General features: G+C 48.6%; 2 protein-coding genes across 4 annotated transcripts; one reads left to right on the top strand and one right to left on the bottom strand.

The window, feature by feature from the left end:
• Positions 1 to 11,479: 11,479 nt before the first annotated feature.
• EIF3L (eukaryotic translation initiation factor 3 subunit L) lies at positions 11,480 to 42,179 on the bottom strand. The gene is made up of 13 exons (XM_030320579.2): positions 42,071 to 42,179; positions 41,461 to 41,509; positions 40,326 to 40,536; positions 36,814 to 36,893; positions 28,831 to 28,892; positions 25,153 to 25,222; positions 24,867 to 24,940; positions 22,220 to 22,391; positions 19,943 to 20,097; positions 19,023 to 19,193; positions 17,777 to 18,274; positions 12,870 to 12,950; positions 11,480 to 11,702 (listed from the first exon to the last, which is right to left on the bottom strand). The coding sequence occupies exons 1-13, from the start codon at positions 42,101 to 42,103 to the stop codon at positions 11,664 to 11,666; spliced, it is 1,695 nt and encodes a 564-aa protein (XP_030176439.1). The 5' UTR covers positions 42,104 to 42,179; the 3' UTR covers positions 11,480 to 11,663.
• Positions 42,180 to 50,489: 8,310 nt separating this feature from the next.
• Positions 50,490 to 62,378, top strand: ANKRD54 (ankyrin repeat domain 54). Of its 3 annotated transcripts, none has more exons than XM_030320580.1 (8): positions 50,490 to 50,911; positions 51,866 to 51,913; positions 56,870 to 56,968; positions 59,722 to 59,793; positions 60,172 to 60,318; positions 60,394 to 60,518; positions 60,750 to 60,857; positions 61,229 to 62,378. In XM_030320580.1, the coding sequence occupies exons 1-8, from the start codon at positions 50,587 to 50,589 to the stop codon at positions 61,301 to 61,303; spliced, it is 999 nt and encodes a 332-aa protein (XP_030176440.1). In that variant the 5' UTR covers positions 50,490 to 50,586; the 3' UTR covers positions 61,304 to 62,378. The 3 variants fall into 3 exon arrangements, with proteins under 3 accessions (XP_030176440.1, XP_030176441.1, XP_030176442.1); XM_030320581.1 differs by having other exon boundaries at positions 50,491 to 50,911; positions 60,271 to 60,318; XM_030320582.1 differs by having other exon boundaries at positions 50,822 to 50,911; positions 56,875 to 56,968; positions 60,271 to 60,318.
• Positions 62,379 to 67,777: the final 5,399 nt, after the last annotated feature.

The following is a 67,777-nucleotide window of genomic DNA, read 5'->3' as shown; positions in this document are numbered from 1 at the left end:
CAGCTCACCACGATAGGAATAAGGACCTGCATGACCACTGCTGTGTGACGCAGCCCAGACGACTCACCCCCACGAGCCCCAGTTTCCTACCCTGTAACATAGGGATAATAAACTTTGCCTTCCCTGAATCCCAGGGTGGTGGGTAATCAGGTGAGATAATGGATAAAAACTTGCTGTGCATGGGGTGCCTGGCTGGCTCAGTCAGTGGAGTATACGACACTTGATCTTCAGGGTTGTGAGTTCAAGCCCCCTGTTGGGGGTAGAGCTTGCTTAAAAAAAAACGAAGAAAGAGGGGCGGGGCGGGGCGCCTGGGTGGCTCGGTGGGCTGAGCCTCTGACTTCAGCTCAGGTCACGATCTCACAGTTTGTGGGTTCAAGCCCCGCGTCGGGCTCTGTGCTGACAGCTCAGAGCCTGGAGACTGCTCTGGATTCTGTGTCCCCTTCTCTCTGACCCTCCCCTGCTCACGCTCTGTCTCTCAAACAATACAAACATTACAAAAAATTTTTTTATTTAAAAATAAAAGCTAGGGGCGCCTGGGTGGCGCAGTCGGTTAAGCGTCCGACTTCAGCCAGGTCACGATCTCGCGGTGCGTGAGTTCGAGCCCCGCGTCAGGCTCTGGGCTGATGGCTCGGAGCCTGGAGCCTGTTTCCGATTCTGTGTCTCCCTCTCTCTCTGCCCCTCCCCCGTTCATGCTCTGTCTCTCTCTGTCCCAAAAATAAATAAACGTTGAAAAAAAAAAATTAAAAAAAATAATAATAAAATAAAAGCTAACGTTCCTGTTTGTCTCCCTCAATCCCGGCCCCAGTTGTCAGTTTGAAACGGACCCTTTGCATTTGTATGCAAACATGGTCTCAAGGAACACCTGGGTGGTTCAGTCAGTTAAGCATCTGACGTCGGCTCAGGTCATGATCTCGCAGTCCGTGGGTTCGAGCCCCGCAACAGACTCTGTGCTCCAGCTCAGAGCCTGGAGCCTGCTTCAGATATTGTGTGTGTCTCTCTCTCTGCTCCTCCCCTGCTCACGCTCTGTCTCTCTCTCAAAATAATAAACATTTTTAAAAAACTAAAAAAAAAAAAAAAATGAACTGAAAGCGTTCTACTTCTAAAACCCCATTAAAAAAAACAAAAACAGGGGCGCCTGGGTGGCGCAGTCGGTTAAGCGTCCGACTTCAGCCAGGTCACGATCTCGCGCTCCGTGAGTTCGAGCCCCGCGTCAGGCTCTGGGCTGATGGCTCAGAGCCTGGAGCCTGTTTCCGATTCTGTGTCTCCCTCTCTCTCTGCCCCTCCCCCGTTCATGCTCTGTCTCTCTCTGTCCCAAAAATAAATAAACGTTGAAAAAAAAAAAAAAAACAAAAACAAAAACAAAAACCCACCCATGGTTTCAACAAATATTTACTGAGCACCTGCTTCCCAGCTTGAGCGCTCAAGGGGAGATAGGAGTAACAAGACAGGATTCCTGCCTTGATGGAGCTAGCTTTCTAGCAAGGAAGGCAGGCAGGGGACAAGAAAACAAATCAACAAAGATAATTTCAGATGGTGAGTGGTGCTGGGAAAAAAAACACGGCCAGACACCGTGATAGAGCCATGGAGACAGATGGGGCAGCCAGGGAAGGCATCTTTGAGCTGGGGATGCCAGCTGAATGACACCCATCCCCCCAGAAATGACACCCATCCCCCCAGAAAGCAAGGTGCATACAAGCCAGTGAGAGAGGTCATTGCAGGTAGAGTTGGAAACTTAGTTTATTCCAGAGTAACAGCTGCAGGGGTCCCAGGAGCAGGGCAGGGGCTGGCTAGACTCCTGGATAATCTTTGTCTAGCATGATAAAGGGCAGGGGAAGGGAAGCCAGGAGTCCAGAGGAGCTCCCAGACCACTTTGGGAATGGCCACGCCATTCCCGCTGGCCATTCTTCGTGCCAACACGTTTTGCAGAAGGGCCTCGGAGGAGGCAGAGGCAAAGACAGGATGCCAAAAACAGAACCAGGTTAGGTAGAAGAAGCTAACATAGGGGCGCCTGGATGGCTCAGTCGGTCGAGTGTCCAAATTCGGCTCAGGTCACGATTTCAGGTCATGGATTTGAGTCCCGCATCGGACTCTGTGCTGACAGCTGAGCCTGGAGCCTGTTTTGGATTCTGTGTCTCCCTCTCCCCTGCTCACTCTTTCTCTCTCTCTCTCTCTCTCTCTCTCTCTCTCTCTCTCTCAAAAATAAACAAACATTAAAAGAAGCTAAGATAGAATGAACGCTGGTGGGAATGAAAGAGCGAGTGAATGACCGGGACCTCGTTTAGATTTGCTTTCCCACACAGATCACAAGGTACCTTTTGGAAAGATAAAAAAGGGAGAGGGCTTGGAGGCACCCGGCTGGTTTAGACTCTTGATCTCCAGGTCAAGAGTTGAGCCCCATGTTGGGTGCAGAGATTAAGAAAAGGGGAAGGGGGAGGGGCGCCTGGGTGGCTCAGTAGGTTAAGCATCAGGCTCTGGTCATAATCTCATAGTTTGTGAGTTGGAGCCCCGTATCGGGCTCTGTGCTGACAGCTCAGAGCCTGCTTCTGACCCTGTCTCCCTCTCTCTCTCCAAAATAAACATTAAAAAAACCAAAACAAAACAGGTGGGGGCGGGGGGGGGGGGGAAGGATTGCCCTGGAGGGGACGTGGAGAAGCTATGGGGAGAAAGAATTTCATCATTGCCCCCGGGCACCTCTGCCTATTGAGTTCACCTGATTCTGCGTCGGTTTGGAGGCTGGTGGATTGCATCTAAAAGCCAGTGGTCCAAGGTGTGTGTATGTATGTGCGTTCCTGGGTGTGGGAGGGGATGCCTGCTGGCCCCGTTTCACCCACCACCTCTCTCCCCTGCAGCCTTGCCAGGGGAGACAAAGATGTCATCTAAGGTTCAATGTCAACACCTATAACACGTGGAGAGGATTCTGTCCTCCAAAATACTATCCCCGGGGCCCTGGGATGCACATACAAATATGTTCTTTGCTGACAGCAAAGCACTGGAAACAACCTAAACGCTCATTAGGAAGGGACTGGGTAATTACGTTTCAGCACGGCTTAAACAACAGAAAAGCACACAACTGTTGACAAGAATGTCATGGAGATACATCTTCAAATGAAGTGAACAAAGCAAACTGCTCGAGGTATATAACAGGATCCCATTTTTGCAAAACAAAATGTATATGTATCTGATAGATCTAGCCCATACATTTCTGCATCTAAACATTTACATGAGCCTACATATGGAATGTCTTTTTTCATAGGGAATTTTTAAACATCGGGAAGAAAGGATGCCTGCCCAAATGCTGGGGGTGGTTAATTTGGGGAGGAAGCCTGGGGCGTGGCAAGACTCACTTTTTAGAAGTCATTATGGTTTGAATTTGTAACAGCAGGTATAGTTTTTTAAAATAACAGCTTTGAGAGAGAATTCACATATCATGAAGTCCACTCCGTTAAAGGGTACAGTGGTTTTTAATATATTCACAGAGTTGGGGCGCCTGGGTGGCGCAGTCGGTTAAGCGTCCGACTTCAGCCAGGTCACGATCTCGCGGTCCGTGAGTTCGAGCCCCGCGTCGGGCTCTGGGCTGATGGCTCAGAGCCTGGAGCCTGTTTCCGATTCTGTGTCTCCCTCTCTCTCTGCCCCTCCCCCGTTCATGCTCTGTCTCTCTCTGTCCCAAAAATAAATAAAAAACGTTGAAAAAAAAATTTTTTTTTAAAATATATTCACAGAGTTGTGCAACCCTCACCGCTATTTAGTTTGGAACGTTTTCATCCATCCCCAAAACTCTGTACCCATTGGCACTCACTGCCAACTTCCTCTCCTGCTCCTCCCAGCCCCAGGCAGTCACCATTTTACTTTCTGACCCTCATATAAGTGGAATCACACAGCATTTGTTAAGTGCTAAACTCTTATTCTGCTCGTAGTATTAACCAGTCATCGAAAAACAATCACTTTAACTTTCTCCTACCAACACAACCTTGTTTACAACGTAATCGGCATTGCTAGAAGAAAATCGGGCTCTCCTTCGAAAACAAAACTGGCCTCGGGGCACCCGCGTGGCTCAGTTGGTTGGCTCAGGTTCTGATCTCATGGTTCATGAGTTCCAGCCCTCAGATGGCCTCTGTGCTGACAGCTTAGAGCCTGGAGCCTGCTTCAGATTCTGTGTCTCCCTCTCTCTCTCTCTCTCTGCCCCTCTCCCGCTCGTGCTCTCTCAAAAATAAATTTAAAAAACATTAAAAGAAACTTACAATTTTTTAAAAATAAAGCAAAATTGGCCCCAAGGGAGGAAATTCATCCACAAGGCACCAGGGGAACAAGGCGGATCACTGGAAAGATGAGAAATCTGGGTAGATCCGGGGGACCAAGTACAACTCTATAATGAAAAAATTGAAATAAGCCAAGGGAGCGGGATGTTGGAGCGGGGCCATCCCTCCCGTCTGCACCGCCTGGAGCCTCACTACCCGTGGTTTTCTCATCGTACGCTTTCCTCCTTCTAAGCGTCTCTGCCTGCCGGATTCTACGGTTCTCCAAGTTCCATGGAGGTCTGATGGCTGTGCTTTTCTGCCCAGGCTGTGCCCCCAGGAATCAGGGCCCTGCCCAGGCCCTTGGCTCAGAGCTGCTCCCTGGGGGAGCCTGGCAGAGGTGTGGACAATAGGAGCATTGTGGGACCTCAGAGCTGGGGCCAGGGTGAGCTCGGGGCCCTGGAATCCCAGCTATCCCAAGCCTTTCTTCAAAGGCCATGCTGCTCCCCACATATACACATTCAGGGAAAGCCCTCTGGGACTAGGCATGAGGGCTTGTATCTTTACCCTAAAACCAAACAACCTTCCAACTAAACTCTCCAGAACAGAGAAGACCACGTGCTGCCTGTCATTGGGAGGGTGCTCTCTGAGCCAGAAAATACTCCTACTTTGCCATCAAAGTAGGAGGTGAGGCGGGTCCTACTTTGCCATCAAAGTAGGAGGCGAGGCGGGTCATTAAACATCCAAGCTGGCAAGGACCATCAGGACTAAATATCCACCTAGCAAAGCCCCCTCCTAATACTGACGGGAAACTAGAGCCCAGGGAGGGGACGTGCTTGCCCAGAGTGGTGGAGGCACTGAGAGGGGACGCTGGGACTGTACCCCATCCCCCTGACCCCCGCTCTCTGTGCTACAGGCTGCTACCGTGCCCCTCACCCCTTCTGGCTGCCCCTGAAACGCCTGTGGCTGCTGTTCTAAACCTGCACAGGCTTCAAGGCCCAGCTCTGACATCACCTCCTCCCTGAAGCCACAACTCCAGGCCCTCTCACAGAATCTCACCCTTACAATTAGATGGAACCTAGAGGGGACACGCGTGCTGATTTCAGTAAGGAATTTCCACACGCCTCCCCTGGAGGCACTGGCAGACCAGTGTGGAAGACAGGTATGTAAACAATTGCAATAAACATTCACAGAAAGACAAGGGATACGATGGAGGAATAAGAAATAAGAAACAAGCAAAGGGCAACAGGGCTTCCAGAAGGAGCCTCTCATCTCCTGCCTGGGGACTGAGGGTATATCCCGGACGGCTGCATGGAGAAGGCGGTATTTGGATGGTTGTTCACACTGTGTGGCATTTATTTGTGCATATATGTCTCTTCCCAGTAAAATGTGAGATCCTCAGTAATACTGACAGCTCACCTTTACTCAGCACACATCACATATGGCAGACATTGCGTGTGTGTGTGTGTGTGTGTGTGTGTGTGTGTGTGTGTGTGTGTTGTTTTTGTTGTTAAAGTGCATTACCTCCTTGATTCCCCGAGACAACTCTGTAGGCTTGGGACTATCACATGATCCCCATTTACTGATAAAAAGGATAAGGTTTTGAGAGTTTAGAGCCTGTTTGAAGCCACACTGCCTGGCTCTAACTCCACAAAGAACTTTCACCACGAAGATGTGTCACTGGTGTACTGGGGCAGGCAATGTGTCCAGTTCACCACGGCACAACTAAGTTTGCGCCTCAATTCACTCCTTGTTACCTACCCATGAGCTTGGTGAGCAAGAACCCTTCCCACATCCCCAGCTCCAAGCCTCCAGAGGCCCTGTCCACGATGCCAGAGGCCAACCCTGGACAGGGAGCCCCCAAGGCCTCCAGCCCAGGCGTTTTTGCGACTTTCCATCTCGCCTCCGACTGTAATAAACGTGATTCTTCTAGCACGGTTCCTGCTCGGATGCTGATCTAGCATTCAAGACCCTAACAGCTGGGCTCCTGCTGCTCCCCAGGAGGGACTCTGGGGCAGAAATTTGACAGGAAGGACCAGCAGGGAGACTGGAAGGCCTGACTTAGAGCGGAGTCGGTCAGCAAAGTGGCCCTGCTAATGCTTGGGCTCTTCGGCAGCAACCGGGGGGTTATGGTGGAGATTGGGAAGGCTGCAGCCCTCCTGGCTGCACCTCGTTACCCACCCGGCCAGCTCTGCGGGTGAAAAGCAAAGCAAGCAGAGTAGAAAATGGTTTCGGAGCCTTTCCGACACAGGAAGGCCACCTCTCCCCCAAGGACCAGTTGACAGGGAAGGGGACTGTCAGAGCCTGGAAAAGGACTGTTTGTCTCCCACTTACCTGACTATCTACACAGAACTGCAAGCAAGGCAGCTCTTCCTGTCTGAAACAGAAAGTGACACTTTTCTGTGGAAGCTCTGAAAGTTGCTTCTTCCTCTAAACAGAGGTTAGAGAGGGTACGCCTCACCTCCAGGCGACACAGTACAATGCAGCTGGGGACAGATGTGACACTAGACATCCTCCAGCTTTATATGCTAAGGCCGAGAGGGCCCGGGGAGGCAGGTGGGGGAGAATTACTCTGAGGACAGAATTACTCCCCACTTCTGAGGACAGAAGCAGAGGCTCGGAGAAGTTGAGCAACGCACCGGAAATGTCCCTGCTTACCAAGGGGGCGGTGTCAGGACTGGAACCGAGGCTCCCTGCCCCATCCTAACCAAGACTAGAGAGGAGTCCACTGGCCCCCGGGGGACATAAGGGGTGGGGGTGAGGGCAGAAGGGAAGTACCTTGATCTTGATCAAGCTGCTGCATAAGGGATGGGTGGGGCCAGAAGTAAGGAAAAGCTGGGAATTTCAGCTGCAGGCTTGACAGGAATGTGTAGCCACAGGAACCAGGATCATTTGCAGCTTCCCATAGCCCCTTCCCTCCGGAAAACATCAGGAAATTGCTGGTCAGGCTATGGACCTTCAGGTTGCCACCCCCCTCCCCCGCCCCAGCCTTTTCCTGATGCCCTTCCCCCACAGTGAAGGCTGGCTCCCGGCTCCCGACCAGAGCAACAGCTCCCTCCAGCCCATCCCCAGGCTGCAGGGCAGGCTGGGGGTGGGGATGAAAGGCCACTGTCAGGAGCCAGTGCAGGCACAGCCACAACTTCCATTGGCCAAAGACTGCCGGATAGTACAGACATTCATCCTTTATTCGTTCTATGCCTCTGCGTTCTAGAAAGGATTTAAGGCACACTCCATCACTTATTCGTACTTGCGTTATTTCATTCAATCCCCTCACTCCCTCAGGCACTCGCCGTTCATTCAACGAATTCTCATTATGCAAAGGCCACTGCTAAGCCCTGTCTTTCCTCATGTGTTCTTGGGACTCCTGGCCCGTCCGAATCCTAGTATGTTACCCAGAATGCTGCAGCCCTCGGGACAATAGCTGGTCTCACTGCCTCATTTTGCAGACAAGGAGGCGATCGGTAGCCACCCAAGGTCAAGGCCGTATTGGGAAGAGAAGCCCCATCTTGGGCTCGCGGCCCAGTGTATGAGGAAGCCAGAGACACCGTAGAAAGGAAGCCAGGGCCTCCAGAGGCTGGTCCATGTACTGAGAAACGAGCTCTAGCGTCGGGGCCTGAAGAACGGGGTTCCAGCCCCAGCTCTTCACTGCCCAAATCCTTACACCCTGGTCATCTCCACCTGGATGCCCCACAGGACCCTCGAACTCGTGTCCAAACCCAGTTCTCCACCCATGCCTCCTGCTCCTAACCTGCTCCTCCTACCCCCCATCTGAGTCCACGATCGTCCCAGCTGCAAAAGCCAGAGGACTGGGCATCTGTCTCCCCTCCACATCCACCCATCTACCGAGTCCTGTCCTCTGTAACCTCCCCAGATCGCTCCTGAATTCTTCCACTTCCCCCCATGCCTGCTGCTGCCACTACACGAGGCCCAGCTCCTCTGTGGCTGGGCTACTCTACACAAGTGTCTCAGCCTTTCTGTGAACTGGTCTCTTCAGCGTCTCTACACACACCTGCTTTCGGGGCACGGAGAACAAGGAACGGAGGAAGCCTCTGGGTGAGTCTGGAGGCCGGGGGTCCCAGCTCCACCATGAACCAGCCATGTTGATCCACACGTGACTTCCAAGGTCGCAGCCAGCTAATAATGGCCTTCACTGCCTAATCACACAATGGCCAGGCGCTAAGAGCTTTGTGTAATTTAACCAACAAACAATCCTGAGGTAGGTGCGTGAGATAGTGAGGCGCTAAGTAACTTGGCCCACGATTACAGTTTGGGGAGTCGGGATTCAAACCCAGATCTGACCGAACCCAAGCCCACACACTTTGCCATGCTGCCTTCTCTCACCGGCGCACAACTTTGGTAACTGGCACCACCCAGCGCTCTCCGTTGCCTACCAAAACCTGTGCTCCCCTTATGTGTGGGAGGATTATAACCCTGCTTCTTCCATTCTGGGCAAGCTGGAATAAAACTCCTGCAAGCTGGCTGCAGCTGCCGAATGCCCTGCATTCCTCGCGCGGTACCAGGCGGAGTTCAGCTGTGCCTGCCCCCTCCCGAGGGCTGCTGGCTGTCCAGCACGGCTGCTGGGCCTGGACCAAGCTACTGGGAAGTGGCCCCGCGCCAGGCGCTCACACTGGGTCTGTGTGACCTTGAGCTCCTGAAATGGCCCGTCTCCTGGCACAGTAAGAGTGCCGACAGGCTGTGTCAGGCACAGCACACCTTGACCTGGCACCACTTTAATGACGGAGACCGGAGACTCTGACATGAGCTACAAGAGACTCTGGAGTTGAATCCAAAACAAGTTAGCCCCGGGGGCGGGGAGGCGGCTCAGGTGGGTCTAAACTCCTGAGCCACCACAGCCGAATGTCAGGACTGGCGGTGGGGGAACGGCCTCAGAGGCGGTGCTGGGCCAGGGCACCAGAGGCAGGCACTGCAGTGGGGGGAAGGCCTGGCTGGCACCGGCCTGGCAATCACGACGCGCGGCAGGATCCTGACTCTGCCACTTGTTAGGATCCAGCAAGGTTAACAGATGAAGAAGTGCTTGCAAAGCAAGCAGGAGCTCCGTGAATGTTTGGACTTATTACATATTAACAGAGAGGCGGCTTTGGTTTTTTTTCCCCTCTTTGGGAGTGGGGCCAAGTTGTCGGCTGGCTGTCCCAGAGACAGTGCAGGCTGTAGAGGTGGGCTGACCCGGGTTCAATCCTTGGCTCCACTCTAGCTCCGGCCTGGTGAAAACCTCCCCCTCTCACTCAGTCTCAGTCACCGTCCTCGTAGCCTATACCTGACCGGGAGCCTCGGCCGCCTCCGGCCTCCCTTCCTCCGGCCCCCTGGCTCACCCTGCTCCAACCGGCCTTTTCACCACATTCTCTCAACACACAAAACACGCTCTGGCCTCGTGGCCTGTGGGCTCGCAGCTTCCTCTTCCTGGTACACTCCTCCCAAGGTGGCTCAACGTTTGCCTCCTCGCCCCCTTCAGGTCTCTGCCCAAATGACACCCGGCAGCGGGATCTTTTCTATCGAATCCTATTCAAAACGCCAACTCCTATCTTTGACTCTCAAGGAGGGGCTTCCGCCCTGAAGGCCATACTGGTGCCCACCTCAGGGTGACCTGGCACTCCCACAGCCGTTCCATCGCACGACCTGGGAAGACAGCTTCATTTCCAGACAAGGCTACCGGCCCAGAGGGGTCACACAGCATACCAAGGACACAATTCACACTTGAACCCAGGTGTCAATGGCTCTTTCCATGTTAAGCTCCCTCACCATCTGAAAACTCAAACAGAACCAATCACACACCAGGTGAGTGCAGTCTAGCTCGAGAATTCCTAGCAACCCAGTCACCAGACACACGGAGCAGCCTCACTATTTGTGTCCTTCCAAGTTCCAGGAAATACGCCTTCACTTTAGGGCTTATGCGCCATGTAGATTTTTATGGCTGGTCTATTGCTGTTTCAGACCTCTCCCTGCCGGCCTCAGGGTAGGACTTTCTAAAGTCAAAGTAGGTGTGCGACACAAAAGATCTGTTTTCACTACCCAAACTATTTAGTTTGGACAAACTATCTTGGACATACTATTTAGTTTGGACTGATCTCGGACAAACTATTTAGTTACCCCAAGTCTCTTTCCTCAACAATAAAATCAAGATACCTGGCTCCGGAAAAAGTAAGATAATGCATAAATTTTATACTGACCTGAGGATTTACTCATGAATACAAAGTTTCTGCAGCAACAAGAACCCCTGATCTTTCGGGGCGCCTGGGTGGCTCAGTCGGTTAAGTGTCTGACTCTTGATTTAGGCTCAGGTCATGATCTCATGGTCCTAAGATCGAGCCGCGTGTAAAGCTCTGCACAAGTCTGCTTGGGATTCCCTCTCCCTCTCTCTCTGCTTCTCCCCAACGCGTGCGTGCTCTCTCTCTCAAAATAAATAAACAAACATTTTTTTAAAAAAAGACTTAAAGAAAGCACATCTGATCTTTGACGACTAGGTCAGGTGAGATGCCAGAGATAACCATCTTCAGTGAAATTTTCAATAATCCTAGATCTGTATTATCTGTGCTGTTAGAAGATTAGAAATTGGTTCTGAAAACAGTGTAGACTGCTAGGTTTGGAGGTAGCTCTTCTCAGAGAAGCCCCCAAGATGACAGATCCCACGTGGGCGTGTAAGGAAGAAATGGCAGAGAGAGTGAAAAACAGACCCAACTCAGTCGTGACTGGCCATAAAGGTGCTGACAGGCAGCCGTTTCAAACTCACGGAGGGTAGGAGAGGCTGCACACAACACAGGTCAAGGTTTTCAGTGGGAGGAATCAAAGACATGGCAGAAGATGGCAGAAAAAAGTAGTCTGGAGCCGAGTCTTGGCTTTTTTATAACTATATGACCTTGATCAAGGCACTTTACAACCCGAGTCTGTTTCCTCACCAGCGAAGTGAGGATACTATTGCTGAACCCGCGCTGTTAAGGCGTGAGCAGCATACACAGCTTCCTCTTAGCACGGTTCAGGTTCAGGACAGGAGGAGGGGTCCGAGTTTCTCCCCAAGACGCAGCACTTCAGCTTTCATGCATGCGAATTGTGACAGGTCACTAATGCTCACAGGATTCTTGAGAGGGGTCAATCAGATACCAACCGTGAAAACGTCCCACAAACTGTGAGTTCAATTTAAACACCAGTAACCGACGCATCAGGAGAAAATCAGAGGAAATCACATACCGTTGCCCTCAACCACAGATTCCCCCCAACGATGATTAGATGACAAATCTGGCTCCAAAGAAGATCTTTTACTGAGGCCTATTTAAAACATTTCAGTCCTGAATTCAAATAAACTTCAACTCAGCTGAACAGCTGATGGCCGATCCAGGTAAAGGCTTCACGGTGACAAAAATACACCCCACCTACAAAGACATCAGAGTAGGTTCCTGACTAAGAACAGTGTGAAAATACTCAGGGTCTCTGTCCCATCTTCTTCAGAGTTCGATTGAGCTAGAAGAAAGAAAAAAGCAAAGTTAGCTATGGAGATTTCACCAACCCTGTTCCTGCAGGGCACACGATCACCAGGCCCAGCCCCTGGGCCGCCCTTCTGAAGTCAGGGAGGGCGTCTCTGATGCAGGCGTAGGTGTCGGCTGTGTGTGTATACAGCCTCAGTTAGGGGCTCCAATCCTGACACCTGTGGCCGTGCGCAATGAATTCATGCAGACTGGGGGCTCCTGGGTGGCTCAGCCGGTTCAGCGTCCGGCTCGCTTTCAGCTCAGGTCATATCTCATGTTTTGTGAGTTCGAGTCCCACATCAGGCTCTAAGCTGACAGCACGGAGCCTGCTTGGGTTTCTCTCTCCGTCTCTCTCTGCCCCTCCCCTGCTTGTGGTGTCTCTCAAAATAAGTAAATAAACTTAAAAAAATTTCATGCAGACTGTTCTTCTACCTGTCCTTCACACAGAATGTGCGCGCGCGCACACACACACGCGCGCGCGCGCGCACACACGCACACACACACACACACACACACACACACACACACACACACACGGCTTGGCCCATTTTCTAGGCCTCAGAGAGGCTAAGCCTGCCAGGGCCTCCTGCAGGAGGAGCCAGGTGACACGGACCAGAGCGTTTAACAGTGACCTCTGCTGGAGGACTCAGAACACCAGGACGAAGTGGCTCCAGCTATGGCCACAAAGAGACCCCCACGCCGTTGCACCCTGCACCCTCCCAGTGTTTGGCCTGACCCACAAGACCTCTCCCAGGGCAAGATGTGGAATGCACCCAGTCTGTCAAAACACAGCTTCCTGTCCCCTGCCTGCAGAAACCAGCCAGACCTGTCTAAGAGAGTTACTGCCACATGGGGAGGGATGGGTAAGAGCAGGCAGTGAATCCGCCCATATTAGGAAATACCAGGGAGGCAGAGAGAGGAGAGCCGGCCACCCGCAGAGAGGGATCTTGGAAAGAGATGCTCTGGAGAAGGCTGACACAGCAACTGCTACAGGCCCAGCCCCGCTCCCCAAACCCCAAGCAGCCAGCCAGTCTAGCTCAGAAACTTCAAGGGCCAACTTGGGGCTTTGCTGAAATGAAAAATTTAAAAACTTCCTAACTCCCCGACCAAGGTCCTAACCTCGGTCCCCAGCCCACACACCACACTCTCTCAGATTTCTCACCTCCTCAAATTTGTGAATCTGCCGGATGAAGAAATCCCCATAGCGCCTGGCAACCTTGGTGTCTGCGATGTGGATCATGTCCTGCGGAAGAAGTAGAATCAGAGAGGGGCAGTGAGGTAGAGCCACTAATGGACTCGCAAGTAACCATGCTGCTGAATAACCCCCTACCGTGCTTTTCAAAAGCAAATAGGTGTGTGTTTTGGGGGGGGGGGGGAGCCTATAGGGGAGCGTAACCAGTTGATAGCAGCTTTCTTTCTTTCTAAACGGTTGATTTTTATTTTCTTCCTGTTAATTCATTTATTTTTATTTTCTCCTTTTTAATTTTTTTTATTTCAGAGAGAGAGAGAGAGTGTGAGAAAGGGCCTGCGCGCCCATGAGCTGGGGGTGGGGTGGGGAGGGGAGAGGGAAAGGAGAGCAAGAGCCAGAGAGAGGGAGACCGACAGGGACAGAATTCTAAGCGGGCTCCATGCTCAGCACGCAGGGCTCAATCCCACAACGCTAGGATCATGACCTGAGCCAAAATCAAGAGTTGGACACTCAAATGACTGAGCCACCCAGGCACCCCATTTATTTTTACTTTCAAGATTTTTTAAATTTTATTTTTATTGTTTTTATTTTTTTAATGAATAGGACTCTTTCGGCAATAAAAACATTTAAGACAGTATTTTATTCTTTTTTTTTTTTTTTTTTTTAAGATTTGTTATTTTAGTGATCTCTATACCCAACAAGGGCTTGAACCTACAAGCCTGATATGAAGAGTCCCGTGCTCCACTGACTGACCCAGCCAGGCATCCTCAACATTTTATTCTCAACACTGTTTGGGAGGGTAATGTTTCAAATTAGTCCAGATTTTAAATTGTGTGTTTTAGCTCAAATGTGGCTGAACACCAATTTACTTGTAAATTCCTACATAATCTAGGTTAAGACCCAAGAACCTTCTGAATCTCTTTGAGAGGACTTTTTCAAGTCAAGGATGAAAAAAGAAAAGCCCGAAAAACAGAAAGCAGGGGTGCCTCACTGGTTCAGTCAGTGGAACATGCACCTCTTGATCCTGGGTTATGAGTTCGGGCCCCGGAGGGGTGTACAGATTACTCAAAAATAAAATCTTTACTGAGAACAAAACAGAAAGCAGCGTTTTGCCAAAGATGAACCTGAACCAGTAAGAGGAACAATAATAAAAGAAAAATATCCCCGAAATTTTTTTCACATACGGACTTATTAATCAGTATTAACTTACAATATGAATATAACAAATCATGACAAAATTTTATCTGTAATAACTAAATGGCTAATTCTTGGGAGAAGCGTTTACTTGTATCTGTGTATGTATATATATACATTACCATATATATCTACATACATATATTTCTTTACACACACACACATTTATATAAAGAAAAGAAATCTCCATGCCCTACGTGGAACTTGAACTCACAACCCTGATCCCAAGAGTTGTATATTCTACTGACTGAGCCAGCCAGACGCCCCGGGAGAAGTATTTTATTAAGGACCATCCAGATAGTTGGGACTAGTTCAGCTGGGTCACAAAGAGACGACAGAGGGATGGACCAGGTTACTGACATTGCCAAAGAATGTGTATGTGTCAGGTACTGGGAATAAACTCAAAAAGGACCTTAGGTAGTTGATGTAATGCTGCAAGGGACAGTTTTGACTTTTAAAAGCACGAATAAAACACTGGAAAACTTCCAATTCCGATGTTTCTACTTTTGGTTCACGTCAGAGATAGCTAAGTTCTGCCAAACATTAAGTCTTCCAAAAGTCATAAACTCCGAATGACACGGTTTGTTTAGCAAGATGAGCTTTCAAAACAAACTACCCAAACTGACCCAGCAATTCCACAAGTAGGCATACACCCAAGAGATTATGTGCACACAAAAATTCACAGCAGTGCTATATCCACAATACCCAAAAGGCGAAAACGATTCAATGTCCATCAACTGATGAATGGATGAATAAAGTGGTATATCCATACGGTAGAGTATTTTTCGGCCTTGAAAAGGAATAAAGTACTAATACATGCTACAATCTGGATACAACTTGAAAACACACTCAGTGAAACAAGTCAAACACAAAAGGCCACATATTTTATGATTCCATGTATAGGAAATGTCAAAAAATAGACAAATCCAGGGGCACCTGGGGGGCTCGGTTGGTTGGGCACCTGTGATTCTCTCTCCCTCTCTTTGACCCTCCCTTGTTTGCATGCGTGCTCTCTCACGCTCAAATAAACTTTAAAAAAAAAGTGAGAGAGAGATAAGTCCACAGAGACAGAAAGCAGACTACTGGTTTCCCAGGGACTAGGGTACAAGGGGAACTGGGAATGACCACTAATGAGTAGGAGCTTCTTTGGGGGATGTGGGAAATGTTGCAGAATTAGACAGTGGAAATGGTTGTGTGACACTATGAATATACTAATAACCATGGAATTATACCCTTTTAAAAAAAAAGTTTATTTATTTGAGAGAGAGAGAGAGAGAGCGTGCAAGCTCGTACACATGAGCAAATGGAAGGACAGAGACAGAGGGAGAGAGAATCCCAGGCAGACTCCATGCTGTCAGTGCAGAGCCAGACACGGGACTCGAGCTCAAAGTTCCAAACTGTGAGATCGTGGCCTGAACCAAAATCAAGAGCCACGCAGGCACCCCTGGAATTATACCCTTTAAAACAGTGAAGTTTGGGGCGCCTGGGTGGCTCAGTCGGTTAAGCGTCCGACTTCGGCTCAGGTCATGATCTCTCGGTTTGTGAGTTCGAGCCCCGTGTCAGGCTCTGTGCTGACAGCTCAGAGCCTGGAGCCTGCTTTGGATTCTGTGTCTCCCTCTCTCTCTCTGCCCCTCCCCTGCTCATGCTCTGTCTCTGTCTCAAAAATAAATAAAACACTTAAAAAAAAACAGTGAAGTTTGTTATACAAATTATACCTTAAAAAAACTCCCCAAAAAACAGTATGTTTAGACCAGCACACTTTCTTAAAACAACCAAAATACAGAATGATTTTTAAAAACCTCCTCATAACATCGGGGCGCCTGGGTGGCTCAGTCGGTTAAGCGTCTGACTTCGGCTCGGGTCATGATCTCACGGTTCGTGAGTTCCAGCGCCACGTCAGGCTCTGTGCTGACAGCTCAGAACCTGGAGCCTGCTTCTGATTCTGTGTCTCCCTCTCTCTCTGCCCCAACCCGCTTGCGTGCTCTCAAAAATGAGTAAATGTTAAACAAAATAATTTTTTTAAACCTCCTCATAACATCAAAGAGCTGACAAGAGAATACGGAGCTACTTAAGAGAAAATAAACCATCCTAAGTAAAACACAGAAGCCCCCTCTGCACTGAAGACATTCGCTAATCAATCCTAGAAGACCTGCACAGAGGGGACAAACCAAGGCTGGGGCGTCTTACAGAAACCCCTCCCTGCACTGCTGGGACCCTGAAGGGCTACACCCTGAAGCTAAAGGCGGACACGGACAAAACTGCCTGCTCCAGACATCAAGCAAAGCTCACCAAATTGGCCAAGGAGCATAACAGAAAGAGACCCATCCCCAACATACTATAAACACGAGGTGATTCTTCTGACAATCTGCAGCTGCAGCCTGGGCTTGCTACCTGGTCCCACCCAGAAAACCTGAGGCTTTGGTCTATGGTGGTCCCGGACCAGTAATCTCCCTAGGCACCTTGAAGAGGCAAAAGCAAATCCCCTCTAGGAGAATGAACGGTTGTCCTAGGTTTAAAAAACAAAAAAGGCATCTAAGGAAACACTGAACCGTGAAAAAAAAAATCAGAGAAAGCAAAAGCAGAGCTGAAGACACGAACAGGGACAGGACAATATATCCAAAGGAAATTAAGAACAGAGGGGAAAAAAAAAAGATGGAAGATGTGACACAGCACCCACCCTCTTCCCTCTCCAGCCTTCCCTCGGCCACAGCCTCCTCTCACGGGCCGCTCCAGCCACACCGAAGCTGTCCCCTCGCTCCTGCCCAGGGCCTCTGCTCCCTCTACGTGGACGGCTGTTCCCCCAGATGTGCGTTTGGCTAATGTCTTTACCTCCCTCAAGTCTTAGCTTCGATTTCCCTTCCTCAGCACAGGCTGTCCCGAGCACCTTATTCAGTCCTGCGACCCCTGCCTCCCACCACCACTACCGGTAACTGGGTAGCACTTGATTCTAACCTACCACAAAATAAAGGAAAAATTTCACCTCTCCGTGTTTGTGGGCCCTGCTCCTGGGCTCTCAGGAAAGCTATACTTTAACCCTTACCTAAGGTCAAAATGACCTGGCAAAACCTCAAAGCACGGGTTCTATTTCTGCCCCAAGCAAACTCTGTACATCTACTTCATTTAAAAAAAAAAGAGAGAGAGAGAAGCATTCCAAACATAAAGATAAGAAATAGAAAAAAAATAGTTAAAAAAAAAAAAAAAAGAATGTGGGCTGAAGAAATAGAAAAAAAAACTCCCGGATTCCTGTAAGATTAAAGTCATACAGCCCTGCACGTAACATAAAGTCTGTAACTCTCTGGAAGGTCATTCACTGCGACTTGTAACTCAACAAAACAAAACCATATAGAACTCTCACACCAAACGTTCGTTCCCTGGAGCATTCTCTACGTTGTGGAGACTGTGCATCTCAGGCAGCTGTCTTAACGCGGACTCGAACAGAACTTTTTTTCTTAAAAAATTAAGTGGGTTTGCTCATTTCGCATCGACACCTACTACCTGATTCGCTGCATCAGAACACTTAGTGTCTATTTTCTTAAAATTAGTACATCAGCACTAGGGCAGAAATCCTTGTGGATTTTGTTCACCGCCAAGTCCCAAATGCTCGGCGCGGTGGGCGCCCGGTCAGTGTTTATCGCGGGGTGTGTGAACAGAGGGCCCCAGAGACCCAGGCCGGGGGGCAGCCGTACCTTATCAATGTAGAAGTCCACCTCAGAGGCCGACTGAAACTCGCCGTCCAGGGCAGAGATGCCACTGGTCCACACCAGGTTCTTCATCTTGTGTTTGAAGACGAGGAGCTGGATACGGAACTCCTGTTCCGTGAGGTCCAGGAAGCCAGCCAGCTTGGCCACAGGCATGGTGGTGTAGAGCTTGAGGAAGCTGCGGATGGTTGAGAGCTGGGCCTGCTGCTGCACTTCATCGGCGAACACCTTCAGCTGCTGCAGGAAGGGCTCCTTGTGGTAGTTCGGGTGCACGTTGTCGTAGTTGGGCACCACAGGCGACAGGAATTTGGGGCACGAGTAGCTGAAGAGCTCCTCATAGACCTGTGGGTCACCTTTCTGCATGCGCAGCATCTTGTCCCCGTATTTCTCCCGCAGCTGGAGGTGAATGCTCTCGTCAATTCGCATGGGGTACATGGTGAGCGCGATGGCCAGCAGCGCGTGCATCTGCTCGTTCTGCTTGTTAATCTGGGGGTGGGAGAGAAATTGCCGCAGGGTCAAATGCCACGGACTTTTGGAAGTCCCTGCCGCCGTCGCCCCAACACCCTCCCGGGTCCGTTCGCTTTCCCACAGTCTCTCCCAATGTGCCCTCTAGCTCCAGTGAACCTCCCCAGCCCACTTCCAGGTCCTCCTTAGCTGGCTCCTGCATTCTCTACTGGGGCCTCCTTCTCCCTGGATCACCCCACACGCCACCAGATCAATCCTCCCACACCACTTACGACCGAGTCACCCAGAAACTTGGATGGCGCCGTAATGCCTGTAACGATCAAACAGCTTAGCTGGGTGGTGAAGGCCACTCCAGAACCTGACACCCCAATCTGACTACTCTCCTGCCCCCCCGCCGCGACAAGAGAGTCTATCGTGGTGCCACATCACCATACTTCTAAGTCTCGACACCTTTTCTCTGCCTAGAAACCTCAATGCTGTGCACGTCTTGGACCCACCCTCCTCCACGGCAAACTGCGTGAGGGCGGTACCCACATCTAACTCCTTTTTAAACACTGACAGCCCAGTGAACGCTCGCGGGACAAAAGTAAAATGGAAGATATCGTCCCTATTGTTAAGGAGTTGATGATCTGAGATAAGAGACACAAAGAAAAGAAACTTAGAGCATGCCAGCTTGAAAAGGCATACAAAGAGTAACATTTTGGATGGCGTTTCCCCAAAACTGCTGGCATAGGTGCCAAGGGGTCAGGCCGGTCGGAGGCTTCCTCACCATCTCATACTTGTATGTGGTCCTCTGGAACATGCTCTTGGTCCTCTGGATGTAGAGGAGGATGTTGGCAAAGACCCGGATGGCATCCTGGTAGCGACGCATCATCAGATAGGCAAAACCGACATAGTAGTAAGTGGTCACCTGGCACTCGGGCACACGAGAGTACATGCTCTGCGGAAGAAGGGAGAAGCACCCATGAGTCCCAGAACCGATCCACCCCAGAGAGAGTCTGGAGGTTGGCAGGGCCCAGTGTCAGCTGAGGCAGAAGCCCTGGACCACCCAGGGGAAGCCCCAGGTCGAGTCAGAGGTTCTGAGTACACACCATACCATTCACCGATTAAGTTATGTGACCTGAGAACCTCATTTTGTTAGATATTTTAAAGGGGGCGGGGGGGCCTGAATCAGGTAACCTTAAAATTTCTTTCAGATCCAAATCCCTCTATACCTCAGTCACATATTCCTCCTTGCTTTCTACTCCTTGCTTTTCCAGATAAACTTGATAAAGGAACAGATAAACAAAGACTGGAAGATACACACATGTCAAAAAGGCACCAATTTTTCTGTGGCTAAGAAAAACCACCACAGCTAATAACCATTATCTAACCATCTTAGAACTAAATCTTCTGTTAATTCCTTAACAAGTGAAACCTGAATGGTAAAAATCTGCCATTGTCATTCTGTTTTGAAAACAGAATCAAAGACTGCTGAATAGTTCAAGTGTTACTAACTAACACAGAGAAAGCACCTTGCCCAGGCTCAGATTTTCAGTACAGTGGTTCCCCAGTTCTCAATTTTCAACTGGCCTGGGGATGAATCCTTTCTTCTCCCTGAAATGTATCCTAATAGATCAGAGTGTCTCTTGAAGCAGACCCTCTGGCTCGGGAAGGGGGTGGGGAGGGGAGGGAGGTGCAGGTAATCACCTTCTTATTCAGTTCGATATTCTCCAGCACCTTGATGGCCTGGTAGTAATCCCCCAACAGGGAGTGCAGACGCAGGAGCCCCACCAGGCTGAAATACCCAAGCATCTTGTAAAGGGAGTGCCGTCCATACTCCCCGGCCACACTCTCGGGGTCACCTGAGAGAAACAGATACCGTGAACACTTCCGCAGGGGCAGGTGAAAGAAGGTAAGCCTGAGCCCTGAACGTCACTCGGTGACCTCTTCACCTACCAGCGGCCTCTAAAGCTTCCCGCAACAGAGATTCACTGCCCTCAAAGAAATACCAAGAAGCAGCACACTTGACCTGATGCTAACCTTTTCTTTTTTAAAGTAATCCCTATGCCCAACGTGGGCTCGAACTCATGACTTTGAGATCAAGAATCACATGCGTCACCGAATGAGCCAGCTAGGCCTCCCTGGCCTTAAACTAATCTTAAATTTACCAACAAGAGTTGCCTGAGTGGGGTGACAGTTTTTTTGTTTTTGTTTTTTTTTGTTTTTTTTGGTCCCAAGACACCAAGAGATGGCCCTTTTTATCAGGAGCAGTTTACTCACCAAGGCCACTGCTTTCAGGAAGTTCTTGAGGTCAAAGCTATTTTCCTAATAACACTAAGATGCGATTTGTCTTTCTCACCGAACTGACACTTGCACCGAATACCCGAGAACATGGGTAAAACTACCAACAACTCGGCATAAATCAGGCAGTGGCACTGCAATTACTGTATTCTTTCCCACCACATGCAGGAAAAGAACCAGCCACTTTTTTCACAAAATACTATTTTTACTTGAAAGTATGGCCCATAAATTCAGATTGGGGTGTTTAGCAGACACGTTCCAAAACTGAATGAAGTGAACCTGTTACATTTCAACAACAAAATGGACAGTGCTCACTTCACTGCCAATGAAAATATGAGCTTTTAAGCAAAAACTGTAGTCTTAAAGAACTTGTATCTGCCACTATGAGTTCAACGCCTTCCACATAAAGCCTTGTCTGATGGGACTGTGACAAAAGTAACAGATGTGGTCTTTAAAAACTGTCTAATAAAAGGGCGCCTGGATGGCTCAGTCCGTTAAGCATCTGACTTCAGCTCAGATCATGATCTCACGGTTTGTGAGTTCGAGTCCCGCGCTGGGCTCTGTGCTGACAGCTCAGAGCCCGGAGCCCGCTTCGGATTCTGTGTCTCCCTCTCTCTCTGCCCCTCCCCAGCTTGCACTCTGTCTCCTTCTTTCTCAAAAATAAACGTTTAAAAATACTTTTTTTTAATTATATAATAAAATCTGTCAACAGAAAATCTTTATAACTCCATGAACCAGTATTCTACAAAACCATGCAGCAGTAAGAAAAAAAAAAAAAAAAAGATCCATTCAAGCTGCAGGATAAACCTATGAACTTTAGTATGAGAAAGTAAAAGTTCACTGCTAACGTTTTCAGAATCCTCATGCAGTTAACGGGTATGAACCCCTCGCTGTCAAGTTTTGATGTAGCAGCAAAGAACGCAAAGACTGAAAAGGCTGCTGAGATACTCCTCCCTTTCCCGTCTCCATGTCTGGATGAGGCCCGGTCTCCCTCATCTTCTGCAACTAAAACAGACTGTAACTGCAACAGACAGAAGGCAGAAGCACACGGAGCTCTCTTCCATGAAACCCGGTGCCAAAGTGATTTGAGAAAATGATACTCTTCTCACAGGGGCAAAATTTATACAGCTCAACTTGCTGATTCTCAATCTTCAAAGACTGCAAAGTGGTCCCAACACCAAAAACTTGGGAGAATCGCTGATCTAAACAAAGGCCCTGGAGGGGCGCCTGGGTGGCGCAGTCGGTTAAGCGTCCGACTTCAGCCAGGTCACGATCTCGCGGTCCGTGAGTTCGAGCCCCGCGTCAGGCTCTGGGCTGATGGCTCGGAGCCTGGAGCCTGTTTCCAATTCTGTGTCTCCCTCTCTCTCTGCCCCTCCCCCATTCATGCTCTGTCTCTCTCTGTCCCAAAAATAAATAAAAAAATGTTGAAGAAAAAAAAAAATTAAAAAAAAAAAAAAAATAAAATAAACAAAGGCCCTGGAGACAGTACAAGTGCCTGCAAATGCTGGTCTCACGAGTGCCGGTTCAGTCTGTCGGCGACAGGCTGCCAAGCCGCACAGCCCCCGACATCAGCACTTGGCTACTGCCCACGTCCAACACCAAACGGGAGCAGCCGGTTCCCTAAGCCGCAGCGACCCCTCTGCGGCCTCTCTTCCCCGGGAACAGATGGCAAGCAGCACTCACCTCCGCTCGTGTACACCTCCAGCTGCCGGTTAATGTTCGACTTGTCTACTAGGGAGTGAAGGACATTGAGGACGCTGTGAACGTTCCAGATTTTGGGATTGGAACGAAGGAAGTCAATCTCCTCCTCTGACTTCTTGGCGGTCTTACAGCGGTACTGACTGAACGACTGAAACTGTCGGGAAGAAGGGAGAGAGACAGAGTGGCGCCCGGTGCAGAACATGAGGCCGTGGCGGGGGGCTCTGGACTGGGAGGGGAGGGCCGGGGCTACCGCTGCTCATGCCAAACTGTTCTGTGCGCTACCTGTTTTTGCAAAGCCATCTTGGTTTAAATTGAACTTTGTTCGTTACTGAGCTTCAACTCCAAAATATCATCTTCCTCTAAGAATGTAGGAAAATGTTTCCAGATTTACAATTAACAGAAGACTATCCAGAATACTGAACAGATTCTATGTCAGTAAGAACAAGATAATCCAATGGAAAAATGGACAAAGGACACTGATGATCACTTCAAAGAAAAATAAGATTGGTCAATCAACAGGGAAAACGCTTGATCTCTTCAGATATCAGAGAAATGCAAATTAAAATGAGATCACCATTTCTTTCCCATCAAACAGACAAAAATTAGACCAGTAACATCCACAGCACAGAAATTCTCAAATACTGCTGACAGCAGTGTAATTTGACACAGCCCTCGGGGAGGGCAAGATGTTACTATTTCTTAAAATCCAAAGGGATTGCACGTTCTAGATCTCTACAGTGGCGGTGTACACATTTGTCAAATCTCATCAACAGTGCACTTAAAATTGGTATTTTACTGTATGCAAATTTTGACTCAATAAAGCTGATTTAAAAAAACGTAAAAAGCAAATATCCTTCAACCAACAATTCTACCTCTAGTGATCTCTAGAGATGAACCTATGTGTGACATAAATGAGGATATTTACTAACTCACTGTCTGTAGCAGTAGAAACTGAAAACATAAATGTTCATCACCAAAAAGGTAGTTTACACAGATCTTGTAGTAAGCAGAAAAAAACAAAGCTGTCTCTATGTAGACATGTTAAGTGTTCCATATCGTAACAAATTACATAAATATATTATTAAACCATTTCTAAATGGAGTACTTTTGCATGTATATAACCCTGGGAAACATTAACATAGTGTCTATCTTTCCAGACAATAACTGATGCCTCCACAAAGGCGAGGAAGACACTTTATCTGCAATCTGAAATAGACAAAGTTTTTAAACAGTAACAATATATAGATGTATTACTTGTACTGATAAAAGTAAATGAAAGCAGAGTGGCGGGAAAGAGCCACTTACCCGTGTGACATCTACCTGGCCAGGCAGAATCCCACCTGGCCCTCACTGGCCAGGCTTTGTTACCGGTGAGAGCACTTTAAGCCCCTTAAGAGAGCACCAGCTAAACCCAAGGGATTATGATAATCTTAAGAAGGATGAAGAACCTTAGCACAGATGATCCTCCTTGACCTGCTGTGAGTCAACAGGACCACCAACCTTCTAAAATATGCCAAAGAAGGGGCTGACACAAGCCAAGAAGCCAGAAAGGGCAAACCAGGCCAGTGTGGTTTGTGGCCCTCACTGCACAAAAGGCACCAAAGCCTCATCTTAAGCAGAAAGCCTCTCCCAAAGGGCCCTGGGAGGGCTTTCTCAGCCCACCAATCACAACTTGCCAACACTTTCTAAGTCTCTGGTCTGTGCAGCTCAAATAACGGCTTTATTAAGAATCTGATTTCTCCGGAAATTCCCAGTGAGAGTTATCCAGTCCTCATAAAACTCACAGGAAACAAGTATCTCCAAATTCAATTATTCTGTGTTTTTTAAGTCTATATTCTATTTTTAAAGAATAAAACTGACCTAAAAAAAGGTGGAAAAGAATAATGATAATATTGACCATCACAACAACCAGGCAACATTTATTGAGTAATTCTTCTGTGACAGGCACTGCACTAAGCACTTTAGATGTCATTTCCAGTAATTACCCCCCAGATCCCGCTTTTAGAGAAACCAAGGCAATGTGGTTAAGTAACTTGCCCAGGGTCCCAGGTTAGTGAACAGCAAGACTTGAAAAGTGTACCCCTGGGCTACACAGCTGCTGTACTTGACATCTGACCCAGTTCTTGGTGGAGCCTCCATAGGAGCACTCCAAGACAGGCAATGTTTCCGCCTTGATGCTAATGTTCTACTTTATTCTTGTCTAGCATATAACCACTATCACAGTCAAGGCATACAACATTTGTTTCCTAGGAGAGGAAAGTAAAACTTGGGAGAGCTTAAACAACATGTCCACGTTACAGACTACCAGGTGGGAGCCCCCACACCAGCACCCACTCACTTCTACCTGACTCCAAAGCCTAGGAAGCCTTTATTCTCCCTATCAGACCAACTCTCAAGGTCAGGTAAGAGCTTGGTGAAAGTCAGCTCGACTACCAAATTGATACCCAGAGCTCTTATGCATCACTGACTCTTCAGAAAACCATGACACTGAGGACCGCCACCAGGGGATATCCCCAACCATGATGGGGACATTTTTATCCCAAGCATCTTTTTAACAACGCAAACAATGGTAACTGTTGCTCCTTTGTTGGACTAGTTATTTCAAATGAGATCACGGCTGGCCAAATACCTGATAGATGAACTCATCAATGATATCCCAGAGCCACTGGTTGGGTAGTTCAAGGGGAGCAGGACCATCGGCATCTGCGTGGGAGATCACAGCAAAGTCAGATGCAAACTATGCCCACTTGGTAAGGCTATATATAGAATACATTTTCTAATTTTTCTCTTAAAAAGACCATGAATAACAGGACATCCCCCCTTCCACTTGCATATTAAACTTCTGCTAACAAAAAGCTAGAGGCCAGCACTGGGCCTCATCACAGCCTCACACCCTTAACCAAACTCAAACTCACTAAGAATGTAGTTGAAGAGATTGCAGTAGTTGTAGTAGGATTCAAATCTCTGCTCCAAGGAGGGCCCTCCCTGTAAAAAGAAAGGAGACATCAGCACAGATGTTTAATTTAAATGTGTTTTACTCGGGGCCCCTGGGTGGCTCAGTTGCTTTAGCATCAGACTCTTGATTTCAGCTCAGGTCATGATCTCACGGTGAGTTTGAGCCCTACACTGGGCTCAGTGTTGACAGCATGGAACCTACTTGGGATTCTCTCCCTCCCTCCCTCCCTCCCTTTCTCTGTGCCCCTCTGCCTCCCTTGCATGAGTGCTTTCTCTGAAAATAAATATTAAGAAATAAAATATATGTATTTTACTCATGGTCTACCATGACGGCTAAAGACCCATGAGAACTGACGGTGACTCTCTCCTTCTGAGGATGCAAAGAGCACTCAAGTCAGAGGGAAGACCGTAAGAGCTAGAGCAGTTCAAAGGGGCACTGAATATCAGACCGTAATGTTCAGGTTTTACGGCAACAACCCCAACTGACCATTAAAGAACAAGCATGCAGATCTAGTGAAGCAGAAAGACAGAAGTACTGGGGCGCCTGGGTGGCTCAGTTGGTTAAACGTCCCAACTTTGGCTCAGGTCATGATCTCACAGTTCATGAGTTTGAGCCCAGCATCAGGCTCTGTGCTGGTAGCTCAGAGCCTAGATAAAGCCTGCTACAGATTCTGTGTCTCCCTCTCTCCCTCTCAAAAACAAACATTAAAAAAAAAGAAGGAAAGAAAGAAGTACTAACAAGAGCAAAAAGGTAAGGTCACAGTGCTCAAAGAATGGTGAAAGCAGATAACGCTACACTAGGCTACACGAGACTAGAAGAGGCCAGGAATGTAGAGGTCTTTCAGGTCAACAGAAATCTAGGCCAGAGGGGTCAGTAAGTCCACCATCGCCTGTTTTTGTCAATAAAAAGTTCAACTGGAACAGAGCCCTGCACTCACTGTCTACGGCTGTTACAAAGGCAGTGTTGAACACATTCAACAGAGACCATGATGGCCTCAAAGCCAAAAAAAACCTATCTGGCCCTTTATAGTGAAGGCTGCTGACCCCCAATCTAGACTTCATGTTGCTGGGAACGGAGAACCACTGAAGGCTTCTGAGCTGGGGAATAACACGATGCTATCTGTAATGGGGGAGAAAGAACACAGCCCTGGAGTTTTAGCCCCACTGCTTACTGAGCTTCTGACAAGGTACTCAATGTCTCTGTAGAATGAGACTATGTCGTAAAAGTGCCCAATATAGTGAAGTGTTCTTTCAATGAAACGCCCCCACAAGATTTAACACTGGCCACATATGTGAATGTACCCCATGTGGTACCTAATGAAGAGGTTACAAGATCAATAAGCTTCTGCTGAATCTTTATTACAGACCAAAGGTAAGACTGGACATGGTAGAACCACTTGTACTATGGGTTCTGATGCCATGGTCTTCCCAAGAAAGCCGTGTTATGTAGGCTAGCTAGACTCAGCATGGCCCACACAGTACCTGAGCCAAAGCATCAAGTGTAGGAGGGCATCTTCACTCTCTCTCAAAGTAGTGAGAGCTCTCACTGGGATGCCAGAAAAGCACAGCCCCTGCAGTACTCTGACAACGGGAACGCCTCCAGCTGGCACTCACGGTGGCTCCCACGGCAAAGCAAGAGCTCGCTAGTCAGGTCAAGCTGACCCCTCAGGGGGACGAGAACGGAGTTAGCTGTGACCAGGCAGAAATACTCTAAGGAGAGATCACGGTGCCAGTTTCCTTCATTTACACGTGCACACGCATGCTCCAACAATTAGCCTGTCACCATCAGTGACGAGGCACGGGATTACAGCCGTGAACAAGATCAAGTCCATGCCCTGGCGGAGTTTTACCCTCTAGCGGGGGTAGCAAACAAAAACCTAGTAAACAAATAATACGATGTCAGCTAGTGATGTACATACGCTCTGAAGCGTGGCCAGGAGGATGGCCCGAGGATGGCCAGGAGCCCAGGAAAGGAGGGGAAGCCAGATCAAGCAGAACTATGAGTAAGACTTGGGATTTTATTCTAAGTATGATAGCAAGTCACGGTAGGATTGGGAGGCAGGGTGTGACTTGGTGAGACTATGTTTCAAAAGGATCATGCTGGTTACCAGGCTGAGAATAAACTCTAGTAGAAGAGTGGAAATGGACACCAGGTAAGCAGCTACACAGCCCAGGCAAGAGACGATAATGCGTTGAACTAGGATAGCAGCAGTGGTGGCGGTGATAAGTGGGTGGTTTCAAGAAGTATGTTGAAGATAGAGCTGAACAGGATTTGCTGAAAGGCTAGAAGTCAAGTGAGACAAAAGTCAAGAAAGAGGCCAAGGTTTTCAGTCCAAGTCACCTGGATGCACGGTGGTATTATTTGCGAGTTGGCTGACATGGGAAGAACAGGTTTAAAGGGAAAAGAAAACTTCAGTTTGGGGTATGTTACACTTGAGATGAGATGACCAGAAAGACAACCAACTGGAGACGTGGAATAGGTAGCTGGATATGCAAGTATGGATTTAGAGACACTGGGGCTAATAATAGAGATTTTTAGTCATCGTGTGTATAAATACTACAGATCGTATTTTAAGAGACTTAGGTCATTCTAAAATTCAGAAATCAGAGAAGAATCAAACAGGTGCCCAAAGTAGGGGGAGAACACTGGTACTCCAACAAGACAGGCCTGAGTTCAAGGAGTCTGGCCACTTACTAGTTGTATGAATTTGAGAAAAACCACCTCAGTTTGCCTGCTCTGCAGGATTACGGTGAGGATTAGAATATAGATGCATGTCAAGTGCCAAGTATTATGCTTGACACACGGTGACAATTCCACGTATGTTTCAGAGTCGAAGACTCCACGGCAATGCACTGGAGTTAAAAAAGCAAGGACATCACAGGCAGGGACAAAAGAAGGTGCTCAGGGGGCCCCAGGGTGGCTCAGTCGGTTAAGCATCCAACTTCAGCTCAGGTCATGATCTCACAGTTCATGAGTTTGAGCCCCGTGTCAGGCTCTGTGCTGACAGCTCAGAGCCTGGAAACTGCTTCAGCTTCTGTGTCTCCCTCTCTCTCTGCCCCTCCCCTGCTTGTGCTCTCTCTCTCTCTCAAAAATAAACAAACATAAAAAAAAAATTAAGAAGGCGCTCAGGAACACACTATTAGGATGGCATCCTACAACCCAATCAATGTGATGAGTGCAAGTCAGAAACTGTGGGGATGGAGACATTAAAACGGACAGCAAAGCTATCACCTATTACAGTTTGTCTGGAATAGATACCCAGATTGCTGGGTTCAATCATTCCCTCTGTTATTATTATTACTATTTTTTTAGTGTTTATTTTTTTTGAGAGACAGAGAGAGAGCGTGAACAAGGGGAAGGGCAAAGGGAGAGGGAGACAGAAATCCGAAGCAGGCTCCAGACTGTGACGCAGGGCTCGAACCCACGTACTGTGAGATCAGGACCTGAGCCAAAGTCAGACGTTTAACTTACTCAACCACCTAGGCGCCCCCCCCCCCCCCGCCTTATGTCTTAAAAGAAGGCTGAGAACACATGCCAACCACTCTTGGACACCGAACCAATATAAACCAGCGGTTGTGTTCCAAACGCAAAAACGACACACAGTTTAAAACAACGCCAACAACACTCAGATACTCACACTGACTTTGGCATATATGTGCCTGTAGTATAATTCTTTGTACAAAATCAGGAAGACAGCATCTGAAAGAGATGGCAAAGGGGTGCTTTAGTAATCCACAAACAACCAGGGTCCTCAGGCAGTTCTAGCCCCTTTGAAGGGAGTAAAGGGATAAACATGATTTAAAAGACTAAACGACATCTACATTTTAAATTTTAACACTTACACCCCAAGAATACGTGCAACAAGAAAATTCACCTTGTTTTATCTTTCAATCTCATCTTCATCTCATTCAGACTCATTTCCTGTCATCATTTAAGATATTTTGCCATCCAGTTGTTTAATAAACCAACACATAAATAAATAGTAACAGCTCCCAAGAAAGCAATGTCACATTATCAAAATCGGAAATATATGGGTATCTTTTATTTAGAAATCCTATTTAATTTTTTTATATTTATTTTTTTTGAAAGAAAGAGAACACATGGGGAGGGGGGAGGAGAAGGAGAGGAAGAAAAAGGGGGGCAGGGGGGAATCCCAAGCAGGCTCCACGCCCAGTGCAGAGCCTGACTCAGGGCTCAATCCCATGACCGAGATTGTGACCTGAGCCAAAATCAAGAGTTGGATGCTTAACTGACTGAGCCACAAATCCTATTTTAAAGAACTTATCTTATTAACCACTAGAACACTACAGGGAGGGAGGGAGGGAGGGAGGGAGGGAGGGAGGGAGGGAGGGAGGAAGGAAGGAAGGAAGGAAGGAAGGAAGGAAGGAAGGAAGGAAGGGTTCTTTGGATACTGACACTGAGCAGAAAAGAGCTAACAAAGCAGGCGTGAGACTTCTATCCTTTGGCTAGTAAAGCTGGTCCTTGGCTGGCATCTGGGAACCTGGATTTCAGGAAGGTCCTCACCACCCTGATAAGAGTGGTCTGCTATGCCTAAACTGTGCAACAGCGGTTCATGCTGAACTCCTGCTTTCCTTCTGGGGGTCTGCAATTTTGGTACGTGCTAGGCAGAGGATGTGCCCATATAACCAACACCCAATAAAATCCTTGGACACCAAGTCTGTAAGTAGCCTCTCTGACAGACAACTTTTCACATGTCACAATTCCCTGCTTGCTCGAGGAACAGCACATCCCATGTGACTCCAGGGGAAGGGACTGCTGGTAACGCGCACCTGGTTTCCGTTAGATTCCTGTCTATGTCTTCTTTCCCCTCGCTGATTTTGCTCTGTATCCATTTGCTGTAAACCTTCATAGCTGTGGATACAACTATACCAACCACCAAACCTGGGGGTGGTCTTATAAATCCTGGAGATACAGGGGCGCCTGGGTAGCTCAGTCGGTTAAGCGTCCGACTTCAGCTCAGGTCATGATCTCGTGGTCTGTGAGTTCGAGCTCCGTGTCGGGCTCTGTACTGACGGCTCAGAGCCTGGAACCTGCTTCGGATTCTGTGTCTCCCTCTCTCTCTGCCCCTCTCAAAAATAAACATTTAAAAAGAAAAAAATTAAAGGAAAAAAAAGAAGAAATCCTGGAGATACAGAATACACTCCAAAAATATAATTAACTTTAAAAAGGAAAAAAGGGGCCCCTGGGTGGCTCAGGCAGTGAAGCATCCAACTTCAGCTCAGGTCACGGATCTCGTGGTTCATGAGTTCAAGCCCTGCACTGGGCTCTCTGCGATCAGCACAGAGCCTGCTTCTGATCCTCTGTCTACACCTCTCTCTGCCCCTCCCCCACTCACACACATATTCTCTCTCAAAAATAAATAAACATTAAAAAAAAAAAAAAAGGGAGGGGCACCTGGGTGGTTTAGTGGGTTAAGCATCTGACTCTTGGTTTCGGCTCAGGTCATGGTCTCACGGTTTGTGAGTTCAAGCCCCGTGTCGGGTTCCAAACTAACAGTGCAGAGCCTGCTTGGGATTCTCTCTTTCCTTCCCTCTGCACTTCCCCCACTCATTCTCATTCTCTCTCAAAAAAAAAAAAAAAACTAAAAAAATGATTTTTAAAAAAATTTTTTCGGGTCGCCTGGGTGGCTCAGTCGGTTAAGCGGCCGACTTCGGCTCAGGTCATGATCTCACGATCCGTGAGTTCGAGCCCCACGTCGGGCTCTGTGCTGACAGCTCAGAACCTGGAGCCTGTTTCAGATTCTGTGTCTCCCTCTCTCTGACCCTCCCCCATTCATGCTCTGTCTCTCTCTGTCTCAAAAATAAATAAACGTTAAAAAAAATTTTTTTTTTTAATTTTTTTTCAAGGGAAAGAAATGGCATTTAGTCTATGTAAAAAAGAAACAAAAGAGGTATTCCTATTTGCTTATGTATGCATAGACCATCATGGGAAGGATAAGAAAAGAAAGTGGTAGCACTAGACGGCTCTAGAGAAACTGAAGACTTGAGGATGGAAGGGGAGGGGGGTGATTTTTATACCAAATCTCTTTTTTCACTATTAGGTCCTATGATTACTTTCCTATAAAATTATACACAGCTGACCCTTGAACAATGTAGGGGTTAGGGGCAAGAACTGCCCCCTGCACAGTCAAAAGCCCACACAAGTAACTTCTGACTCCTCAGATATTTGACTGTTGAATTTTAATAACCTACTGCTGACTGTGAGCCTTACCAATAACACAAACTGTCAATTAACACATATTTTGTATGCTATGTGTATTAGATACTGTATCCTTAAAGTAAGCTGTAGAGGAGAAAACATTAAGAAAATTTTAAGAGGAAATACATTTACAGTACTGTATGGGAGCGAAAATAATCCACGTATAAGCAGACTCACCCAGTACAAACCCATGTTGTTCAAGGGTCAACTGTATTACAGGACTTTGTAGTTAATACACACAATGTTACGTTCTTATAGGCAGTATATTTAAACAAAGAAAAAGGTCTGAGCACCACAGAAAATAAACTCTCCGAGAGCGACTTCTAAACAGAGTTAAGTAAATGAAAAGACACTACATGTCCATAAATTAGAAGACTTAAATATAAAGGCAACATACCCCTAATTCTATTTTCAGAGTCAACACCATCCTTATCAAAATCCCAGCTGGCTTTTTGCCAAAACTGACCAGCTGATCCTAAAACTCATATGGAAATCCAAGGGACTCAGAAGAACCAAAACAATCTTGAAAAAGAACATAGTTGAAGGACTTACACTTCTGGTTTCAAAACTTACCACAAAGCTACAATAATCAAGATAGTGTGGCCCAAGCATAAGGAAAGACATATAGATCAATGGAGTTAAAATGAGAGTCTAGGGGAGCCGGGGTGGCTCAGTCGGTTAAGTGTCCAACTCCTGATTTCGGCTCAGGTCATGATCTCACGGTTCATGAATTCGAGCCCCGCGTCGGGCTCTGCACGGACAGTGTGGAGCCTGCTTGGGATTCCCTCCCCCAATCCTCAAAAAAAAAAAAAAAAGGCTGAGAAGGGCACCTGGGTGGCTCAGTGGGTTAAGCATCCAACTTCGGCTCAGTTCATGGGTTCTAGCCCCACATCAGGCTCTATGCTGACAGCTTAAGAGACTGGAGCCTGTTTCAGATTCATTCTCTCTCTCTCCCCCTCTCTCTCTGTCCCTTCCCTGCTCGTGCTCGCTCGCTCTCTCAAAAAATAAAACATTAAAAAAAAACAAAAAGCCTGAGAGTCCAGACATAAACCCTTACATTTACATGATAACCAATTTCAACAAAGGTGCCAAGGCAACTTAATGGAAAAACAGTCTTTTCAAAAACTAGTGCTAGGACAGCTAGTTATCCACATGTAAAAATGTGGAGATGGTGGGGCGCCTGGGTGGCGCAGTCGGTTAAGCGTCCGACTTCAGCCAGGTCACGATCTCGCGGTCCGTGAGTTCGAGCCCCGCGTCGGGCTCTGTGCTGACGGCTCAGAGCCTGGAGCCTGTTTCCGATTCTGTGTCTCCCTCTCTCTCTGCCCCTCCCCCGTTCATGCTCTGTCTCTCTCTGTCCCAAAAATAAATAAACGTTGGGAAAAAAAAAAAAAAAAAATGTGGAGATGGATCTTCCTACATCACACCATATATAAAAAAACCATCATACTTTCAGACCACAATGCTATGAAGCTTGAAATCAACCACAGGAAAAAGTCTGGAAAACCTCCAAAAGCATGGAGGTTAAAGAACACCCTACTAACGAATGAGTGGGTCAACCAGGCAATTAGAGAAGAAATCAAAAAATATATGGAAACAAACGAAAATGAAAATACAACAATCCAAACGCTTTGGGACGCAGCGAAGGCAGTCCTGAGAGGAAAATACATTGCAATCCAGGCCTATCTCAAGAAACAAGAAAAATCCCAAATACAAAATCTAACAGCACACCTAAAGGAAACAGAAGCAGAACAGCAAAGGCAGCCTAAACCCAGCAGAAGAAGAGAAATAATAAAGATCAGAGCAGAAATAAACAATATAGAATCTAAAAAAACTGTAGAGCAGATCAACGAAACCAAGAGTTGGTTTTTTGAAAAAATAAACAAAATTGACAAACCTCTAGCCAGGCTTCTCAAAAAGAAAAGGGAGATGACCCAAATAGATAAAATCATGAATGAAAATGGAATTATTACAACCAATCCCTCAGAGATACAAACAATTATCAGGGAATACTATGAAAAATTATATGCCAACAAATTGGACAACCTGGAAGAAATAGACAAATTCCTGAACACCCACACTCTTCCAAAACTCAATCAGGAGGAAATAGAAAGCTTGAACAGACCCATAACCAGCGAAGAAATTGAATTGGTTATCAAAAATCTCCCAACAAATAAGAGTCCAGGACCAGATGGCTTCCCAGGGGAGTTCTACCAGACGTTTAAAGCAGAGATAATACCTATCCTTCTCAAGCTATTCCAAGAAATAGAAAGGGAAGGAAAACTTCCAGACTCATTCTATGAAGCCAGTATTACTTTGATTCCTAAACCAGACAGAGACCCAGTAAAAAAAGAGAACTACAGGCCAATATCCCTGATGAATATGGATGCAAAAATTCTCAATAAGATACTAGCAAATCGAATTCAACAGCATATAAAAAGAATTATTCAGGGGGCGCCTGGGTGGCACAGTCGGTTAAGCGTCCGACTTCAGCCAGGTCACGATCTCGCGCTCCGTGAGTTCGAGCCCCGCGTCGGGCTCTGGGCTGATGGCTCAGAGCCTGGAGCCTGTTTCCGATTCTGTGTCTCCCTCTCTCTCTGCCCCTCCCCCGTTCATGCTCTGTCTCTCTCTGTCCCAAAAATAAATAAAAACGTTGAAAAAAAAAAATTTAAAAAAAAAAAGAATTATTCACCATGATCAAGTGGGATTCATTCCTGGGATGCAGGGCTGGTTCAACATTCGCAAATCAATCAACGTGATACATCACATTAACAAAAAAAAAAGAGAAGAACCATATGATCCTGTCAATCGATGCAGAAAAGGCCTTTGACAAAATCCAGCACCCTTTCTTAATAAAAACCCTTGAGAAAGTCGGGATAGAAGGAACATACTTAAAGATCATAAAAGCCATTTATGAAAAGCCCACAGCTAACATCATCCTCAACGGGGAAAAACTGAGAGCTTTTTCCCTGAGATCAGGAACACGACAGGGATGCCCACTCTCACCGCTGTTGTTTAACATAGTGCTGGAAGTTCTAGCATCAGCAATCAGACAACAAAAGGAAATCAAAGGCATCAAAATTGGCAAAGATGAAGTCAAACTTTCGCTTTTTGCAGGTGACATGATATTATACATGGAAAATCCGATAGACTCCACCAAAAGTCTGCTAGAACTGATACATGAATTCAGCAAAGTTGCAGGATACAAAATCAATGTACAGAAATCAGTTGCATTCTTATACACTAACAATGAAGCAACAGAAAGACAAATAAAGAAAATGATCCCATTCACAATTGCACCAAGAAGCATAAAATACCTAGGAATAAATCTAACCAAAGATGTAAAGGATCTGTATGCTGAAAACTATAGAAAGCTTATGAAGGTAATTGAAGAAGATTTAAAGAAATGGAAAGACATTCCCTGCTCATGGATTGGAAAAATAAATATTGTCAAAATGTCAATACTACCCAAAGCTATCTACACATTCAATGCAATCCCAATCAAAATTGCACCAGCATTCTTCTCGAAACTAGAACAAGCAATCCTAAAATTCATATGGAACCACAAAAGGCCCCGAATAGCCAAAGGAATTTTGAAGAAGACCAAAGCAGGAGGCATCACAATCCCAGACTTTAGCCTCTACTACAAAGCTGTCATCATCAAGACAGCATGGTATTGGCACAAAAACAGACACACAGACCAATGGAATAGAATAGAAACCCCAGAACTAGACCCACAAACGTATGGCCAACTCATCTTTGACAAAGCAGGAAAGAACATCCAATGGAAAAAAGACAGCCTCTTTAACAAATGGTGCTGGGAGAACTGGACAGCAACATGCAGAAGGTTGAAACTAGACCACTTTCTCACACCATTCACAAAAATAAACTCAAAATGGATAAAGGACCTAAATGTGAGACAGGAAACCATCAGAACCTTAGAGGAGAAAGCAGGAAAAGACCTCTCTGACCTCAGCCGTAGCAATCTCTTACTCGACACATCCCCAAAGGCAAGGGAATTAAAAGCAAAAGTGAATTACTGGGACCTTATGAAGATAAAAAGCTTCTGCACAGCAAAGGAAACAACCAACAAAACTAAAAGGCAACCAACGGAATGGGAAAAGATATTTGCAAATGACATATCGGACAAAGGGCTAGTGTCTAAAATCTATAAAGAGCTCACCAAACTCCACACCCGAAAAACAAATAACCCAGTGAAGAAATGGGCAGAAAACATGAATAGACACTTCTCTAAAGAAGACATCCAGATGGCCAACAGGCACATGAAAAGATGCTCAGCGTCGCTCCTTATCAGGGAAATACAAATCAAAACCACACTCAGGTATCACCTCACGCCAGTCAGAGTGGCCAAAATGAACAAATCAGGAGACTATAGATGCTGGAGAGGATGTGGAGAAACGGGAACCCTCTTGCACTGTTGGTGGGAATGCAAATTGGTGCAGCCGCTCTGGAAAGCAGTGTGGAGGTTCCTCAGAAAATTAAAAATAGACCTACCCTATGACCCAGCAATAGCACTGCTAGGAATTTATCCAAGGGATACAGGAGTACTGATGCATAGGGGCCCTTGTACCCCAATGTTCATAGCAGCACTCTCAACAATAGCCAAATTATGGAAAGAGCCTAAATGTCCATCAACGGATGAATGGATAAAGAAATTGTGGTATATATACACAATGGAATACTACGTGGCAATGAGAAAAAATGAAATATGGCCTTTTGTAGCAACGTGGATGGAACTGGAGAGTGTAATGCTAAGTGAAATAAGCCATACAGAGAAAGATAGATACCATATGGTTTCACTCTTATGTGGATCCTGAGAGACTTAACGGGAACCCATGGGGAAGGGGAAGGAAAAAAAAAAAAAAAAAAGAGGTTAGAGTGGGAGAGAGCCAAAGCATAAGAGACTGTTAAAAACTGAGAACAAACTGAGGGTTGATGGGGGGTGGGAGGGAGGGGAGGGTGGGTGATGGGTATTGAAGAGGGCACCTTTTGGGATGAGCACTGGGTGTTGTATGGAAACCAATTTGTCAATAAATTTCATATATAAAAAAAAAAAAAAAAAGCCATCATAAAGTGAAAGGTGGAAGGAAGCTGCCAGAGAGCCCATTCCCAAGCGACTATAATGACCTCCAAAATTACAGAGGGAAATGGAAACAAGTCAGGACGAAGATCTCAATTTCAGCTTCACCACATTTGAGAGGTCTCTGTCCCCTCTTTGTTTATTCAGCCTTCACTCAACAAGTTCTTTACTAAGGGTCTAAGGTGTACGAAGTCCTGGGGAAACAAAACAGTGAGTGAAAGACACAGATCATTTGAGCCTCCTAGTGACCCCTGAGTCGCAGGATCCCACCCAGCGCGCAGAACACAAAGAGCTCACACCTACCGTTTCCAACCTGTGGAGCAATGGCTTCAGCCTCAGGCCAGGGTGTATTCTTGAAGAATCTTTCAGTCAACTTGGTCCAGCTGAAAACCAAGCACAAAAATTCTACAAGTCCAAAACAGGAAGGACCTGAGAAGAAGAAACCTTCACATTTTACAGATAAGGACCCAGGCTCACAAAGGGGAAGGCGTCACAGAAACGAAGCCAGGGCCAAAGCCCTCCACGTCTACAACTTTCCTATACCCAACTCTGCACCTCAACTTTTCTCAATACGGTAAACACTCCTTTTTATCACTTATGGGGCAGCTGGGTGGCTCAGTCAGTGGGGCTCCAACTTCGGATCAGGTCACGATCTCACAGTACATGCGTTTGGGTCCCGCACTGGGTTCTGCGCTGACAGCTCAGAGCCTGAAGCCTGCTTCAGATTCTGTGTCTCCCTCCCTCTCTGCCCCTTCCCCACTCACGCTCTGTCTCTCTTTCAGAAATAAACGCTAAAAAAAATTATCAGTTAGGCAACCACCGTGCTCTTCAGGATCATTTCCGGCCTCCGTGTCATGAATTCCAGTCATACTTAACAGCTTGCTGTTCCCTGATCTGATACCTGTTTTAGATACTCCCACCCTTCTCCCTTAGCAATATTTTTCCTACTCTCCTGGAGCGCTGTGTCTCCTCCTCCTTTCCAAACTTGGAAGCAAATCTGTTTGTTGTGGTCTGATGCCATCACAGACCTGCACATCCCACCCAAACACCGCTGCCCACGATGCTTCACAGCCCTACAAGAGGTTTCCGTTCAATTTCCCTCCTGATCCCCTTAGGAGCTACTTCCACTTTCTCCCACTCTCCTCAACTCCCACCTCTCTCTCTTCTCCAGATCTTTCAGTTCAGCACAGAAATATGCTCAAGTTCCTGCTTCAAGACATGCGACAAAACACAAAGCATCTCAACAACTCTTCGTGTCCTCTACACTTGCTACCTCTCCTTTGTCATCCTCCATTTCTCACCCTCTGCCATCTGGCTCCTGCCTCCACCACTCCACTGAAACGGACCTTGCTGGTGATCACAGGACTTCTCAATTGCCAAAATCAACCGGCTCCTTCCTTGACTCAATCTCACCAGAACACTTAACGTTTGTTGACCCTTCCCTTCTTCAAGTCTCTTCTCTCTGGTTTCCTGTGCCACTTCTCTCTGCTGACTTACTACCTATTTTCCTGACACTACTCTCTACGCCTATACTATCTAGATTTTCTTTCTGCCCTGTCTCCTTTACCATTTCCTCCCTCTGCCCACTCATCTGCAAAGGAACATACTTTCCAAGGCGCCAGATATTCTCCTCACCACACATTCTCCTATGGAAATGTGTACCACACGCTTGGCTCCAACTCTGTTTGCCACATGTGATTACTGTGCTAAAGAAATGAATGTCAAATTTTAATTTTAATTAAAAAAAAAACCAATATCTAACTCAGTTTCTGGAAAACTTTCAAGTATATTTAGAATTATTTAAGTATGCGAATCTGATTTTTCAACTGTAAATGTTATGAAATCTAAATAGAAGGAAACCTGGGTGGCTCAGTTAAACATCCAACTTCGGCTCAGGTCATGATCTCACGGTCTGTGAGTTCGAGGCCTGCGTCGGGCTCTGTGCTGACAGCTCAGAGCCTGGAGCCTATTTCAGATTCTGTGTCTCCCTCTCCCTCTGCTCCTCCCCAACTCATACCTGGTCTCTCTCAAAAATAAACATTAAAAAAAAAATTTAAATAGAGATCAAGTATTTCCAACATATACAAATTGAGTTGTGCTATAAATACAAAATATAGGATTTAGAATGCGTAATACTAAAAAAAGTAAAATAACTCATTGACGGTTTAATTCTGATTATGAGTGGTAATATTTTAGATGTTGAAATAAATTATTAAAATTAATTCCCCTTGTACTCTTTTTACTTATTTTTTAAGTCTTATTTATTATTATTATTTTTATATATTTTTATTCATTCTGAGAAACGAGGGGGGGGGGAGGGAGGAAGGGAGGGAGACACAGATTCCGAAGCAGGCTCCAGGCTCTGAGTTGTCAGCACACAGCCCAACGCGGGGCTCGAACCCACAAACCATGAAATCACAACCTGAGCCAAAGTCAGACACTTAACTGACTGAGCCACCCAGGTGCCTCTAAAGTTTTATTTTTAAGTGATCTCTACACCCAACGTGGGGCTCAAGCTCACAACCCTGAGACCAAGAGTCATAAGCTCCACCAACTGAGCCAGCCAGATGCCCCTCTTTTTATATTTTTTAAACATAGCTGATGAAAAAAACTGTTACACATGTGGCTAGCATTATTATTTCTATGGGACAGCACCGAGCTACACACTTTTAACTAGGAAGATGTGAGGAGGAAGGAAAAAACAGTTCAAGGATTAATTCTATTCACTGATCCAATAAGCCTCTGGCTATTAGTTTTGTCCATCCCTCCTCTCAGTAATGGTTTAAATTCTGCTTCCTTGGTGAAGTCATTCCTGACTATCCTGACCCTGACTGACCTGTCTCATCTTTAATGCCAATTACACAAGGGCAATCCCCTGAAAACCAGTCAAAGCGTGGCTCACCCTGTTATGCATTAAGTTGTGCAGTAATGTGGGGCATCTTGGGGGGCTCAGCTGGGTGAGTGTCCAATTCATGATTTCCGCTCAGGTCACGATCTCTCAATTCGTGAGACAGAGCCCCACGTCAGGCTTCACGCCGACAGCGCAGAGCCTGCCTGGGATTCTCTACCTCCCTCCCAAGCTTGCGTGTTGCACACGCGCACTCTCGCTCTCTCGGTAAATACACATTAGGAAAAAAAATCGTGCAGTAATTTAAAAATTGGGCTCTGCTGTCAGAATGTGCAGGTTCAAAACTCAAGTAGCCATGTGACTTATCCTTTCTGTGCTTTGTTTCCCTCATCCGTAAGATGAGGAAAACAATACTACCTACTTCATGGGGTTACTGAGAAGCGTAATGAGTAAAACACAGGAAAAGCATTCTGAACGTTGCCTGATTTACACTGGTCGCACGTACTACTGTAACTGCTGCTATAATTACTGATCACGGTGTTATTATTTTAGACCCTGTATGAGTTTGTTTGTTTTTTTTTATTTAATGTTTTTATTTATTTTTGAGACAGAGAGAGACAGAGCATGAACAGGGGAGGGTCAGAGAGAGGGAGACACAGAAACTGAAACAGGCTCCAGGCTCTGAGCTGTCAGCACAGAGCCCGATGCAGGGCTCAAACCCACAAGCTGTGAGATCATGACCTGAGCCGAAGTCAGAGGCTTAACTGACTGAGCCACCCAGGCGTCCCAGACCCTGTATGAATTTTGGCAATACAGTCCAACAAAGTAACATGTCTCCCCCAAGGAATCACAGAAACCCCTTGGGCTCTCTCTTTACAGAGAAGTGATTAGACAGCACCCTTTTCAGGGGCTGCATCACTAAACCAGTCCACCTAGAAAGAGGGTCATTTCAGCCAGCGGTCTGTACCTGTTCTCATAGATGTCTTGGATCTCATACACCTTCTGGTCAATGACGTCGCTGGACACGCGACTGGCCTGCAGCTCATACACCTTCTGGTCAATCAAATCTGAGACGGTTTTGTGGAAATACTGGATGAAGTTTTTGATCACTTCAGGGATCACCTGATAGGTCTGCTGTTCATACTGACGTTCATAAGCCAGATCCTGCTTTGGATCTCCTAAAGGTTGGACAGAACAAATACTTTACCAAGTGCCTTCAAACCCACATATATTACAAAACAAAAGGGCAAGACCATCCTCTAAATTAAACTAAAGTCTACAAATCAGGTATAATTCCCTTTTAAGCACTCAGAAATATAACTGTCCCCAACTCATTCTGAATCCCGGTACGCGGTTTCTTCAAAAAACGCACCACTGCTTAAAATTATATGTTTGTTCATAATCTCTTTCCTCCACTAGAACCTGAAGCCTAAGAGGGCAAGAACCTTGTACTCAGTGTACCTTCAGGTGTACCCATGTGGTTATATGTGTGTTAGAAGAGAGAAGACGACTGTGGGAAGGGAAAGTAAGTAGTAGGCACTTAATATTTTTTGGATGAATGAATGAATGACTGCCATTTTCTACCAATACAACAGTGCAAGTTACCAAACTTCTCTGCTCTGTTTTCTCATCTGCCAAATGGAGACAACTTTAATTTAGGTACTTTATAGAACTGTTTTAAGGACTAAATGAAACACTTCGGACAAAGTACCTCCAACAATGCACGGCACTTACTAAGTCAAACCAACTCACTACATTTCAGGAAACCCCAACCCCAAAACCTTCCAAAAATACTTCACTTGGGCTTGGTTTGAATTTCTTTAATTTTTCACGACAAGATTTTCGTCTTCAGCGAATAGTCTGACAAGGAAACCACATCCAGGATAGTAAGCTTTCTCTTCTGAGACTCGGAGGTGGAACATGAAACAGACCTGGTTTATTAGGCTCTATACCACCCTCCTTCTGAGAACTAATAACTGACTCCACACCAGGACCACGAAGAAAGAGCGTTTAACAGATGCCCGTCAAAGCTGTTCTGAGACCTTCAAAAAGGTGCCAAACCCTAGAAGTGCCTAGCTAGCCAGACAAGTCCATGGTCTCACCTGTGTGCATGTCATAGTCGCCTGGGTAAGCATAGGGATCATAAGCAGCCTATTAAGGAAAGAGACGGAAACGGTCACCAATTCGTGAACCCAAAACGTTCGTTCGACAATGTTTAGGATGAGCAGGGTACTAAGAATACGCAAGTGGATAAAACACAGTCCCTGCCTTGGAGAAACTCACACGCTTGTGAGAGAAGGGAGAATAAACAAGACAACGATACAACGTTACGGATGCAAATAAGGTAGAGCAAAGCCCAAGAGGCCGCGGGAACCAACGGAGTTTTACAAGGGGCAGCCCAAACCGTAAGAGCTAAGTTACAGAAACACAGAATCCTTATGGGATTCCATAAGCAGCCTCCGTCTCCGGTCTCGCAAAAGGAGAGAACGAGGAGACCGGACATGCGAAGTGGGCGGGCCGAGACGGGGCTGGTGAGTAGCATCAAGTAGTGGGAACAGCATGAGGGCCGCGCCCGCAGGGAGGCAGGCCGGAGGCGGTCGCGGCCCGCAAGGGCTCCCAAAGAGGCCCGGACGCCGTCTCGCCGCGGGGCCCAACATCCAAAGAACTCTGCCTCCTTCGCGGAGCTCAGTTCACGCGCAGGGCCAGCCTTACCTCGGACTCGTAATCATCAGCTGGATAAGACATGGCTGCAGCACTCACGAACACAGCCAGAGAGAGCGAAAACTGCGGCCCGCGCCTGCGTCGTGAGGCCGGAAGTTCAGCCCCTACCGGGCCTGCCGGGAAACCGGAAGTCTTCAGGGAGCCGCCACGTCAAGAAGGGCGGAAGCGGCAAACACTTGAATTTTTCTTCCTTCTTCAAATAGAGGCTGTATAAGGAAGGGGGAGTCTGTAGTGCTTGCGCAAATTCAGAAGAAAGAGTGAACTGCTTCGGCATGACAAAGAATGGGCAAAGAGAAACCAGAAATGATGCCACACAAAAGATGGCTGACAGCTTCCTCTGGCGACTTCTCGCAAGAAAGGAAGTTCGGGTATGGGGGCCTGATGTTGGATTTAGGTGTAAGCAGTTTGCCTGCAGCAAGGAATGTTTTCAAATGTTTGGCTTCGAAAGACTAAACTTACTGGTTTAGAAGTTGAGACTTGGTCCCATGCAGCTAGAGGTCATTGACACAAGGCGCCTGCCAACTTTGGACAATAAGGTTGGAGCAGGCAATGGGAGGCCCACTGTGATGTGGGGCCCTAGAGGCGGCCCTGCGACCCACCCATGCAGCTTCCAAGCTCGGGCTGTGGTCTTTTTCCAATCGGGAAGTAGGGTGGGTGCTCCTCCTAAAGAAGTCCTCCAGTTAGAGATGGGGTTCTAAAACAAACCAGCGAAAACCGGCATGTGGGCCAAGGGCCTTAGTGTGGTCATCTACTCAGCCACGACACCTAACAGAAATCTGGATTCCAGTCCCTGCTCAACTGCGGATATGCTGTGTGACTAGGAGTGTTCCTCGCCCTCCTTAGGCCCCAGCCTCTGCTTCCTCTTTTAAAACAGCTACTCCAGCTTTTTCCCTGCCAGGCACAGTCCACCTCGGGTTTTTCGCATTCACATTTAACCTGGTGTCGCTTATAGAATGCAGTCCTCCCAGATAGGTGCAAGTTTCGCTCTGGTTCTACCTTCCGTTCTATGAGCATCCTATTTAGAATGGCGATGCCCTGCCCCATCCCAGCTCTTTGTGTCAGGTTTTTGCTTTGCCTTCCCTTGGAACTATCACCAAGAGGTGATAACCATCACGGTGAGACAGGGAAACTGAAGGGACCCCATTTTTAGAAAGACTGCTTCTCTGCTGTTTTTCTGCTAGGCCACATTTACTTTTGTTTGTATCACACCTTGCGTCTCAATAAACCAAAGAAGCTGTGTTCCCACTCCAAGGGGAAAGCAAGAAAGTTAATCATTCTCTGAGTTTCTTCTTAGGCCCCCAAACACCTGATAACATCTGAGCAGATGAGGATCCCAAACATGTTCCAGAACATCAGCTTCAAACAAACCTTAGCCAAAGCTGGCATCAGTCCCTCCTACCTAAAGTGATTTATGAAATAACACCTGTTGTTCACCTGTCACTCGCCTTTGTCATCCTTTTCCTGGGCCCTTTTCTGATATAATAAACAGATGACCCCAAGCAACAGAGACTCGCTCTCCTTTCCTTTCCAGTCTCCCAGATACTCCATCTACTATACTCTATCTCGTACACTTTCCAGTGAACTGTTTTCATTTCCTCCTTGCTCATGTTTCATGTTTCCTCCTGGCTCTTGGTTTCATGTTTGGATCATGCCCCAAGCCAGGGACCCTCTTGGCTGGTCCTGCAGGGCCCCATCTGGGTCCTCAGACCCAGCCCGCCAACATCAGTAGAATTAAAGCTTAAAATTTAGGGACCTTTGGTTCCCCAAGACTCTTCTGTGGCTTGAGGAGGGTCTCAGCAATGTGCTCATATGGTCCTTTGCTTCTGTAGATTTTCTTTTTTAAAAAAATTATTTATTTAAGTAGTCTCTACACCCAACGTGGGGCTCGAACTCACAACTCCGAGATCAAGAGCCACGTGCTCTACCAACTGAGCCAGTTAGACACCCCTGTTTCTGTAAAATTTGCCAAAGTACTGTTTTTACAGCAATTGCTTAAAACTCTCCATCTAATCTGATTTCTCCTGTGTCAAACTTCCCTGTATCATATTTAGTGGCGTTTGGGACTCAGCTAGAGGAAATCCAGCTGGGAATCTCTGAGTTTAGTAGAATATATTTATGTGATCCTCTTCTGTGTGTGAAGTTTTTGCTGGCCTTCCAGTGTGTAAGATATACCCACCACTCACTGTAATCGATGAGTGTCTTCAATGAAAGGATTATTTAAGGTTAATCAGGGCACTAGGAAGCTTGAAATTACCTGAAAAATTACATTTCATATGACAAAAATTTGATACAGCTTGCCCCCAACTTTGACAATTCTCAAAATGTTCATGACATTACTGAAAAGGAATTGTGGCATCGGAAGAAGTTTTCCTAAATTATCAATAATAAACATGTTTACACCTGAAACTAACGTAACACTGCATGTTAACTATACTGGAACTTAAAATGAAAATAAAAAGTAATTAAAAATTTTTCGATCTAACATGCTAGAGGAAAAATTAAATTATTTTTCCATTCTCATTATCGAAAGTGACCATACAAAATTGTTGTTATCTAAAGAGGTGATCAAAGCATATTCAGCTTAAAAAGGAAAAAGAACTATGGCGGTGTTTAAGAAAACTAACAAATATGTTTCTTTTCTGGATTTTGTGATGTTTGTGTTATTTGCCAGATTTTAAAAATGTATTTATTTTGAGAGAGACAGAGAAAGTGCGAGCAGAGAAGGGGCAGACAAAGAGAGAGAATCCCAAGCAGGCTCCACCTTGTCAGCGCAGAGCTCATATGGGGCTCGAACTCACAAATCCATGAAATCATGACCCGCGCTGAAATCAATTGTTGGACCTCAACGGACTGAGCCACCCAGGTGCCCCCATTTGTCAGGTTTTTAAGGTCACAAATTGCAATCTATAATGGCATGATTTCTTGCACAATTTGTGTTGTGATTTCTCGTTCTAAATAAATAGTTTCAGGGTGCTTGGGTGGCTCAGTGGGTTGAGCATCCAACTCTTGGTTTCGGCTCAGATCATGAACTCAGGGTTTGGAGTTTGAGCCCCGGTGGGATTCTCCCACTGTGGAACCTGCTTGAGATGATCTCGCTCCCCTCCCCCACTCGTGCTCTCTCTTTCTCCCTCAAAATAAAAATGAACTTAAAACAATAAAATAGGTCTCTTTCCTACCTAGTTTTGTTTTTGTAATTTCCTATTATTTTTAAAATTATTTATTTGTGTATTTATCTTAAGTAGGCTCCACGCCCAGTATGGGGCTTGAACTCACAACCATGAAATCAAGAGTCACACACTCTACGGGTTCTCTATCTATATCTCTCTATATATAGTGTATATCTTAACATGTCCCAATGGAGCTTCTGACTTTCTGCCTCAACCTTGTTCCTCCCTCAGTATTTCCCATCTTGGTTAGGGGCAACTTTAATGTGTTCATATGCTGAGGCCAAAGTCTTCAGAATCACCCTTGACTTGACTCTTGTAACACACATTCAGTGCATCTGCATTTTGGTGGCTCTACCTCCAAAATGTTCCCTCTCAATTCTTACCACCTTGTTTCTATCATTCTTGTCCAAGCCACTATCATCTCACTTGTATTGCGATAACTAGCTTACCCTTCCCCCTTGCACTTCTCGGCCCATATTTGTAGAACTGCATTTGAGTTGAAACGTAGGCCATTGCCTGGCAGTATCTTAAGCTGGCTTAGAAACACAACTTTGAAAAAATAATAAATAAATATGGAACCCCATTACAGACTATGAAATGTCTGATCACACGGTATTTGATTTTGCAAGGCTCCCCTGTTAATGGAAAATCAGTACTCCAAAGCCAAAGAAACTGTGGACAGACCAAAGCTCCTGGAACAATTTTACCCGGGGGAGTCGTCGAGAGGGTTCAGCCACTGAAAAGCTGCCCTGATTCTCTTGATCTTCATTTGCCTGGGATTTGACACCGGAAATTCTCTGACTCGGAAGAGCCATGACTTATATTTTGCAGTTGGCCTGGTCTCTTCGACAGGATTCCTTTCGAGCGCCACTCCCCGAGAACCCCGCATTTGTCTGTAGATCACTCACTGTTTCATTCTCCGGGGCATGGTCTCACAAGCCCCTGTCACCCACGTTTACTGCAGTGATATGTGGGCCCTGGGAGAGCAGTAGCTCTCAGAACTAGAGGCTCCTTAGTACATGGAGTCCGCTAGACAGAACAACACAACACAAAACAAAACAGTGAAGCATCAGGCTGTTTCCTGACATGTTAAGTTGTATCCCTTCTATCACCATGAACATCAAGACAATCGTTCTTGCCCACTGTTCCCAACAAAAATTGACCTGAGTAAATTTAAAGATCAAATTGACTTTATTCAACAATTCATCAATGGGGCGGTAGCCCATCTAGCAATAGAAAAGAGCTTCGCTGGGCTGCAGACAAGGAAAGGTTTTAAAAGGTGGAGAGGAAATCATTAGCAAAGAATGCACACTTTGGGGCACCTGGGTGGTTCAGTCGATCGAGCATCCGACTCTTGGCTTCAGCTCCGTTCTTGATCTCACAGTTTGTGGGTTTGAGCCCCGCATCAGGCTCTGCTCTTACAGCGTGGAGCCGGCTTGGGATTGTCTCTCTTCCCTCTCTCTGTGCCCCTCCCCTGCACTCTCTCTCTCAAAATAAATAAGTAAACTTAAAAAAAAGAAAGAATGCACACTTCGGGCAAGGTCTCCTTGTTAAGGGGAGCGGCAGATTATCTCACTAGTCCTGACCAGGTAACTGGTGAAAGGCTACATTCCTGGGGCAGGGAGTGGGGGTTGAAGCTGCAATTAGCTTGGGTGTTGAGTCTTGGTTTGCCAACGTAGGGCTTAGTACAAGTGACTCCCTTTGGGGCCTGTCGTCTCTTTTAACACCAGAAATAAATAACCATGTTTCTGAAAACACAGGGCCCCCTCTCTGTAGCCTAAAAGAAAAATTCTCAAATTGTTGAAAATATCATTGTCACGTCTCTATCTTGATTGGGGTGGTTGTTACATGAGTATACGCACTTGTCAAAAATCATCAGCCTTGTACACTTCATATGTGGGAATTCTACTGTAGGTCATTCATACCTCAAAATGTTTGATTTTTATATTATAGGTAACATTAGTAACAAATAGCTAACCAAACAATTTTGGAACTTATGTGATGACAAAACGTTAGCACCTTTAAGAAATTAAAAATACGATTCTCCAAACTTTGTAATAAATTATCAGTTGTTAAAAAAATGATTATAATAACCATAAAGAGTAAGCTTACTTAATCGTTAATGAAGGAACCAACACTATGACAGAGCTGGTTTGGAAAGAGTTTGAGAAGAGTTAAAGGAATACTGGATTATGATTGCCAATCATATTTCATACCCTATAGGATAATAAAACTGTAACCTTTGGGATTATTTTCTCCATCAGGTATGCAAAAAATGATTGCATCTTATCTGTTTCCTCCAAGGGAACTTCTAACTTTACAGAGTTGGAAAACATCACTGGTCCTCATCAATTGTTAGGGTTAAATTTCCCCAGAGTCAGATGGCCCTTCTGTGGGTTTGCGAGCAATTCTCTAGCATGATATTGAAAAGGCACACAATCACCATATGACGTATTTCCAGGTACAGAGGAGGGCTTGAACTCATGACTGTGAAATCGAGACCCGAGTTGAGATCAAAAGTTGGAGGCTTAACCGACTGAGCCACCCAGGCACCCCATATCTTCCCATGTTTTAAAAACTCTGGAAATTAAAAACGTTATGTGAAACTTTCAACTTTTAAATGTTGGCAATCAGTTCAAATGGCTCTAAGATACTGTGAAGGCCAACAGGGTGAGAGAAAGAATGAAAGGAAAATCCTGCTGAATCTGGCCTGAACTAGTGTCAGTATCTGACCTATAACAATACCTTCTTATGGAAAGACTGAGGCCCAAAGAAAGGAGATACTTAACCCCACATCACAAGGTGAGTTTGGGCCAGACAGGACTTAGAGCCCAAGTCCCTGTATTCCCAGGTAGAAGCTTTTCCCACAAGGCAAACATTATAGGTATTTTCTTTGTCTCCCACCAAGTGTTTCGTATTTTTATTTGCTGATTAACCAAATAAAAATGACTAGTGTGAATGCTTGCAGTACCCTTAGGTTAAGTTCAAGCCAGTGTGATGGGCCCACTGTTGCACAGGATTCGTATGGCCCTAGCCTGCATCCTACCCGTATTTATTATAATAGCAATACCTACCATCTTTTTGAGCATTAACTCTGTGCCAAGCTCTGTGCTTTACTCACATTATATCATTTAGTCTTGTGATAACCACATGCTGTAGATACTACTATTACCTTCACTTTATAGGTGGGAAACTGAGGCTCAGAAAGGTAAAGTCACTTGCTCAAAGCCATGGCCCCACATATTCATGGCTCCAGAGTTGATGGTTTCAACCACTGGGCTATACTATCTCCATTCATTCATTCATTCAGTCAGTCAGTCAGTCAAATGTGGTGTTGCCAGTTGCTAAGCCAGGCAGCATGGGAGAATACAGCTCAAGTTCAAGTGTAAAGCCCTGAGGCTATGGCTAACTGGATCCACATTCAACCCACATCCTATTGTTCTAATCCAAAAGAACAAGTGGCTTTCAAACACACAGAAGGGTGGGCTATGTAATTTATACTTCAACGACGTTGATTTAGAAAGGAGAAGTAACAATCGCCTCTAAATGTGTAGAGATCCTGCTCAAATTAAAAGATTGTGACAGTGCACACATATTTAGTGGACTAGATTGCTTGAGGACCAGACGCGCTCGTAGGAGGAAGACAATGGCTGTCTGCTAGGATAAAGGGTTTGCACTTTAGTCTGAACTCAGTGGGTAGGCAGATCCTACAGACAAGAAAAGAATTGTGTGTTAGCCAGCATGTGCACCTTGAATTCTACAAAGAGAGACTAGAGGGAAGGAGACTACCTTGGTGGTTATTACATGGAAAAAGAGGAGGAATGAATAGTAAAGTTATTTCCAGATACATTCAGCAGGAGTGAGATATAAATACCCAGATGTCACTTAAACTCTCTGGAGCCAGGTTTCCAGCAGGTTCTTCATTACAGAAAACTGTGTGATAGAGAGGGCTGCTCTGGCCTCAAATCCTAGTTCTTCAACTTTCTAACCCAGTACCCTTGGATAATTCATATAACATCTCAGGACTTCAATTTCCTGGTCTGCAAAGTGGGTGTAACATTATCTACCTGCTAAGACTCTTGTAGGGGAGAAATAAATGGTGCAATATATATCAAGCACTTAGTAAATGACACATGTTCAGTGTTTATCTCTTTTCTAGGTTTCCTTCTAGCTACAAGTGGATTTGGCATATATGTACTTATCGGCTAAGGGGCAGAGGAGAGCAAACAAACAGTATTTTTCTCCATTACAGTACCATGAGAAACCTCACAATGTTGTTCTGAGAGCACTACAAATTCTGAAAGTGCTTTTCAACTGTCAGAGAAAGGTTACCTTCAATGAGAAGGAAGAACTTTTGTCTGGACCAAAGCCCTTGTCCAAAGACAGCTGGGCATCCATAATCAAGTCCCTTGTCTCTCTGGCTTCAACTCCCCGTTTGTGAAATAGGGATGGTCCTCCTTGTCCACCTTATAGGAGTGTCTATGGGATAGTGGGTTGTGCGAGGGGGTTGCTAAGCTCATTTTCACTGCGCGCGGAGCCCGTCCGTGTTTCCGGCTCCATCCACCCCCACAGGGCTGTGAGCATCTCATCGAGCAGCGACTCTGATCTTGGGTCCGAAACTGAACACAGAGTTACCTGGCTCCTAGCGACTGGCTCTCGGACTGCAGTGTCGCTGTGGGGCAATTACGTTAAATTACAATTCTTTGTAAATCAGTGATCAACGCCGGGCTTACGAGAGAACCCAAACTAAAGGGATCTTTCGCATTTAGAAGCTATTACTCCTCGGTTTGCGGTAATAGCCCCCAATTTTAACACACTCTCATTTTCCTACTTACACTAGGCACTTCCCACCAGGAAGTCCTTTTTTTTTTTTTTTTTAAACTTCATTGCTTTGAAATGCAACCGTATGCATCCCCATAGTTCGGCTTCTTAATTTTCCTTAGAGAGTGGTTGCAGATCACCTTAACGGGATTGGTTAAAGCTTCTGCCCGTTATCTTTCCCTCACCCGATGGGGGTAACGGAGGGGGGAAAAGTAAGGGTGTCTTAAACTTAGCTGTTTTACTGGCTCCGGCGGCGACGTACGGCGAGGGCGTAGGCCGTTCAAATTTGTGATTGGTTATTATGTCCGTCAATCGCGCTGCCGGAAACCAATTCTATTGCCCCGACCGTGCCCGGTTGGCTGCTCGCGACAGGAGTCCGCCCCCCCCTTCGGTTGCCGTGGTTGCAGGCCGGACCCGCCCGCTCGCCCGCTGACAGCGAGGCTTAGGGCGGAGGAAGCGGGTCGGTTGGTGGGTCGGGAACGAGGCTCCGGCGGCCAGGCCCCGCGCAGAGCCGTTGCCATGGCAGCCGCCGCCGGGGGCGCGGACGACGAGCCGCGCTCCGGCCGCTCGAGCTCGGATGGGGAGTGCGCCGTGGCCCCGGAGCCGCTGACGGGCCCCGAGGGCCTCTTCTCCTTCGCGGACTTCGGGTCTGCTTTGGGCGGCGGCGCGGGCCTCCCCGGCCGGGCGTCTGGCGGGGCCCAGTCCCCGCTGCGCTACCTGCACGTCCTGTGGCAGCAGGACGCGGAGCCCCGCGATGAGCTGCGGTGTAAGATCCCCGCCGGCCGGCTGAGACGCGCCGCCAGGCCCCACCGCCGGCTCGGGCCCACTGGCAAGGAGGTGCACGGTGAGGAGCGCGGACACCCCGGGGCCCTGACCTCCCCCGACTTCTCCGGACGGGGTCCTCGGACGGCTGAGCCCAGGGCCCCGAGCGACCCCTCCCGAGTCGAGTCTCCTTTCAGTAGGAATCAGGATGTTAGCGCGGCTGAGGACCGTGAAGGTGAAAGAGACTGTCTTTAAGCGCTTGGTAATTCCTGAACGGAAACTTTTCATGACTCCAGGCGGTTATCAGTAAGTAGGTAATAAAATGGAGCACTGGAGACTACTTTTAGTACCGGACAGGGGAGGCAAGTTTTACCAACTCGTTTAAACGCACAGACCGGGTGTGGACCCCTGTGCCTCGTTTAAGCCTTAGGCGAACTAGCTTTAACAGCCTTAGTTTTCTCGTCTGTAAAGTGAGTACAGTACTTGCTTTATGGGGATGTTTGGTGCATTGAGGAAGGTGATGAACATGCGGCGATCACTCTGCTTTTGTTGTGTGCCAGAGCCTGTGGGGCGGTATGTGATCATTTCTGATCCTCACAATGACTCCAAGCCATGCAGAAACCGTTCCCATTATGTGGAAGAGGAAACTGAGGCTCAGAGAGATTGCCTGGCTCCAAGTCACATACCTTTCAGAAAGTGGCCGTGTTGGAATGAGAACCCATGTCTGCCAGATTCAAACTCCTACTCTGATATGTCCATTGTATTTTTTACATTGTGTGGGTGACATGGAGAGCCAGGAGCTGACTCCAGAGGCCTTGAAGGATTTGTGACACAATGTGCTTTTCGCATTTGCCGTGCCGCATTTCAAGTTTTTTCCTTGTTTCCAGGGTAGTGTCTCTTGTATCCTGGTGCCTTTCTGTCCCTTTAGATGCTATCGTGGGTGAATGGTGGATTAGCTAGGAAGCCATCCACTTTCGGCTTCATCATGACTTGTTTTGTTTTGTTTTGAACTGGAACTCTCTTGCTCTCTTCACAGCTCTGAAGAGGCTGAGGGACTCGGCCAATGCCAACGACGTGGAAACAGGTGAGTGTGCAAAGCAGGGCTAGCCCTCTGGGCTAGGGGAAGAAAACTCGAGGCAACCAGTTCCTGGCAAGACAGTGCTTGAATTCAGTATGCCAGCTCACCCCTTGGACCAAGCTCATAGTATATATCGTATAACTGTAATTCACTTGCAAGAGACAAGTCTGGCTTACATGCTTCGTCTTCCCATGCATCCCTGTCACCCTGAACTTCCCGATGTCCTAGGGTTCATCGCTCTGTGGGCTCCCTGAGGTTGGGACCAGGTCTGCTTTTTATCCTTGGCACCTGGCAACAAGGGTAGGAGCTTTTTAGAATTTCTGGCTAACAGGAACAAACAGTCAGCTTTAACTGCCAGGAGAGACGCCGTCTGAACAGAGCTGAGGCTTTGCGGTACTTGGGTCAGTGGTTCTCAGACTTGTTTCGTTGACAGGATATGTGAAGGGAGTGGGAGGGGCTCCTAGCAGCACACCACTCTGGGTTGTTTTTTTTTTTTTCCTTTTTTTTTTATTAAAAAAATGTTTTTTTAATGTTTATTTATTTTTTAGAGAGAGACAGAGCATGAATGGGGGAGGGTCAGAGAGAGGGAGACACAGAATCTGAAACAGGCTCCAGACTCTGAGCTGTCAGCACAGAGCCCGACGTGGGACTCGAACCCACGAACTGTGAGATCGTGACCTGAGCCGAAGTCGGCCGCTTAACCGACTGAGCCACCCAGGGGCCCCACCACTCTGGTTTTTTATTGTTACTGTCCAGCGTTCATTGGCCGACAGGGCAGTGGCAGCATCAGAGGTAGAAGGGCAAGTTCTAGAGGAAAAAAAATCAAAGTTTATCCATATATTCGTTGTCCACGGCTGCTGCAACAAATTACCACAAACATAGTGGTTTAAAACAACACAAATTTCCTTTTTTTTTTTTTTTTAAGTTATTTTACTTGGGGAGGGGAGGAGCAGAGAGTGAGGGAGAGAGGATCCCAGCGCAGAGCCCGACGGGGGGGGGGGGGGGGGGTCGAACTCAGAAACCGCGAGACCATGACCTGAGCGGAAGTCGACTGAGCCACCCAGGCGCCCATACAATTCTGGGGGTCAGAAATCCAACACAGATCTCACCGTGCTGAAAGCAGGGTATCCGCAGGGCTACATTTCTTTCTGGAGGCTCCAGAGGAAACTCGGTCTCCCTCTGCCTTTTCAACGTATAGGGGCCACCCACATCCCTTGGCCTGGAGTCTTCTCCCTCTAACTTCAAGGTCAGCAACAGTAGACGGAACCCTCACGCTGTTGTCTCTCTGTGCTGACAGCTCGGAGCCTGGAGCCCGCTTCGGATTCTGTGTCTCCCTCTCTCTCTGCCCCTCCCGCACCCATGCTCTGTCTCTCTCTGTCTCAAAAAGAAATAAAAACATTAAAAAAAATTTTTAAACCATGGGCCTTGAAATGGTTCCATTACCCCTGGCATAGCCTAGTGAACAGGCCTGGAAACCGGAGGCCTTTTCAGCTCTCTTCGCTTTGGTCCCCTTTTCCATGAACTTGAATATTTTGGAATATTTCAGCAGCAACCCAGATAGCTTTTCAAGGAAAAAATGATGTGTTCTCTTTTTAAGATTGCTAGTATGTGGCCAGAGAATATTTGAATTATGCTTCCCTTCCACAGAAAGCCTAGTTCATCTTGAATCAGGTACTCACATGGTTGGTGGTTTCATTATACTGAGAGAAATGCTGTAATTTTCCAGAGTCTCTGACATACTCATCTTCAAATCTAAATGGCTCTTAGGTTTACCAGGCTCTTACAAGGCTCCGACGGTGACTCTGTAGGATTAGCCTCTTTATTGCTTTTCTCTCTATGGTCAGCATTTCCTTCTCCTTTTCCGCATGTTTATTGGGTTTTTGCTGTAGTTTAGCAATTACCGTGGGCATAAAATTGATGTCCTGCTATTGTTAAATAATAACATATTTTCACATATATGAAAATTATATACACATTTAAAATATTTGAGAGCTTAGGGAAATATATAAGAAAAACATCCATAAGCAGCAAAGGAAATAATCTCTGTTGATATTTTGGTGACACTGTCCCTTCCCATCCTTTGTCCTACGCAGAGAATTTTTCTTTATGGGCTTGCAAACTGTGCTGTATACACAATTTTGTAGGCTGGGTAATTTTTCACGGTCTTTGTCGCCATTTGTTTTCTCAAAATGGAAATGTCATTTTCCCCCTCTTTGTAGAATGAATACATGGCTGTAGGAGTTTTTTTTTTTTTAAGCTTATAAGGTAAAAACCAAAAATCACTGTAGCATTCCATTCTCCAATCAAAACCACAATTTTTCAAAAGCTTTTTTTTTTAATGTTTATTTATTTTTGAGACAGAGCATGAGCAGGGAGGGAGAGAGAGGGAGACAGAGAATCCAAAGCAGGCTCTGTGCCGTCCGCGCAAAGCCTGATGTGGGGCTTGAACCCAAGAACCGCGAGATCATGGCCTGAGCCAAAGTCGGACGCTTAACCGACTAAGCCACCCAGGCGCCCCAACACAATTTTTAAAAGATGCCCGTCATGCCTTCAGAGGGACAAAGCAAGGGTTATTTAGTTAGTCATATATTTGCACAACGGTTTTTCATTTTTAAGATAATTTCCCAGGTATGGGGTTATCACATCAAAAGATATGCATATTTTTTGTTGTTGTTTTTTGTTTTTTTTTAATATTTTTTTTAACGTTTATTTATTTTTGAGACAGGGAGAGACAGCATGAACGGGGGAGGGTCAGAGAGAGAGGGAGACACAGAATCTGAAACAGGCTCCAGGCTCTGAGCTGTCAGCACAGAGCCTGACGCGGGGCTTGAACTCACGGACCGCGAGATCATGACCTGAGCCGAAGTCGGATGCTTGACTGACTGAGCCACCCAGGCGCCCCAAGATATGCATATTTTGATGGCTTCTGGTAGATACTGCTGTAGTGCTCTCCAAAAAGACTGGACTTGCCCAGGGCACCTACGTGGCTCAGTCGGTTGGTTAGTTGAGCATCTGACTCTTTTTTTTTTTTTTTTAATTTTTTTTCAACGTTTTTTTTATTTTTTATTTTTGGGACAGAGAGAGACAGAGCATGAATGGGGGAGGGGCAGAGAGAGAGGTAGACACAGAATCGGAAACAGGCTCCAGGCTCCGAGCCATCAGCCCAGAGCCTGACACGGGGCTCGAACTCACGGACCGCGAGATCGTGACCTGGCTGAAGTCGGACGCTTAACCGACTGCGCCACCCAGGCGCCCCTGAGCATCTGACTCTTGATTTCCGTCCAGGTCACGATCCTAGGGTCATGGAATCGAGCCCCACATGGGGCTCCCCGCTGAGCGTGGAGCCTGCTTGAGACTCCCTTCCTTTCTCTTTCTCTTTCTCTCTCCCTCTCCCTCTCCCTCTCCCTCTGCCTCCTCCCCCCTTGCATTCTCTCTCTCTCTCTCCCTCCCTCTCTCTCTCTCTCTCAAAAGAAAGAAACCAACCAACCAACCAACCAAAAAGACCATACCTGCACAAATCACAAAAGAGAATGGACTCTTTTAGCTTTGTCTTATCTCTTTGATACAACCCGTATTTTGGTGAATGTACTGAGATGGCTTGAAGTCCTTACTTCTCTTCCACTCTCCTAATCCTTTTCCTACCACCTTCATTCAGTTAGTCAACAGCGATCCTGGAGCTGCGCAAATCCCGTCTCGATCCTAAGTATTAAGTAAGATGCACGAAACAAAAAACCTACAATATAATTCAAGAAAAAGAATATAAAGTGATCCCCTTTCCAAAATAAACCTCCCCCCTCCCCCCCCCCCAAAAAAAAGAAAAAGCTGAGGTGATGTGTTTAGTTGGAGAGGTCTAAGTTCTGGAGAGACCAGAGAAGTCTGGGCTTGTGTCGCAGCTTTGCCCCCCGATAGCCGGGTGAATGTACCCGGGGCACATCACGTAGTGGGGCGCTTCTCCTGGTTTGTAAGATGGACATGATACCTGGCTGGGGGGGTCACCGGGCTTAGCAGTCAGGTACCTGTTGCCAGGCTGGTGCTCGGCGTAGGGGGACGATATCCAAAACCAGCGCGGCGTTTTAATGTCAGAGCAGACGAGGTGAACTGGGCACTGAGGACCCGCAGATGATGGAGTGGCTCCCTGAGCTTGAAGTAAAGGAGGAGGAGGAGATTCCGGGCTTCGTCTGGAGTCCTTGAGAGGTTTCCTGGCGGAGACTAAAAATGTCAGTTGCTCTAAAATGATGTTTGGCAGCAATTTCTCCATTTCAGCTGGACACATACATGTGTCACATAATGCGTCACATTTTATAATGGCTCCGTACTTTGCAACGAAGAAATTTCATATCCATTATTGTTATTACAGCAGCTCTGGAGATTGGCAGGGTGGAGATTATTCCCATTTGCCGGTGAATTGGGACCCAGATTCAGGCCTTCCTGCTCTGAGCCCCGCTCTTTCCACTGCCCCGTGCCATTGGCAACATACTCCTTTCTTTGTTACCCAGCTTAGCCTGGGACTTAGTCTTCGTGGCTCCAAACCTGTGCTCAGGCCACTCACTCTAAAAGGCCACCTCCCAGGAGCAAAGTGAGCTCTGCCCCGCAGCTTGGGCTGCTGTGTCCAACTAGAAAGGGTGTGTATCCAAATGGATGTGGGGCCAAAGTCTGCGTGCCGGGGATTTCTGTGATTCGAGAACTCCTGACGCTGAGGGCCAAGATCCTTCTATGATGTTCTAACCCTAGACGTAGTTTGAGCAGCCCAAATCGGGGGTTCCCAGTTGTGCCCTCAGGAGAGTAAGTCCCTTGTCATGACATTCCCTGTAAGGCCGGCATCCAGGAGGAGCTCGCTCTCCCATGGCTTATCGGTGCCTTACCTGCAGGGTCCCCTGAGCATCCGTGTTCACCCCCGGGGGCTGCAGCGTAACTCACACTACCTCTCTGTCGCCCTCCCTCCCTCTGTCTTGGTGATGTCAGTGCAGCAGCTGCTGGAAGATGGCACGGATCCCTGTGCAGCTGATGACAAGGGCCGCACAGCTCTGCACTTTGCCTCCTGCAATGGCAATGACCGGATCGGTGAGTCCCGGGGAGGAAGGGGAGAGGGGAGCTGGGCAAGCAGCCTCTCTCTAGAGGTGCTGTCGGGGGGGGGGGGGGGGGGACTCCTCACTCCCTCGGCCTGTGGAACTAGCACTGCCAGAAAGGGGAAAGAATACGATTGACTCTGTGGTTGGGGCCAGGCCTCCAAGACGTTCAGGCGACATTTACTCAGCGCCAAGCGCAGCAGCAGGGGAGCCCCTCCCTCCCCCTTTTAAGAGTCATTTTTGGATGTGGTTTAACTCATGAACGGTGAGCTTTCTGTATGTATGCACCACCCAGATGAAGCTAAAGAAGATTAACACGGGTGCCTGCCTGGCTCAGTGAGTAGCGCGCGTGACTCTTGATCACATGATCAAGGTCGTGATCCTTCGAGCCCTACAGGGTCGTGAGTTTGAGCCCCACATTGGGTGTAGAGCCTACTTTAAAAAAAAGGAAAGAAAAGAATATTTTCAGCACCCTGGCAGCCTACCTTTCTGCTCCTTAGCCCCACGGAGACCTTGAGTACCATAGGTTCGTTTTCCTGTTTTGTTTTTTTTAATTTTTTAGTGTTTATTTATTTTTAAGAGAGAGAGAGACAGAACGCGAGCAGGGGAGGGACAGACAGCGAGGGAGACAAAGAATCCGAAGCAGGCTCTGAGCTCTGAGCTGTCAGCACAGAGCTGGACGTGGGGCTCGAACCCATGAGCCACGAGGTCATGACTTGAGCCGAAGTCGGAGACAGGGTGTGAGTGGGGGAGGGGCAGAGAGAGAGGGAGTCATAGAATCCAAAACAGGCTCCAGGCTCTGGGCCGTCAGCACAGAGCCCGATGCGGGGCTCAAACCCACGAACTGTGAGATCGTGACCTGAGCCAAAGTCGGACGCTTAACCGACCGAGCCACCCAGGCACCCCAGTGAACCCAAGTTCTTAATTTTATTTATTTATTTTTTTTAAGTTTATTTATCTATTTTGAGAGAGAGAGAGAGACAGAGCGTGAGCGGGGGAGGGGCAGAGAGAGAGGGAGACACAGAATCGGAAGCAGGCTCCAGGCTCTGAGCCATCAGCCCACAGCCCCACGAGGGGCTCGAACTCATGGACCTCGAGATCGTGACCTGAGCTGAAGTCGGACGCTTAACCGACTGAGCCACCCAGGCGCCCCACCGAAGTTCTTAATTTTAATGAACCCAATCTATCGATCTTTTCTTTTTAATGGTTAGCATTTCTTTGACATATTTAAGGATTTCTGTGACCTTGCCTATCCCAAGGTCGTAGAGATACTCTCTTGTTTTCTTCTACCAGCCTTTCAAAAGACTTTCAGCTTTTACATTTAGGTCTAAGGTACCTCTTGCATTGGTTTCTGTATGTGGCATGCGGCTCAACCTGGCCTTGTCACATGAGTTAAGTCTGCCTGCACATCCATCTGGGTAACTGATAAGCCCTCAATACCACGACCCACCTTTGAGAGGGCATAGAGACTCTCAGGGAGGGGGATGTTCAGCATCTTCTACTGGCCTAATTCCCACTATGGCGCTTGACTGTGGAAAGAGCAGAAAATGTCCTTGAGAGCCCTTACTAGTAGCCACTGCTGTTGGAAGAACTTTCTTTTTTTATTTTCTTTTATTTTCTTTTATTATTTTTTTAAATGTTTATTTTTGACAGAGAGAGAGAGAGAGACAGAGACAGAGCATGAGCAGGGAAGGGGCAGAGAGAGAGGGAGACACAGAATCCGAAGCAGGCTCCAGGCTCTGAGCTCTCAGCACAGAGCCCGATGTGGGGCTCGAACCCCTGAACTGCGAGAACATGACCCGAGCCGAAGTTGGACGCTCAACCGACTGAGCCACCCAGGCGCCCCATCTTTTTTTTAAATGTTTATTTTTGAGGGGCGCCTGGGTGGCTCAGTCGGTTAAGCGGCCGACTTCAGCTCAGGTCATGATCTCGCGGTCCGTGAGTTCGAGCCCCGCGTCGGGCTCCGTGCTGACAGCTCAGAGCCTGGAGCCTATTTCAGATTCTGTGTCTCCCTCTCTCTCTGACCCTCCCCCATTCATGCTCTATCTCTCTCTGTCTCAAAAATAAATAAACGTTAAAAAAAATTTTTAAATGTTTATTTTTGAGAGAGAGAGAGTGAGCAAGCAGGAGAGAATCCCAAGCAGGGTCCGCACTATCAGCACAGAGCCCGATGCAGGGTTTGATCTCACAAACCGTGAACCGTGAGATCGTGACCTGAGCCGAAACCAAGGTTGGACACTTAACCAACTGAGGCGCCCCGGAAGAACATTCTCTAACCCTTAAAAATCTCAGTCTTTTCTGGGTGCCTGCGCGGCTCAGTCAGTCAAGCGTCTGACTTTGGCTCAGATCATGATCTCATGGTTCATGGGTCTGAGCCTGGCGTCGGGCTCTGTGCTGACAGCTCAGAGCCTGGAGCCCGCGTCAGATTCTGTGTCCCTGTCTCTCTGTTCCTCCCCAGCTCGTGCTGTCTCTCTCTCAATAAATAAATTTGAAAAATTAAAAAAAAAATCTCAGTCTTTTCAAACCTGCATGGGCCAGGAGGCTCTCCCAGAATCCTTAGTTCCTGGCCCTCAGAATCCTGCACACGAACCCTGTGAGTAAGTGGATGAATGAACGAACGAACGAACGAACGGATGTATGAAACAACCTAGAGAACCGTATTTGCTTTCAATATTCCACACTTTGAGGAAGCCTCTTTAGCTAGGTAGGGGTGGCGGTTAGAGTCCTTGTGGGTTTTCCTGTTTCCAGTGCAGCTGCTCCTGGACCACGGGGCTGATCCCAACCAGCGAGATGGGCTGGGGAATACACCGCTGCACCTGGGTAAGCCTCCAGGACACCTTTCTCTGCGGCACAGATAGGCTCCTTTGATGGAGAGCCCGGGGGCCTGTCTGTAAGTTCCCAGCAGGATCTCCTATCATCTGGGGAGAGCTCGAGCCCCCGGGGCCACCACCAGCCCCCAGTCTGCCTCTCATGGACTCCCCCTTGGGTCACCGGTTGGCTGGGTCCTGAGCACAGCTGCTTTAGCAACCTCAATGGCTCAGCAGAGCTCTGCTAGGGAAGGTGAGACCCGAAGCCTGTTCCTGCCCCGTGGCCGACCCACACTATGGCTCGCGGTGCAGCAGGTCCCATCCCCAAGCCTCGGTCTCCCTAGCTGAACGGGGAGGGAGTTGGACCCGCCCCGTTGCTGCCTTGGTGCAGGCACACCTGGAGGCACAGTCCCAGCGACTGCAGCCAAGCTGGCACACGGGGCCAGGCCCTGGTGTTCCGGACTCTCAGGTCCCTGTTCTTCTTCCTCAGCGGCCTGCACCAACCATGTCCCCGTCATCACTACACTGCTGCGAGGAGGTACGTGCTCCCCGCCCCCTCGCCCTCCTCTCTCGCCCTCCCCCCCAGCGCGCTCACCTCCGCTTGCTCCCGCAGGGGCCCGTGTGGATGCTTTGGACCGAGCTGGCCGCACGCCCCTGCACCTGGCCAAGTCAAAGCTGAACATCCTGCAGGAGGGCCACTCCCAGTGCCTGGAGGCTGTGCGGCTGGAGGTGAAGCAGGTGAGTGCCCTTCACGCTGGGCCAACGGCACAAACAAGCGCCGGACAGGTGGCGCCCGGACCACAGACAGACACGCCTGCCCGGGCGCACCCGGGCGCCTGGGTTGCTTCACACCGACCCCATCCGGCCACCGCTCCACTGGGCTTCGCGGCGGCGGCGGCGGCGGCGGCAGCTCTGTCTCTCTGCCACCTAGCGAGACCCCCAGCAACTCAGCCCGGCCCCTTGTTCCAGATCATCCAGATGCTGAGGGAGTACCTGGAGCGCCTGGGGCGGCACGAGCAGCGGGAACGGCTGGACGACCTCTGCACCCGCCTCCAGATGACGAGCACCAGAGAGCAGGTGAGCTGCGGCGGCAGGGCCAGACCCAGGGCCTGGCGGGAGCCTCGGGGCCGGTGCCGCTCTGCTGTGCTACAGCTAGACGTTCAGAGTAGAAAGAGGCCGCGGCTGGGGGGCTGTAGCCCCCTGTGGACCTCGAAGCCCCTGTCTGCGTCCTTTGACGCCACTTGTGGCCCTTCTCTCGGGGACAGTCTGAGACCAGCTGGAGTCCAGGACTATCGATCGGACAGCTGCTCCACAGTCAGTGAAGCCACCACCTGCCCCAGGAGACAACGTCTACCCTCCCGAGTCTGTGGCATCAGGGTGGAGATCGGGGGCCGAGACAGCTGGGCCCGTCGTGGCACCCGTGACAGAGCCGTGGTTTTGTCCCACAGGTGGATGAGGTGACCGACCTCCTGGCCAGCTTCACGTCCCTCAGCTTGCAGATGCAGAACACGGAGAAGAGGTAGCAAGAGATGCTCCAGGCTTCCTGCCCTGCCGCCGCTGCCCTCCCCCTGCCCCCGCTGCTCTCTCATCACAAAGGAAAAGCCCGAACCTGGGACTTTGGAGCCACACGTGTCTGGTGAGGCCTCGCCCCCAGATGCTACAGGGCAGAGACGCACTCTCACAGAGGCTCCGTGACTTCGGCGCCGCTCCCAGCCACGGTCTCTGTCATCTCTGTGGGCGGGGACCACAGCCCCCAGCTTCCCCCTCCGCTCCCACAGCACAGCAGCCACACCTCAGCTCCGGCCGACACGCGCTGTCCTAGCGGGCCTCACTCGTCTCGCGGCCTCCCTGCCCCCCGAGGCAGGCCCCAGAGCCTTCTCTGTGTCCCTTCCGGGCCGTGGGCTTGTCACAGCCAGCGGGGTGTGGGCTGAAGGCAGGCTCCCTCGGGGGCTTCTTGGCTGGCCCTGAACCCCTCACCAGCAGTTAGATTTCGACTTGCCACCTGACTTTCAAGGAGACATCTCAGGGAGTGTCTCCGGTTGGAAGGGAGGGTTGGTGAAGCCCAGCCCCTAGAGATACAAGGCTTGGAAGGACCCTGCTGAACCCAAGGCAGAAAAGGCCCACCCTTTTTCTCCCAGCCTTTGAAATACCAGCAGGGCGGAGTGGTCCCTTCTGCAGCCTACTTGTAGTGGGCTGAATAGAGGTCCCCGCCCCCGCCCCAGATGGCCGCGTTCTTATCCCCAGGGACCTGTGAACATGACTTTATCGGGCAAAAGGGACTTTGCAGACATAGTTAAATTAACGGACTTTGGGCAAGGCGACGCTCCTGGATTACCCAGGTGGGCTTGATGCAATCGCAGGGACCCGAGTGACAGGAAAGCAGGTCAGAGAGGAGGGAGGAGACACAGCGGGAAGGGGTCAGAGCTGAGGAACGCAGGCGCCCACGGAAGCCAGAAAAGGCAAGGAAATGAGATTCTCCCCTCAGATCTCCCTGAGGGAACCAGCCCTACTGACACTTTGACCTTAGCCCAGTGAGTCTGATTTGAGAACTCTGACCGCCAGAACTGTAAGAGAATAAATGTGTGTTGTTTTAAGCCACCAAGTTTGTGGACGTCTCTCTGTGGCTGCAGCCTGGGGAGACTGAGGCACTCGAGGAGGCGCAGGACTCGCTGTAAGGGAGGTACCCCAGTCCTGCCCCTGCAGGAGCAGACTCTGCCCGCGTTGTGGGCAGTGGACACGCCGAAGGCAGGGCGCCTCACGGCAGGGGTCTGCCACAAGAGGGGGGACGCGGGGTGGGTGGGGGGGAGGCACCCCCTGGCCCTCTCCAAAGCGCTGACTGCGGAGTAAAGACAGACTCCCCCCGCCCCCCCCCACTCCCGTCACCATCCACGTCCACCCTGGCTCTGCCCCGCTTGCCCTCTCACCTCACCGGGGCCCTGGCTACTTTTCAGAAGGGAGCTTGTCCCCCAAAGCCCAGCTTGATCAGATCGGAATTGAACCCGCGGAGCCCAGCTGCTCCCCAGGCCCCGAAGAGAAAAGATCTGTGTGGGTAGGAGATACCGGCTGGGGGCCGCCTTCAGGACCCTGTGAGAGGAGAAGCCCCACCAGGACGGCAGGGGTGGGGAAGGGAAAGCGTGCTAGGCCCGAGACTGGGGAGAGCGAGGGGCCGATGAAGCAAACGAGTTTCCCCGGAGCTCAAGCTGCTGCCGCGGAGTAAACGGACTGCCCGTCTACGTGGCTGAGGGAGGGGAGGAGCGCGCTGAGAGGAGGAGCCCCGTGAGGGAGGGGCGCGCTGAGGGGAGGGGTGCCGGGGGGAGGGGGGGCGGTGCGGAGGGGGAGGGGCGCGCGGAGGGGCGGGGCGCCGTGAGGGAGGGAGGTGCTGAGGGGAGGGGAGCGCCGAGGGGAGGGGAGCCGGGAGGGAGGGAGGTGCCGAGGGGCGGGGCGCCGTGGGGTGGGCGGTGCTGAGGGGAGGGGCGCGCTGTGAAAGACAAGGAGTGAGGGGCGGAGTGAGGAGAGGGGAGTGCGAGAAGTACGAGGGTGGGCGGCTTTTCTGCCTCTGAGGAACCCTGCCCACTCAGGTCCAGGAGCACGTTTGACTTTGCCCTCACTAGAGGCTCTGCTGGGGCTGGTGCCTACACACAAGCCCCTTGGCCCGTGAGCCCGGGGGTGGGGCTGGGCAGGAGAGGGTCAAGGCAAAAGGGGAGGCAGGGGTGGGAGGGCATGGACCTCAAACTCAGTGGGCCCATTCTCTTGGGACCCGCCCCTCTGGGCCTCCATACCACACCCTACCCCTGGGGCGATCACCCTGGAGAGAGTTGAAGCTGTTTGTCAGCTTCAGGGCTAAGGGGTTCAATAAATGGGCTCTCGGAGAGGCACGAACCCCCAGAAACTGTGCAAGATTTTGTGTGAAGGGTGTGCATGTGTGTTTCCGATAAAAGTGGCCATAGCTTTCATTCGCAGCAGGGTCCACACTCAGAAAAAGTTAGGAACCCTTGCTACAGAACTTCGGGAGCAGGGGCGCCTGGGTGGCTCCGCGGGTCAAGTGTGCCGCTTCGCCGCAGGTCACGATCTCGAGGTTAGTAGGTTGGTGCCTCCTGCTGGGCTCTGCGCCGACAGCTAGGAAGGAGCCTGGAGCCTGCTTCCGATTCTGTGTCTCCTCTCTCTACCCCTCCCCTGCTGGCACTCTGTCTCTCTCTCTCTCCCTCAAAAACAAATAAACATTAAAAAAAAAAAAAAAACACTTAGGGGCACCTGGGTGGCTCAGTCAGTTGGGCCGCCGAGTACAGCTCAGGTCATGATCTCGCAGTCTGTGAGTTCGAGCCCTGCGTGGGGCTCTGTGCTGAGCGCTCAGAGCCTGGAGCCTGCTTCCGATTCTGTGTCTCCCTCTCTCTCTGCCCCTTCCCTGCTTGCTCTCAGTCTCTCTCTTTCTCTCTCTCAAAAATAATAAATAAAAAATTTATAAAAATAAATGCATACAATAAACACTTACAAATTAAAAAAGAATAAAAAAAAAGAACTTAGGGAGCAAAGGGGTAGGAGACCTGCCAAGGGCATCCTAGGTACTTGGGTACCTAGGTACTTCTGAGACCAGCCATCTCCCAGGGCAGCCTGCTTTGGCAGTGGCAGAGCTGAGAGGGTGGAGGGTTCTGGGACTTTATGAAATTGCCCTGAGATGACTTCAGGTGTTTCTAGAACAGCCTGACAGAGACTCACTGGCTGACTCCTAAAAAGTCCTTGGCCTGGACCAAGCCATCCCCACCTGGAGAGCAGGATGCATCCCTCCAGCCTCCTCCTGGCCTCACCCACCCACTCCTGGCCCTGTAGCCACAAAACCAGGAGAATGGGTCACTGGGACGAGTGAAGGGGCTATGGTCCACTCCCTCCCCAGCCCAATAGGCCAGTCATCAAACACTTGCCAGACCGCTAGACAGTCAGCCAATCTGCCTCACCCCATTTCCAGCCAGGAAATGTCTGCAACCCCAAGTCTGTCTGAAGAGCCAGCCAGTCAAAGTCAGCGCCAGACATTGGCGTGAGTCAGAAAGCACACAAGTGGGCCCTAAGCTGGCTGAGCTGGGCAGGGGGGGTAGGATGGGGAACTCTGCAGAGGTTACGGGCACAGGCGTTAATTCTATTACCGGCTGCTCTGGGAGTTACTGAGTTGCAGGCAGGGGCGGGGTGGGGGGTTGTGGAGCAGGAAGAGGGGAGGATGTGGGGGCAGGCAGAAAGAAGAAATCCACGTCCTTTGATGTCACCTTCGGGGTCGGGTCCTTTGCTTTATACCTCACGTTTCATTCACGTTAGAAATACTTACTGCCGGGCGCCTGGGTGGCTCAGTCAGTTGAGCGTCCGACTTCGGCTCAGGTCATGATCTCACAGTTTGTGGGTTCGAGCCCCGCATCAGGCTCTGTGCTGACCGCTTGTTCAGAGCCTGGAGCCTGCTTCGGATTCTATGTCTCTTTCGCTCTCTGCCTCTCCCCCGCTCACGCTTTGTCTCTCTTTCTCAAAAATAAATACATGTAAAAAATAAAATAAAATAAATACTTATTGAACACTGGCTATGGTCTAGGCAATGTTCTAGGTGGGAATACAGCAGTGAACAAAAGGACAAAAACCCTGGCAAACAGAGGTTAAGTGCTTGGAGAAGAATATTCACACGTTCTCACAACCATCCGTCGAGATAACTAGCCTTGCTACTGCTTTTGATGGCGAGGAAAAAATACAGCTTTGCCAGAGGGATCCAACTGGGCAGCTGGGCTCAACCTGGGCCCACCCCCAACGCTCGCGCTGTTTCCACCATGCCTGAAATTAGAGCCTTCTCAGAAGCAGAGTTTCCTAAAACTAAGGGCGAGGACATTGGCTGAGCTCCTACTACGTGCCAGCAGGCCCTAAATACAAGTCCTTTGATTTAGTGTTTGCTAGAAAATGTAAGATAGCCAACATATTGCTGCCGCCATTTTCTAGATGCACAAAATTGAGGCTCAGCGAGAGGAAGTAGCTTGCCGGGGCCCAGCCCAGGTCTAACATAATCTCTGCCAAGATTTCCAAAGTGCCAATGTCCACCCGTGTCCCCCGGGACTCAGTCGGGATGAACGGACGATGGTCTCTACTAGGGGACATCTCAGTCTCCATGACCAGTCTCGGGTGTAGGGAGGGTCTGGCCCTTTTCCTACCAGTCTGCTTCCCAGACTGCTTCAGCTATGGAGCCCAAGGCAAGGTTAGGAGGTCAGGAAGCTGGACTGATGCCCGGGCAATCCCAACAAAGTCCCTGGCTCCCCGCCCCCGCCCCAGCTCTGCCTCCCAAAGGGAATCACACACAGCCCCAACCCTCCCCCCACCCCCGGACACTGGCTCGCTCTCAAGTGAACACTGAGGCCTCAGCGTTTCAGGGAGGTATGATCAACTCGTTTTATACATAAAGAAACAGGCTCAGGGAAGCAAAGGCATCTTTCCCGAAGCCCCAGCCCAGGCACCAGGGTGTCCTCTTGTCCCTGTGATTGGTCCATGCCAGCCTGGTGACTCTCTCCCACTCCGAAAGCCTGGGAGGATAGCACTTGGTTGTCAGCGCGCCCAGAGGGGCACAGGTGGGTAAGTCGTGCCTCCTCAGCTCGATTGTGAGGGGTGTGCTGGAGACGGGGACCTGCCTGGGAAGCCCTGACAATGTCGCATACAGTTGGTAGCAGCCAGTGAGCACCCCAGGGTGGTCTGCCTCGATTGGGACCTGGCTCAGACAGAGCTCAGTCCTGCGGGTCACCGAGGCAGAGAGATGTCAGAGACGTGAAGTGCAGGAGCCAGGATTCAAACCTGACAGTGTGGCTCAAAGTCCGGGCCTTTTTTTTTTTTTTTTTTTTAATGTTTATTTATTTTTGAGACAGAGAGAGACAGAGCATGAATGGGGGAGGGTCAGAGAGAGAGAGGGAGACACAGAATCCGAAACAGGCTGCAGGTTCTGAGCTGTCAGCACAGAGCCCGACGCGGGGCTCGAACTCACGAACCGCGAGATCGTGACCTGAGCCGAAGTCGGACGCTTAACCGACTGAGCCACCCAGGCGCCCCTCAAAGTCCGGGCCTTGACCCCTGCGCTGTGCCGCCTCTCTGATTGGACCTGGCAGGTCCACGAGATGCTCGGGCCGGCACCCTCCCCAGCACCCCCTACCATACCCCCCAATGGCCCCTAAGTCTCAGGTACTCCAAGCTGGTACCCTTGCCCCCCCATCCCTCCATGCCACCCCTCCTCCTGCTTCGGTATCACCCCTACACAGAGCCTGAGCCCCTAAAACAACCTGGCGGTAAGCAGATGCCTCCATAAATCAGAGTCTTGTCCTCTCACCCCGGACACAATCCCACCCCTGCAGCGCCTGTTTCTCCGGCCTCGTGCCTCCTTGGATCCAGCCAGCGGCTCACAAATGAGCTCTGCTTCAGGGCTGAGGAACTGATGTTCATTAACAGGAAGTCTCGGGGCGGTTAATTGGCATTTATGTCCCCAGGCACACACCTCGAAGTTGATAGATGGTGCTGTTCCCGCCAGCCTGAAGCCGGGCGAGGGGTTCAGTAGCTGTGCCAGGGCCCTCACCTGGCCCACCCTCCCCAGGACCGAGTTTTAGCCCTGGCTACAGTTGTTACACAGGGCGGGGTGAGGCTGGGGGTCACCTTTGCACATTCAAGTTCCTCCCTCTGCTTCAGCCAATCCCTTCCTGCCTCTTCTCTCTAAAGACCGTGGAACTGAAATCAGGCCCAAGGCAGACCCAGCTCTGTTTGGGGCTAGCTCTGTGATCTTGGGCAAGTTACTTAATCTCTCTGAGCCTCAGTTTCTCCATCTCAAAATTCTAAAGCAGATGAGACACAATCCAGGGCCAAGTCCAAGGCCTGAGCGTAGCAGGTGCCCTGTGGACACCCCCTACCATACCCCCCCCATGGCCCTGAAGTCTCAGCACGTTTCCCCCTCAAGCCTGTGCCCCTGTTATCCCCACTGCCACCCCCAGTAGCCCAAGCCAGAAGTC

Source organism: Lynx canadensis, chromosome B4 (assembly GCF_007474595.2).
Source record: "Lynx canadensis isolate LIC74 chromosome B4, mLynCan4.pri.v2, whole genome shotgun sequence".
Classification (NCBI taxonomy): domain Eukaryota; kingdom Metazoa; phylum Chordata; class Mammalia; order Carnivora; family Felidae; genus Lynx; species Lynx canadensis.
This window is presented reverse-complemented; position numbering and strand designations above follow the sequence as displayed.

Excerpts from the sequence above, each read along its gene's own strand:
- ANKRD54 (XM_030320580.1), top strand. The coding sequence starts at position 50,587 with ATGGCAGCCGCCGCCGGGGGCGCGGACGACGAGCCGCGCTCCGGCCGC. Across the intron at positions 50,912-51,865 it reads CACTGGCAAGGAGGTGCACG|CTCTGAAGAGGCTGAGGGAC; the intron begins GTGAGGAGCGCG and ends CTCTCTTCACAG. Across the intron at positions 59,794-60,171 it reads GAATACACCGCTGCACCTGG|GCACACCTGGAGGCACAGTC; the intron begins GTAAGCCTCCAG and ends GCCTTGGTGCAG.
- EIF3L (XM_030320579.2), bottom strand. The coding sequence starts at position 42,103 with ATGTCTTATCCAGCTGATGATTACGAGTCCGAG. Across the intron at positions 41,510-42,070 it reads CTGATGATTACGAGTCCGAG|GCTGCTTATGATCCCTATGC; the intron begins GTAAGGCTGGCC and ends TTTCCTTAATAG. Across the intron at positions 20,098-22,219 it reads GGAGGTGTACACGAGCGGAG|GTGACCCCGAGAGTGTGGCC; the intron begins GTGAGTGCTGCT and ends TGTTTCTCTCAG.